The sequence below is a fragment of the Lolium perenne genome, chromosome 2, assembly GCF_019359855.2.
Source record: "Lolium perenne isolate Kyuss_39 chromosome 2, Kyuss_2.0, whole genome shotgun sequence".
NCBI classification, from domain to species: Eukaryota; Viridiplantae; Streptophyta; class Magnoliopsida; order Poales; family Poaceae; genus Lolium; species Lolium perenne.
Window position 1 is genome coordinate 4070868 of NC_067245.2, and position 71879 is coordinate 4142746.

The 71879-nt window shown below is 46.5% G+C and overlaps 3 protein-coding genes and 1 pseudogene across 3 annotated transcripts; 1 reads left to right on the top strand and 3 right to left on the bottom strand.

Annotated features, from left to right (window-relative positions):
* Positions 1 to 11766: 11766 nt before the first annotated feature.
* Positions 11767 to 16013, top strand: LOC127330956 (uncharacterized). Its single transcript, XM_051357037.2, has 3 exons — positions 11767 to 12222; positions 13065 to 13163; positions 15438 to 16013. Exons 1-3 carry the CDS (start codon positions 11791 to 11793, stop codon positions 15675 to 15677), a joined length of 771 nt encoding a protein of 256 aa, XP_051212997.1. The 5' UTR covers positions 11767 to 11790; the 3' UTR covers positions 15678 to 16013.
* A 2932-nt stretch (positions 16014 to 18945) lies between these two features.
* LOC127328170 (taxane 13-alpha-hydroxylase-like) lies at positions 18946 to 20588 on the bottom strand (annotated as a pseudogene).
* A 3815-nt stretch (positions 20589 to 24403) lies between these two features.
* On the bottom strand, positions 24404 to 25626 carry LOC127328171 (uncharacterized). Its single transcript, XM_051354792.1, has 3 exons — positions 25507 to 25626; positions 25158 to 25442; positions 24404 to 25084 (listed from the first exon to the last, which is right to left on the bottom strand). Exons 1-3 carry the CDS (start codon positions 25624 to 25626, stop codon positions 24404 to 24406), a joined length of 1086 nt encoding a protein of 361 aa, XP_051210752.1.
* Positions 25627 to 25680: 54 nt separating this feature from the next.
* Positions 25681 to 26052, bottom strand: LOC139835110 (uncharacterized). The gene has a single exon (XM_071825088.1). The coding sequence runs from the start codon at positions 26050 to 26052 to the stop codon at positions 25681 to 25683; it is 372 nt and encodes a 123-aa protein (XP_071681189.1).
* Between the last annotated feature and the right edge of the window lie 45827 nt (positions 26053 to 71879).

The window sequence follows — 71879 nt, forward strand, 5'->3', positions numbered from 1 at the left end:
TATTCTCCAAGCCCATCTCAATCACGGCCCACTGATGCGTGTGGTTGACACGTCCGTTGGGAACCCCAAGAGGAAGGTGTGATGCGCACAGTGGCAAGTTTCCCTCAGTAAGAAACCAAGGTTTAATCGAACCAGTAGGAGTCAAGAAGCACGTTGAAGGTTGATGGCGGTGGAATGTAGTGCGGCGCAACACCAGAGATTCCGGCGCCAACGTGGAACCTGCACAACACAACCAAAGTACTTTGCCCCAACGAAACAGTGAGGTTGTCAATCTCACCGGCTTGCTGTAACAAAGGATTAACCGTATTGTGTGGAAGATGATTGTTTGCAGAAAACAGTAAAACAGTATTGCAGTAGATTGTATTTCAGTATAAAGAATTGGACCGGGGTCCACAGTTCACTAGAGGTGTCTCTCCCATAAGATAAACAGCATGTTGGGTGAACAAATTACAGTTAGGCAATTGACAAATAAAGAGGGCATGACCATGCACATACATATTATGATGAGTATTGTGAGATTTAATTGGGCATTACGACAAAGTACATAGACCGCTATCCAGCATGCATCTATGCCTAAAAAGTCCACCTTCAGGTTATCATCCGAACCCCCTCCAGTATTAAGTTGCTAACAACAGACAATTGCATTAAGTATTGCGCGTAATGTAATCAGTGACTACATCCTTGAACATAACACCAATGTTTTATCCCTAGTGGCAACAGCACATCCATAACCTTAGAGGTTCTTGTCACCCCTCCAGATTCACGGAGACATGAACCCACTATCGAGCATAAATACTCCCTCTTGGAGTTACTAGCATCAACTTGGCCAGAGCATCTACTAATAACGGAGAGCATGCAAGATCATAAACAACACATAGACATAACTTTGATAATCAACATAACAAGTATTCTCTATTCATCGGATCCCAACAAACGCAACATATAGAATTACAGATAGATGATCTTGATCATGTTAGGCAGCTCACAAGACCCGGCAATTAAGCACAATGGGGAGAAGACAACCATCTAGCTACTGCTATGGACCCATAGTCCAGGGGTAGACTACTCACACATCACTCCGGAGGCGACCATGGCGGCGTAGAGTCCTCCGGGAGATGAATCCCCTCTCCGGCAGGGTGCCGGAGGCGATCTCCTGAATCCCCCGAGATGGGATTGGCGGCGGCGGCGTCTCAGTAAGGTTTTTCGTATCGTGGCTCTCGGTACTGGGGGTTTCGCGACGGAGGCTTTAAGTAGGCGGAAGGGAAGGTCAGGAGGCGGCACGAGGGGCCCACACCATAGGGCCGCGCGGCCAGGGCAGGGGCCGCGCCGCCCTAGGGTTTGGCTGCCTCGTGGCCCCACTTCGTCTCCTCTTCGGTCTTCTGGAAGCTTCGTGGCAAAATAGGACCCTGGGTGTTGATTTCGTCCAATTCCGAGAATATTTCGTTACTAGGATTTCTGAAACCAAAAACAGCAGAACAAAGAATCGCTCTTCGGCATCTTGTTAATAGGTTAGTTCCAGAAAATGCACGAATATGACATAAAGTGTGCATAAAACATGTAGATATCATCAATAATGTGGCATGGAACATAAGAAATTATCGATACGTCGGAGACGTATCACCCACCTCCTGACTCGGTTAAAATCTGGTGAGAACACATGCCCCCTGGTTTTGGCAATGATAATTCCAAAACCACTCTGTTTTTTCTTCGTAGGGTCACGTCGTGGCAGAGCAGAACCATCGTAGAATCCTTTCATCATGATGCCTTGCCTTCTCAACTTCTCTGCACGATTTGACAGTTTTTTGGCACCACTTCCTCGGAAACCGCTGTAGCATTAAATCTCCACTATATCCCCTTTATTTAACCGCGCCGAGCAGTTCTCCTCTTCATCCTCTTGCTCCGTACTAGCCATCGGCAAAAAAACCCCTCCTCTGCAGCCATGTCTTCCTCTTCCTCCTCTGCCTCATCGGGTCTCTCCTCCCTATCCTCCTCCTCTCGTGAGCCGACGCCGGAGTGGGACTCGCTGGCGGCGTACGACCGCCGCGCCCCAGAGAAGTAGGACATGGAGGACCACGATTCCTCCGTCTGGTCCGAGGATGACAAGTCCTTGACCGACGGAGACAACGACCTCCAGTTCCTCGCCGATGGGGAGCTGGAAGCGGAGAGCGAAGATGACTTCTTCTCCTGGGACGACTTCACCTCCTCCGACGAGGAGGAGGAAGAGGAGGACGACCACTCCTCCGACGAGTACCCGCCGGCGAAGCGCTTCCGCGTCGGGTCGGACGACGACGACGAGGAGGAGGAGGAAGAAGCCCCTGCTGAGGGCTACGGGAGCAGCGACGAGGAGCTCGTCGGCAGCAGCGCCGACGGCAGCTACGACGGCGACGACGAGGGCAGCGACGGCCCTTAGATTAGGGACTACTACCATAGGACTAGTAGTAGTAATCGGCTCCTCTTTTGTTCTTCTTTTCTTGAGCAATCGGCTCTTCTCTGTAAAAAAAACCCCCCTTTATTAATGAAGAAAGCGTTTCTATGTCGATTTTGCTTTCATATCAATTTTGCCGATTGTCAAAGCAAGTCAACGCGCAAAGAGCCGATTGCAGCGCATCGGCCTTTACCATAAAACGCGAGTAAGGCCAAATCAGTTGCCTATTCAAACGGTAACCTGCAACCTCCGTCTGAAAGAGTAAACTCAGATCCCCACATCGCCGCTCGAACAGATCCAACTCACGGCCACGCGAATCTTAGATCTCAATCACGCAGATTCAACTTCTTCTCAGCGAATCCAATGGCAGAATCATCCCACGCCAATGCCACGGTCTCTGGCCTGAAAGTAATCTGGTAACTGCTCAATTGGGCTTGTACCTCTAGAGTCGATGGCTGTGCATCGACTTTTAGTCTGAAGTCGATGTCTGTGCATCGGCTGTACTTGTATCTTGTTGTTTTGCATATTTTTCTAAATTCGATGTCTGTGCGTCGGCTGTGATTTGTATGTAAATTTTTTTTTAACTGGCCGATTTTATGCATCGGCCCCCATATTTCACTGTCCGTCCTCCCACATGCTTGGGAAATATTTCTTGAGATGTTGACCATTGACATCTACTGGGAATTTAACACCGTCCAGCTGCTCGAGCATGTATGCATTACCCTTCAAAACCTGGTCGACTCTGTACGGTCCGTGCCAATTAGGAGACCATTTACCATATACCTTATCCTTAGTTCCTAATGGCAACACAGCTTCCCATATTAGATCACCAACCTGAAACTCCTTTGGTCTCACCTTCTTATTGTATGTGCGAGCTACCTTGGCTTTGTTCTCTTTAATCTTCTCCAACGATCAAAGTCTGAGTTCCGTTAGATCCTCAATACTATCACTCATCAGGGCTGCATATTCTTCAGTTGTTAGATCATCCTGAAACGTAACACGTCTCGATCCAGCCGTAATTTCCCAAGGCAATACGGCTTCTTGTCCATAGACCAACTGGTATGGCGAGATTTTTATAGCTCCATGACATGACATGCGATAAGCCCACAAAGCTTCTGACAATACTTCATGCCAACGTCTAGGGTGCTCGTCAACTTTCCTCTTAATCAGCTTGATAAGGCTCTGGTTGGACGCTTCAGCTTGCCCATTTGCTTGAGCATAGTATGGAGACGATCGGATCAACTTAATTCCCATGTCGTCGCAGAACTTTCTGAACTCTTTAGAAATGAAGACCGAACCTCCATCGGTCCTGATAGTCTGGGGAATCCCGAATCTATGAATGACATGTTCTTTCACAAAATTGATAACATCTTGGGATTTTACTGACTTCATAGGGACAGCCTCCACCCATTTAGTGAAGTAATCTGTAATGGCCAAAATCCACTCCTGGCCTTTGCTCGATGCAGGATGGATTTTGCCGATCATATCCATGCCCCAACCTCGAAATGGCCAAGGCTTGATGATGGGGTTCATTGCTGATGCAGGTACCATCTGAATTTTCCCAAACATCTGACACGCTTGACATCCTTTATAGTACATGAAGCAATCCTCAAGCATGGTGGGCCAGTAAAACCCTGATCGCCTGATCAGCCATTTCATCTTATGAGTCGACTGGTGAGTTCCACAGGCGCCTTCGTGTACCTCGTGTAAGAGCCGATTCGACTCGGCTGGCCCCAGGCATTTGAGGAGTAATCCCTCCAGAGTCCTGTAGAACATGTCATCTTCTATAAGGTCGTACTTCATGGCCTTGTATCTTATCCGTTTAGGTGCCCCCCGAGCCGGATCTTTCAAGTAATTGAAGATATCGGCTCTCCAGTCATCTGGTTCCAGGAACTGTACCTGAACATCGGCTCCTTCTGCTACGTCCTTGTAGCCTGATGCCATCTGCGCGAGATCGTTGGCCTCGGTATTTTGCGACCTTGGGATCCAATTGAAGTTTATATACCTAAATTGTGCCATCAACTCACGGCATTGTATCCATAATGGGAAGAGCGACTCGCTCTCACACTTGTATTCCTCCGTGAGTTGGGAAATCACCAATTTAGAGTCTCCAAAAAGCTCCACTGCTTCTGCCCCGGCTTCTATAAGCAACTCCATTCCCTTGCATATTGCTTCATACTCAGCAACATTGTTGGTGCAAGGGGTAGATAATCTGATGGAGAAGGAATATGTTGCCCCCCGGGGCGACACGAGTAGAATGCCGATGCCGCAACCATCATCACAAGCCAATCCATCGAAGAACATGGCCCATGCACGTACAGACAGTGTTGCTATATCAGTATTGATTCGTTCAGCAATCAGATCGGCCAACGCTTGTCCCTTGACTGCCTTCGCAGGCTGATACCGGAGATCAAATTCCGATAATGCAAACATCCATTTGCCGAGTCGGCCTTTCAACACAGGAACCGACAGCATGTGTTTGACGACGTCTGACTTGCATATGATGATAATTTCTGCTGTCAACAAGACGTGACGAAGCTTGGTGCAGGTAAAAAAACAGGCAGAGGCACAACTTCTCAATGTCAGGGTACCTCGTCTTTGCATCCAGCATCCTCCTGCTGAGGTAGAAAGCAACTCTCTCCAGACCATCATACAGTAAAACCACCACTGAGGCGATGGAAGTGTCAGCCACTGATAAGTATATATAGAATGGTCTGTCTTGCTGGGGCGGAACCAACACAGGTGGCTTCGTCAAATATCCTTTAATCTCGTCAAACGCCCGCTGTTGCTCTGCCCCCAGTGAAACTCGTCATCAGATTTAATTTTCACCAGTCCCATGAACGGCTCGATTCGCCCTGACAGATTAGATATGAATCTTCTAACGAAGTTGATTTTGCCGATGAGAGACTGGAGTTCCTTCTTCGTGGTAGGTGGTTGCATTGTTTGCACTGCCTCTTGACTTTTCAGGCCGATCTCAATTCCACGTTCATGAACCAAGAAACCCACGAACTGACCGGCCGTTACACCAAAAGCACACTTCTTTGGATTCATTCTTAGCCCGAACTTCCTAGTTCGGTCCAGGATGCGTCGCAAATCATCCAAGTGTCCTTCTAGTGAAACAGACTTTACCACCACGTCATCGATGTATATCTCCACCAACTTGCCGATCAGATCATGGAAGATGTAATTCATGGCTCTTTGGTACGTTGCGCCGGCATTCTTCAGTCCAAAAGTCATGACTACATATTCAAACAAGCCCACTGAACCTAGAACTCTGAATGCAGTCTTGTGTATATCTTCTGGACCATGAAAATTTGATTATAGCCAGCATTGCCATCCATGAAACTTAAAACCTTGTGACCAGCAGCTGCATTGATCAATGTCTCTGCTACTGGCATGGGATATTCATCCTTTGGAGTGGCTCTATTGAGATCTCGAAAATCTATGGCGACGCGCCATCGGCCGTCCTTTTTCTGCACAGGTACGATACTAGAAATCCACTCAGCGTACCTGCATGGCCTGATGAATCCGGCGGTCAACATTTTCTCGATCTCTTTCTTGACTTCTTCTAGAATATCGGCCTTCATCTGACGTGCACGTTGCTGGAACGGCCGAAATCCTTTCTTGAGAGGAGCCGATGCTCAATGATGCTCCTGTCTAACCCAGGCATTTCTGTGTAATCCCATGCAAAGCAATCTGGGTATTCTTTCAACAGAGCTATCATCAGGCTCCTCAGATGCGGATCTAACTTTTTGCTGATAAAAGTTGGTCGTGGCTTATCCCCAGGACCAATGTCAATCTCTTCTAGCTCATCAGCCGAGGTAAACCCATACTCTAGCTTTCCGTCGCCTGCTAGATCGATGCTGAACACAGGCAAAACGTGTGACGAGGATAATATGGGCCGATTGCTGGAATCGGCCCCCATTTTGATTGCATTGCTCAAAGAAGGTTTACAACTTGTTCATGCTCTACTACGGGAGGGAGCCTCCCTACTAGGACTACGTGACGTGTTTGAGGTAGGATCATTGCTTTTTATTTTTTGGGGCCGATCGCAGGGATCGGTCTTGCCACGTACGTCCATAGACTTTGCTCTTGCTACACTGTCAGGCCGGTGGATAAGACCAGCCTCACCCCGTTTTTTGTCACTTCGATGCGCTCACAGCCGTCCAAACTGACTCCAGAGAGTGGCTCTTGGTCTTCCGCTTCCCAAATGTTCATGCCAGCCGTTGAGATTTCGGCTGAGTCATCTGCATGAACGACCTCCACTTCATCTCCATCCCACTGTATCAAGCATTGGTGCATTGTGGATGGAATGCAGAAGTTGACGTGAATCCAATCCCTCCCTAGCAGGACAGCGTAGGTGCTCTTGCTGTCGACGATGAAGAACGATGTAGGGATGGTTTTTTGGCCTACGGTTAGATCGACGTTCAGAACGCCTTGCGTCTCTGACGCTTGACCGTTGAAGTCGCTTAGTGTGATGTTGATTTTGATCAGATCTTCTGTAGAGCGTCCCAAATGTCGCAACATGGAGTACGACATTATATTGACTGCCGCTCCGGTGTCAACCATCATCTTGCTGACAGGCTGCCCATTGATGTAACCTTTTAGGTATAGGGCCTTCAGATGTTTGTAGCCCTTCTCCTGTGGCTTTTCAAAGATAATTGGCCGTGGACCACAGTCGAACTGTGCTACCGATGCTTCTTCTGTTCTTGGAGCACAAAACTCCGCCGGAAGGATGAACACCATATTTGTGCCAGCCGATGTCTTCTCATCGGCTTTAATTTGCTTGGGGCGCCATTCTTTCTTCTGTGGACGACCTTCTGCGTCCAAAGTTTGCTGAATTTTCACGGCCAGATCGGGCCGCGCTTTCCTTAACGTGGGCAGGTATTGCCTTTCGGCTTCCTCCAAGCTACGTAGCCGCTGCACCCTACGCTTTTGGGAGTGACTGAGTCCATCAGGGCACCACCTTGGCCGGTGGTATCTATCTTCTTCTTCTTCTTCTGATTCGTCTTCATACTCCTCTAGATCGTCTACCCGAGATGGCTCAGCTTGTTTGTTCCGAGATGGGAGAGGTCCTAGACGGTTGAACACTGACACGTCACCTGTGTCCTCCTTCTTCTGTCTACACACCGTGCAGTTGTCGATTGTAGTCAATCGGCTCATTCCTCAATCCCAGCAATGCTTAAAGAAAGGACAATCCCAGTGCCTGTCCATGTCTTCTTGCTCCCTTGACCTTCCCTTAGCGCGGCGCTCATATCCTTCGTCGTCTCTATCATACCGACGATACTCTCTGTCGCTTACGCTAGACCGACGATCTCTTTCATCGGCTGTGTCATACCGCCGGCGTCGGTCATACTGACGCTCATATTTGTTAAGAAGGTGCTCGGAGAGTGGTCGTTGATACCGCACGCTTCTCACTTGTTCCTCGGTGACGTACCGTTTGTCATCATATTGGGGCCGGTCACGCGGGCCGACCTCCTCCTTGTCCTTGCCACGAGAACGACTGCTCTCTTCTTTATCCTTGCCAGGGTGGTATACAGGCCCTGCCATGTTAATATCGAACGAGAAACCTGGCTGACGCCTCGTGGGGTGACCGTACTCCACCATGTTGACGGCAGGAAATGGTTGCGTGTCCACTTTCATGGCATATTGACCGAAAATCAGACGGCCTTGTTCTATCGCCATTTGGATTTGCTGACGCAACACTTTGCAGTCGCTGGTGGTATGGGTGAACGAGTTATGCCACTTGCAGTATAGTCTTCCATTCAGCTCTTGCACCGTAGGGATCTTGTGGCCTTCAGATAACTTCAGCTGTTTCTCCTTAAGCAGTAAATCAAATATCTGCTCAGCCTTGCTTACGTCGAAGTCAAACCCTTTTGCAGGCCCTTGTGGCTTCACCCATTTGCAGGACACGGGGTTTGCCCCCCGAGCCCATTCAGCCACCGCTACTTCCTGGTCTTCTGTAGAGTCTTCAGCTTCTCCTGTCTCAACCAGGCTTATAGGGCGTTTGAACTTATCTTGATACAATTCAGGGTGGCGCTGTTCATACAAAGGCAATTTCTGAACCATATGCGCCAGTGAAGTGTATTCCGCTTGGCAAGCAAGATCCTTGATCGGCGCTGCGAGGCCCAATACTGCCAGATCGACTGCTTCTTTCTCATTCAAACGAGCCGAATAACATCGGTTCCTGACAGTCCTGAAACGCTGAATGTATTCAGACACCGTTTCTCCACGCTTTTGACGCACTTGTGCCAGATTGGCAATGCCAGCCTCGGAAGCTTCTGAGTGATATTGCATGTGAAACTGCTCTTCCAGCTGCTTCCACGTCCGGATTGAATCTGGTGGCAACGAGGTGTACCACCCAAAAGCTGGTCCTGTGAGGGATTGTGCGAAAAACCTCACACGCAACTGGTCTGATGCGGAGATCATGCCCAGCTGTGCCAAATATCGGCTCACGTGCTCAATCGAACTAGAGCCGTCTGACCCACTAAACTTTGAGAACTCAGGGAGCCGATATTTGGGCGGCAGTGGAATCAAATCATATTCGTTGGGGTATGGCTTGGAATAGCCGATTGCCCTCCTTTTCGGCACCATGCCGAACTGATCTCTTAAGATTGCACTGATTTGGTCCACTGTAGGAGCTGCAGGGGCCGAGCTTTGATGACTCGTTGCAGTGGCATATTTAGCTAGCCACGCCTGTTTATCGGCCTCCACTCCAGTAATTCCTCCTGCGGCTCCAGAAATTCCTCCTGCTGTAATCTGGTTCGTGCGCGCCAAGTTATTGCAATCTGGCACATACATGCACGTGTATCCATGCGGGATTTCCTTAGGCGGTTCCAGCATGAACTGGTAATCAGCAGGGTCGCCTCCAATCTTGTAGACGACGAACGCCGGTGAACCCGGCGGTTCTGGAGCTGCTAACGAGAAAGGCAGCTACGGTCTGGTCTGTAACGGTATTTCTCCCTGGTGAGTCCCTAGGGTAGGTCCTGACGGGGAGTACTGATGCTTCATGATCTCCTGAACTACGCGAACCGCAACGCGCTCAAAAGCGTTCACCAGGCTCTCAGAATGACGGTGTAGCGAATGAGCTACCATGTAGTTAACTTCCTGGCGCAGAGCTCTGGTGCGTTCCTCTGAAGCGGTAGACAGATCCACCTCATCGAGGGCGCCTTCAGCTGAGAACCCTTTCCATCTAATGCCATGTGTACGGGTCCTTTCGAAAGAGCCGATGAGGTCGGCTTCGAAGAGAGCTTTAAGCTCATCGTATTTCTTGTTGTGCTCCTCAGTCAGATCTTCGTACGTGACTGGTGCGTCCGCCATCTCAGTTGCAGATGTTGACGCAGTTGTTGTAGAGTGTCCCACCGGGCGTGCCAGAATGTGTTGCCTGCCAAAACCCACCGGCGAGCAGCGACGGGCAACACGTAGAGCCGGGAGGCTCCGGGGCCTGGTGGGTCCTTGTCCCTCGGGCGACGGCCCGCAATGCTCCGGCACACGTCCAAGCTGGTGCAAGGGCGTGCCACCTGACCTATACCTGGTCAGGAAGGTGATGAGTTGCTTCGATTAATTTCCTGCATGGCAGACACGTAAACATTAAATACGAGCCTCGATCGGCTCTCAGGTTATCCCGTGAATCAGCTCAGGGAGCCGATCCACCCATGATTCGTATTGGATCTACGATAACATGGTGGTCCTGCTTGGTTAATACTAAGCTAAAACGATCTACGACGATTTTGGGTTTTCACCACATAACCGGAACGTCCTACACGTAGTTGAGCCTGGCAGATACGGAAGATAACAGAAAACCAACCCTAGAAAAGGCCTAAAAACCAACATGGAGTTGATCCTCGGAACATCCCTTCTAGAATCAGCAAACCGTACCTTACGCACTACTGGATCATTCAACCCGTTTGCAAGGCCTAACCATATGGATATCAAACTAATCCTTGAAGAACAAGGAACAACCATAACAGATCGAATCTACTAAATAAAGACTAAGCAAGGTGCTGCCCTTACACCTGAGATGGGTGCAAGGGCAGCTAGACATCTAGGGGCAGCATAACTAAGCAAATACGCCGAGAAAGTACCAATGCTAGCCCTAACATATCTATGATAACGGTGTTGCTTGCCATCAAAAAGGCTTCAGTACGAGCAACACATGAACAACGAATAAACAAGATACTGCCTAGATCGCAAGATGCGATCTAGGCAGCATAGCGCTTACCCGGAAGAAACCCTCGAAACAAGGGGTGGCGATGCGCCTAGATTGGTTTGTTGTGAACGTGATCGTCCTCCTTTCTCAATAACCCTAGATACATATTTATAGTCCGTAGACTTCCTAACTTGGAAATAAACCCAACCGTGTACGAGCTAAACTCTATCTCTTAATTCTAACCGACACGTAACCTACTATAATTTACAGATACACGGGCAATCTAGCCCAAACTCTTGTACAAGGCCGATTCATGAATATTCTCCGTGTATATTCTCCAAGCCCATCTCAATCACGGCCCACCTCCTGACTCGGTTAAAATCTGGTGATAACAGATATATAGTCCTAGCCTAGACAATGTGCTCCTAGCCTTGTACTCCAAGTCTCCGCGTTGCTCCTAACCAGGCTCCCTCTTAACTATCTCCTAACCAGTCGGGCCTTCGTCTTGGTCCTTCGTACTTAGGAAACCCAATGGGCTTGCCAACCGCATCGTCCATGGGCCACCCTAGTGTGTTAATATTTATCAATGCCATAGCCCATAGGTATATCAATTTGGTACATCCCAACAATTCATTGGCCCGCTCATGCAAACAACTCAGCAACAACAAACCACAACACACACACAACTATTCGGTGCCAACTAAACCACCGACCACCTATCATGGGTCGACCATTGTGTCCGTCATCACGTATCCGGGAAGTGAGAACGTGACACACACTTGACCGAGACATTTAACTTACTATAACATGATGAAAGACACCTACTCCTACTGTGTTTCTTCCATAATCACCATCTTTTATGCCGCATCTTCTGCCCATTGCCCACCATCTGATGTTCCAATGTTCAAAGTTATTTCTTCTGCTTTAAGCTTACGAGTTTAAATTTCTAAAACTAAGTTTGAAGCAGTAAGTTTGAACTTTGAAGCAGAAGTAAGTTCCAAGCTTGCTTTCTCCGTGCCCGTGTCCTCAAATTCCTGAATGGGCAGGATGTAGAGCTTTTAAATTTTTTTGAGCATTTCATATTAATTAAATTGTACTCCCATGGGCCATGTTGGCCAGCCCAGACTCTGGGATTGGGCCTCTGACTACCGGATTCCACCTTTCCAGGCTTCGAGATTTTTAAGGTCCAGATCTCTGAGGGGCTTTTCCCCAAAAGATGGCCGCCGCCGGGTACAACAAGCTCTCCGCCGCCGCCGGCGACAAGCTCTCCGCCGCCGACGAAGCCAAGAAGTGGGCGTCCGTGGCGGCGGAAGCCGTCGCCGAGGCCAACAGGTGGGTGGCCGTCGCGGCAGAGGCCATCGCCGAAGCCGAGGAGTGGGTCTCCGTCGCGGCGAAAGCCGCCGCGGAAGCCGAGGAGTGGGCGTCCGTCGCGGCGAGAGCCGCCGCGCAATCCGAGGACTGGGAGACAACTGTGGCGGAAGCCATCAAGGAAGCCGAGAAGTGCGCGTCCGTGGCGGCGAAAGCGGCCTCCGAAACCAAGAAGTGCGCGTCCGTGGCGGCGGACGCGGCCTCCGAGACCAAGAAGTGGGCGTCCATCGCCATCTCCGCCTCCGCCAAGAAGACGTCCTTCCTCGCGGCGGTGGCTCAGGTGAGGGCCTTCTCCGGTTTTCCTCCTCTGTACCCCCCAACTCCGGTGCGGCGGAGCCCTTCCAGGTCGTAGCCATGGATGATGGAGCCCGATTGCCCGCCGGCCGCTCAATTGAACCAACCCACGGCATAAAATCTGAAGAATAGTCCCTGATTTCACCAGACACGCTATAATTCTTTACCAAGAATGTGGTCGACAAAAATTCTGCGGTAGTTTTAGGGTTCCATCCCCCGATCCCGTTGTTGCTCCATAAATTTTTAGTTTAAACCTTGTGAGCCTTGTTGATTAAAATTGCAATTATTTTTCAAACCCCATTGCCACTTCACTGGTCACTGGGATGTGAAACAATCCAAATCCTCCTGCCTAATGTCCACATAAGCTAGCCACTGGTTGAGGTAGTATCAGGTCAGGGCAGTTTCTAGCCTACATGATCGTTATGTTCACGCACACCACAAAAGTGTATGCCCTTGATATCTTTCACTTCATGCCCTATTTCTATTTATCTAAAGCATTTCATCTTGATTTTATCCCCATGAGCAATTATCTAAATGCTAACTATCGTCTGGGGTATGTTTTACTGTTTGGTAGAATCAGCTGATGGTGCAGCTGTAAGCCTGTAACAGATCATCGTGTTCACGCATATCACAAAACATTGTATCCTTGCTGTCATTCACTTCATGCCCCATCTCTGTGCATCTAAAGCATTACATCTTACTTTTATCCCCATTAGAAATAACAACAACCGAGTTGTCCAGGAGTTGTTTTAAGCATTACTACCATCGTTCTGTGCTTTACATCGTTATTTAGGGCACAATTCATGTTCTTTGCTGTTTCATTTGTAGGGCAATGCACCCATCAAGAAAGGCTTAAAGGAGGAAGAGGGGGAGGAGGAGCTGGTCATCAGCAAGCCTAAGCTGGCTAGTCTGATATATCACGGCTTCGTAAGCACAGTCAACCCAGCTTTGCATCATTACCCTGGAATCTTATCTAGAGCCATGAGTAACATGTATTTATTTCATGTGCATGCTTGTATAAATTGGGTTTTGTAGTCTATATGCGTGCACATTGTACAGTAGTTTGTGGGCATTTCGTTGGGACCACAGTTAGTCCATTAATATCTTAAGTTTTCTGTATTTCGCCGAACTCCAATCTTAAGTCATGTGCAAGAACTTTTTGTTGCACATCATTGAGTACGTTGGACCTGTCTTTAGAAGCCTGTTTTTAATTCTATATGTGAAATATGAGGGTGATATTTTCTAGGAGGCCCTTAAAATGTAGAAAAGGATCTTCACAGATTGAGGTTGTTAATTGGGATGGAGCTGCCTAAGGGCAGAACCACCTAGTTCCATTTTGGCTAAATAATTCTGCATCCATACAAATGGGAATTTTAGGAATAACATGAAGTCCATATTATTCTATTTTGTTATACTCACGGTTCGAAGGTTGTAAAACCAAGTGTATGCCCCTTTTAGAAAAATATTGTACAGTACACTCCTTCAATTTGTTTGTAGTATGTACAGCTCCTTGCAGTTAAACTTCTTCTTTTGCTAAGTTGTTCCCATACTTGACATACTAGTTATGGATTAACATAAATGGGTAATGTTAAGAAAATCGCCAAGTCGTTCCCAGCCTACTTGATCTGCAGGACTAGGGGCTGTGTATCCAACAGCTCTGCCTGTGTACATCATCTTAAGTCCACGGTCCATACAAGCCGGTTCCCTGAAAACCTTACCATTGTCAGAAACTGAAAGCATATCCCTTAAACCTGTCATACTCAAATCAACCCTTCCTCCGCTAATGTTATTCCACGACCAAATTAAAATTGCAAATGCATAAATGGGGTTTCTACCATATAGGTGTGCTAATTGTACGGAACTTTGGTTGCGTTTTGTTGGGGCCATAGCTAGGCACTTAAATTACTTATATTTTCTATCGTTCTACCAAACTTTAAGCTGGCCATCACCAAGCCTAAGCTGGCCAGTCTGATATATCACGGCTTCGTAAGCACAGTCAACTCAGCTTTGCATCGTTACCTGGAATCTTATCTAGCCATGAGTACTATGTATTTATTTCATGTGCATGCTTTCACGATATGCTTGTGTAAGTTGGGTTTTGTAGTCTATATGTGTGCACATTATACAGTAATTTGTGGGCATTTTGTTGGGACCACAGTTAGACACTTAAATTCTTAACTTTTCTGTATTTCTGCTGAACTCCAATCTTAAGTCAGCTGCAAGAACTTTTTGTTGCATTCCTTCATCATTGAGTGCGTTAGACCTGTCTTTAGAAGCCTGTTTTTAATTCTGTATGTGAAATATGAGGGTGATATTTCCTAGGAGACCCTTTTAAAGTAGAAGAGGAATAGAGGATTGTTACAGCATTGAGGTTGTTAATTGGGATGGAGCTGCCAAAGTGGAGGACTGCCTAGTTTCGTTTTGGCTAAATAATTCTGCATCCATACAAATGGGAATTTTATGAATAAAATGAAGTCCATATGGTCCATTTTGTTATACTCATGGTTCAAAGGTTGTAAAACCAAGTGTATGCCCCTTTAAAAAAATTATTGTACATTACACTGCTTCAATTTGTTTGTAGTATGTACAGCTCCTTGCAGTTAAACTTTCCCATACTTGACATACTAGTTATGGATTAACATAAACGGATAATTTTAAAAAGTCGCTAAGTTGTTCCCAGCGTAATTGATCTGCAGGACTAGGGACTTTGTATCCAACAGCTCTGCATGTGTACATCATCTTGAGTCCACGGTCCATACAAGCCGGTTTCCGAAAAACCTTACCATTGTCAGAAACTGAAAGCATATCCCTTAAACTGGTCATACTCAAATCAACCCCACTACGTCGGACCTATCTTTAGAAGTCTGTTTTTAGTTATATATGTGAAATACGAAGGGGATATTTTCCAGGAGACTCTTAACATATATAAGAGTTATTTGAATGTTGAGTTTTTGAATTCAGATGGAGCTGCCAGAGAACCGCATAGTTCCATTTCTCAAAAATGAAACGACCACATTGTCTGTTTAGATTGCCTGTAACCAACATAACTTTTACGACAGCACCAGGCTACAAACAATGTCAAGGATACTGACATACATATTATCTTCTTTTGCATCCTAGCTAGCTGTGCATGTATTACTTCCGCCATTTTGCAAGCATTTTCATAACCTAATCTGTTTTTTCCGTTCTTGTTTCCTGCAGAACATTGCCTTCGTCTTGCAGATCCTCCTTTTCATCACCCACGTTTCCGTTTACTACAATGCGAGCGAATTCTGGTGGGAAGCTGTAGCAGCCACTGCAATTGTGTCGCCTCTCTTGATCACACCCCTCTACTTCACGCCTATGCTTAGAGACGTCTTCATCAGGGAATATGCTATGTCACCCTCTAACACGTGCAGCAGTGATCTCAGTGGCAAGCTGCTGTTCTCCGAGGAAGTGTAAGAAGCGTACTTCTGAAGAAGGTGCACCGTTTGGTATGCATGGGTGCTGCCGCCTACTGTCTAGTTAAAGTTTAGCTTCGTGTGTGCACCAGGTAACTAGGCATCACTCTTGCATAGTTTACATCGATGCAGCTTACTCTGTTGTAGTTTGATATGTTTGTGTGCTGTTCTCTATGATTCGGAAAGTTGGAAATCAAGATGCGTGCACTTTTGTGTGTTCTGTCTGGTAGTAGAAGCCAACTGTGAAGAGTTACGGTGATAAGATTACATGCCTTGTTTTCTGGTTTTGTAAGCTTCCTCTGAGATCAGAGCTGTAGCATGCAGCTAACCCGACCCATGAACTCTTGGCTTAGTCAACAAAGTACATAGCCTGATTGTCTTGTGAATTTAACCATAGACCATGATCAAACAGTTAAATGAATTACTTTGCATGCATCCAAACGGGAATTCTGTGAGTACACTAGATCTATGCGGTTTAAAAATCTATCAGAAATATATACTCTATTTTGTTACTACTCTCCAGGTTTAAAGGTTGTAGAAGCTAATGACATCTCTAGCGCCGGTCATGAAATGGGCTCCGAGCCATTGTCGGCAACAGGTGTGGCCCAATAATGTGTCTGGCACTTCTAGGTTGGCCCCAACCCGTAGGGACCGGCATGGGAGTGCCGGCACATGACGCCAAGTAGGATTTGCCGGATGGCCCGCTGGAGATGTTGATGGGATCAGATCCACTAGGATACCGATTTGTTTAGAATCTAAGCAGAGTGATGTAGCAAAAGCTCTTTCTTTACAAGGGTAACTAAAAGATTTATATGTAGCAAAAGCTCTTTCTTTACAAGGGTAACTAAAAGATTTATATCAAACTCCGGGGGGAAATAGGTAATAATTGTGCTCTTTTCTCATCAAACAACATACCAAAAAAATAATGTTTTATCATGTCCCCAAATCCACCGTTCAAGAACAAGGTTCCGCATTAGAATTGAAAAATAAATAACAAATTAAATATGCAGTAAACAAAATGAATTAAATGTAAAAAGAAAGGTTAACTAAGTAAAGTGGTATGGTAATGGTAGTGATGTAAACTTTATGAAAGAACTAAGTGCAAGTATGATAAATGCTATTGTATTTTCGGATTAAATAAGTGCTGAAATTGTAAAGGTATGTAAATGCAAGTAAATGTGTTTCTTCTTGAATTTGGGGATGAGTTAATTCGTCGTTGATCTGGATAATTCCATGCTTTCTTCCTCTTGTGGTATGCGCTGCATGCTGATTAGCGTTGTTCATCTGGATAATTATACACAACGGTTACATAAAGAGTAAAAACGCATCTTTTCAGTAATCAAATCAACCAGATCGTTTCTTAATATACTAGCTCTGTCTATAAATAGGTGTCTGAGATTTATTTAAATCTGAATGTATTATTTAGTGTCTAGATACATCTAAATTTAGACAAACCTCGAACATCTATTTATAGACGGAGGGAACATAAGAAACTGAAAGTGCACCAGCATATAGGTCGATATGGTGCACACGGATACATAAAATCGATTGGCAATGCGTGCATCACTAATTAATGTAACACTAGCTTCTCCTCATGCCAGTCCACCACCTGTAGGAGTAGGACCTCTCCTGCTTCACCTCCTCCGGGGAGGGCTTGAGGTCCTCGTCGAGGCCGTAGTCCATGCGGGGGAGGTAGAGGTGCCTAAACGTCTCGGGGTTGCGGGCGAAGCACTCGCGCAGCGCCACCGTGGCCTTGACGCACGCCTCCACGTCGACAATGCCGTCGTGAGGGATCTCACGGGGGTGGCACTTGCTCGTTGCCCTCTGGAACTCCTTGAGGCAGCCGCCCCTGTCCACGCGGTTCTCGTGGAAGGCTTTGTCGTCGTTGCACGCTTTGATTTTGCCCACGGATATCCCTGCTAGCATGGACACGACCAGCCCCATGGCTGGCCGGCGGTGATGTGTGTTTTTGTAGGGTAAATCTAGTTACCTAGTAGCTATCGATGGATCGATCGTCTGGTCTAGCAATTGAGCTGCCCGAAGGAAAAAAGAGAATTATATATACAGTACATACAAGGCTTGCCGTGTAAGTTTCCTAATCGGCTAACTTTGCACAAGACTCGTCGGTGACGGGCACTGGTACGATAGGCCGATGGCGCGCAAGATCGGCCGGCCTCTCCTTCCGCATATGTTGCGACCTCTTCAAATTATGCATTACCGTAAGTTATCAGGACACTATTATGATGCGTCTCTAGCTGTACGGGGCTGATGTGCAGAGGTTTCGCTGCTGGTGCAGGTCATGGACTTGTGCAGGGATGCCCTCTTCTGATCCTCAACGTTAGAAAGATTTCCTCTTGTGACCCGCTTCTGCACTACCATCTCTGATTCTTTGTAACCAGCAGGACAATGCCGGACCTAGGAATTGATGCTTGCCGGGGCGAATAGTTTAGATCTTTTTTGAAGCAGAAATGCAAGTATACACAACAAAATGAACGATCCTCGAGAGATTCAATTTTTAATATGGGTAAGATACAACTATGAAGAACATGAAAAAAAACTTAGAAACAACTATTCTACTAACATGTACTTTTGCTGCTTTAGCACTCCTTGCCTCCCACCACAACTTTTTTACTTTTGCGAAATTTATTACACCATAATTTTGTTGTATGTAAGTACTTCAAATGCATAACATAATTTGTATGATGAAAATTAATTTAAATCATTTGGAACTCAATCACATGGTTTGGAAGAAGAAAAGTAAGGATACTGTAGCTTCTCTAACTTCTCCCCTTCAAGTTAGAGGATCCGGTTCTGTTATGTTCGATGGTCCAGTACGTCTGAGTGTTTTTTTATTGACCTGCCCATCTGTTACCGGCAACGCTCGACTGTGACGGTGAAATTTAATTGAATTTAATACGTGCGCAGTCGTGGGCCCAAGAATTCCAGACTCCCCGCTAGAAAATGAGCATACGAGTGTGAATACCAGCCAGTACCACCAATCTTGGCGCTGATGGACGAACCAGCAAAAGAGCTCATCTGAGCCCGAGTTCAGTTGAGCATTTCCCTGACACTAGCAGTTATATAGTTCAAATAAAAGGTTATAATGGAAAACAGTTGGCATGCCACCCATGATATAGTAGGAACGTCGAGTTACATGCCTACATCAGGTGAGGACATGCATAACTTTCCTGAGAGGAAACTCCGGTGTCATAGCACCAGCCTCCTTATTCGTTTTCTTATTTTGCAACTTATCCGTAGCGTGGTCGCATTCAGAGAGGGTTCTTGTGCTGGAGTTCAATTGGCAGGCCGTGTTCCCTCAGAAAAGAGTTTTCCTTGCCGCAGAGCTTCCATGTGAAGTGTCTCACTAGGTTGTGCATCATCACTAATGTTTGGATCTTGGCCAACTCGATCCCGACGCATATTCTATGGCCGCCACCGAACGCAACGAAGGAGCACGGTGGCGTCACAGATGACTGGCTCGCGAACCGGGAGGGGTCAAACTTATGCGGCTCGGGGAAGATGCTCGGGTCCATGTGCGTCACGTTTGCCGACCAAAACACCTGAACATGCGATAAGAGCTTGTTGGATTAGCCTTATTTTTGCTGCAAATTGGTGTTCGTAAAGGAAAAAAATACATTGATGCTAACTGACCTTCCATCCTTTTGGGATGCAGTAGCCGTCGAACTCGATGTCCTCGTGTGCTGTTCTGAAGTTGCCGAAGATTGGAGGGTCGATGCGAAGTGTCTCCTGCGCGACTTGCCATGTAAACTTCATCTTCGACAGATCTTCCCAGGTCAGAGCCTCTCCATCAGCCTTGCTCCTTGCAATCTCCTCATGCTCTGTGTCCCGAAATTAACACACAACATTAAGCCGCATGCAAAAGCAGTAGAGTGGTAATAAAAGAAGGCCAGGGACACACAACAATGCGTGACTAGACTAGGTAGAGGCACTTACCTTGCATCATAGCCACGAGGGTTGCCGGGTGATTGGCAAGGTGCTGGACCATGAACGTGATGAGTACGGAGGTGGTGTCGTTGCCAGAGATCAGGGCTAATATGCCGTTGTCGACGATCTCCTCTTCTGTCAGCAGCTGCTCACCATGGTGGTCTGTAAGGCTGAGCAGGCGGGTGATAATGTCGGTGTTGGGCGAGGCCTTGTCGTGGCCCAGCTTAGCCTTCTTGTCACGTATGATCCCCTGGAGTACCCGTCAAGCCCTTCGGCTGGCCTTGAGGCTCCGGCTGAAGGTTGTGAAGGGCAGGTCCAGTGGGACAGTGAAAACGCCCTCGATCATGCGTCCGAAGTCGTCGTTGAGGGAATCGCGCATGGCGCCCGTCTCAAGGCCGAAGAGTAGCGCCGAGATGATGTCCAACGTCAGCCGCCTCATGAGTGGCAGCACCGTGACACTGGTTTGGCCGCACCACTTCTCCTCTAGGTGTTGCCTCACATTGGCGTCAATCCCCCCAACGTACTACCTGAGCATGGCCGGCTTGAGGAACTCCATTAGCGCCCCACGAATGCGCCTGTGATCGTCGCCGTGCAGGTCCAGGATGCTCCTCTCCCCGAAGATACGTTTCAAGGAAAGAGGCGTGCTCCCTCGCAGCACGCTGCTGCTAAAGAAGATCAGCTTGTTGGCAGCCGGGCCCGTGAGGAAGACCGTGGGCATGCACATCACCGATGCCTTGAAGATCGGCCCGTACATGTCCATCCGGTCCCGTATCCACTGGTTGCCGGCGTTGGCGTGCGCCGCCCGGATGATGCCTAGGGTCTGCCCGATCACCGGCAGACCCATGGAGCCGGGGGGCAGGTTGGCCGGACACGGTTTCTTGCCTCTCCTCAGGATCATCAGGTGGATGGCTATGGCCGAGGCCAAGGCTGTCAGGACGAGCGCTGCGACTTTGAGCAAAGAATCCATTCAACAACAAGCGGGGGGTTCTACTCAATTGATAGATGCTTCTTGCAAATAACAATCGGGAATATATAGATGAGCAAGGAGATCAGCAAGTGTTGTACTCCAAATGTGAACTCTACATACACCTGCCGTTGGGAGGGTTTGGATTTACCCATGTCCATGTCATGCATGGTTATCCATACCCATGGAAACTTGTGTTTGCCCATACACAAAAACAACGGGTATTGCCCAATAAATAAGTCTCGTCCACAGGATAATATTCCAGGCTTTGGTATGGTATGATATACACATGTACGTATCAGTAGTCTATCGGTAATACACGACAACCATGCCGCATCGTTGCTCTCAAGCAGCTTTCCGACAAGACACAGAGCTTACGATGGAGGAGGGCGTGAATGGTGCCAGTGGTGGGGAGCCACATGGTGAGACGTTTCCTAGCTACGCCGACGGTTATCACTGTCGGCCTAGATCCTCCGTCGTTAGCTCTTCTTCATTAGAAGTGGTGTGCCGACGGCCAGGGAGAACCATCGGCTGAGGCGCTGAGCCCACGTACGTTGACGGTGTTTCTATGCCGACGGTTTACACCGAGGGTCACCGTTGGCATAGATCTACGCCGACGTCAATCACTGTCGGTACTGGATCGTTTTCCTGTAGTGCAAGCAGCTTCCCGACAAGACACAGAGCGTACCAAGCTGGCTTGTATAATACGGTGAGACGTACAAGTCAGACAAATACGCTCACGTATAGAAGCTACAAATCATGTAATGCCAATGAGACTTTTACTTCGGATGATGGTGTACTGGCACATGTTGCCAACGTTGTGGTCGGTGATATGCCCCAAGTTTCGTAATAAAGCTTGATACTTGATACTTTTTCAAAACAAATAAAAAACACACATGTAGATGGATTCATGCTGCTAGCTAGCTGGTTCAGCACGGGGCGTATCGTCTCATGGATAATTATCCTGCCATATCTAAAACAGCATAGGTAATTATTCCTTAATCCATACCCTATCTAAAAATGTGGGTATGGATTTGGATATGAACAATGATATTTAGTGGCAGCCTTAACTATGCAGGTTGCTTACTACTACTTCCGTTTTAAGGAATAAGACACACACGTATTTTAAGATGTACTTTGATCATAAAAATTAAGCAACAAAATCTGTTATATTATATGTAATTATTATCGTTGGATTTGTAATTAGGTCAAAGTCAATAACTTGCTCATGGAAAATGTCATTAACACGCACAAGGGCATATCGATTCACTTCCTACCTTTAGACTAGCCACAATAAAAGTATCATAGATAGTCAAGGACCAAGCTAGGAAAAGGTATCGTTGGGGTCAGTTTCATATTTTCTCTAATTCATTGGTGTCATTTTATACAAAGTATGGAGTAGCAGCGTTTGGTACTCCCTCCGTTCCTTTATATAGTGCTTACAGATTTTCGGCATTTGTTTCAGAATATAAGGTTGTAGCTTAGCTTTTTTTCAGTTACCCCTCCCCGTTCAGCTCCCAAATCGTTCAGCTCCCAAAAATTGTTATGGTAAGTTAGAAAGATATGGATTTACCAAATTTTACGTTGATCTCAAATCGTTCATCAAGGGGTCTTGTGTAAAAAATACTCTTGCGCTAATTTCCGTGCCAAAAAACAATAGGCACTATAGAATGGAACAGAGGGAGTACTAATTAGTGAAGATTTCTCCAAAAATCACAGCGGTTAGCTGACACCCATGCCACTATTGCAGCTCCAGATAGTATCATGTATGTCATGTTGGTAAAAATCTAATGTGGCACAATAATTATTGAGGAGAGAGGTGAGATTGGTATCATAGGTAGATACTGTATCATAACACATAAAGCTAGAAAATTTGATAGCAAATACATGATACACATATTTTCACTGAGATTCTACAAAACATTAAATATGATGGAAATATGATACTATGCATTGTACGAGCGATATCATAAGCAAGTATCATATGCACGATACTAATGTATGATACTTCTTATTATCACTAGTATTATTCCTTGAACCTATATATGTTACCAGGAAAAATAATAGAATCTTGGATCCTTCCAAAATTCCCCGATCGAGAAGTCAAAAATCATCATCACAAAAACATTGCCTCTCTGCTGTACCCGCCGAGTTACATTTCAAATGCTCAGGTGGTTCCGTAAAAGATCCATATGGGATAATAAGATAATGGAAAACGATTAGGCGAACCTTTTTTTTTTTGCTTTAATTGAGTAAAAGTGGTTTTTTGTTTTTTGTGTCCGCTCTGATGAAGCAAAATCACGATTTGGCCGAAATTGGACACATGCATGTCAGTGTTGTGAAGTGTACAAGTAGATTGTCTAGCTCATTCCATCAGTTCGGACTTTTGGTTCAAGTGGCTAGTGCATGAAGCTTAACATGGTGTCAGAGCCCCAGGTCTCGAGTTCAAATCCTAGTTTTCGCAATTAAGCCTAAAAATTGCTGTGGCCCCCCTCTTTAGCCAAAAATTCTTCAGGGATTCTTAGCAGGGTCCTAATTAAGATGATACTCATATACAAAAATACACTATTCGCAAGGTGCGGATAGCCACAAAAATGTTAGTTCCTGAGTCCTTTTACTGTATATCAAATGAGTTTTGGCCCATTTATTTTCGTGATCCAACGGCCGACAATAGTACAACTAATTTTTTGTACTAACCTCCGTCTATAAAAGGATGTCTCAACTTAGGACAAATTTGAATGTATCTAGATACTAAAATGGGTCTAGATACATTCAAATTTTGACAAAGTTGAGACATCTATTTATAGACGGAGGGAATCAGGTATATTCTAGATAGTTCACTAGTATTAATCCCAACCCTGCTTTCCCCAAAGCTGAAGGGGAAAACTGCAATTTCACATGACGTTTTCTTTTCATGCAATGGAAGTATGGAACTCGGTCACCGTTTCTGCCATTGTCTGTTTAGATTGGCCGTGACCACTTTTACTACAGCATCAGGCTACAAACACTGTCAAGGATACTGACATATATATTAGTATCTTATTACTTTTGCATCCAAGCTAGCTGTGCATGTATTACTTCTGCCATTTTGCAAACATTTTCATAACCTAATCTGCTTTTTCCGTTCTTGTTTCCTGCAGAACATTGCCTTTGTCTTGCAGATCCTCCTTTTCATCACCCACAATGCGAGTGAATTCCGGTGGCAAGCTGTAGCAGCCACTGCAATTGTGTCGCCTCTCTTGATCACACCCCTCTACTGCACGCGTATGCTTAGAGACGTCTTTTTTTTTCTTCCAAAGTTCCCCGGGGGGGGGGGGGGGGGGGGGGGTAAAAATTCCCCACCTGAATTTTCATTTTCAGATTTATGTGGGCTAGACTATCCCAGGGGAGAAGGGAATCGCCACAGCCCGGCGGCCCCGACAAGTTTATATTACAAACTCACACAAACCCAACCCAACCAACTTTCTTATCTATATTTTTTCGATAAAGGGAATATATTAATATCAAGAAGATACCAATTACATCCAGCCTCTGCAACAACGCACCACCCTAATGGCACTACGGATGCACACACAACCAAAAAAGGAAAAAAAAAAACTAAGAAACAAAAATCCCGCTACAGTAGCTCGGGCCTAACAACAGCAATACATCCACCACCATGACAACACCTGAATTACAGACCCTCCAAAAAACGACGCCTTCAAGAAGGGAACAGTGCTCAAACACCGTCGTCGCCCGATCAAAGATCTTAGGTTTTCACCCTGAAGATAGTCCCCGCTCTCAAAACAATGCATCCACCAATGCCCCCACTTTCTTATCTATATACATGAGGGAGGAGGGGAGAGGCGCGGGGCAATCCAGCCGCCGTGCGCCCCAAGCAAGGAGACCCAGGAGAGCACGTCATCACGTCGGTCCAGAGGGAGACGACACCTCCAAAGAAGGGCGTCGTCGCGGCAGCACTTGCGAACCAGCGCCAGAGATGGGGCGAGGTTTTGAAAAACCACCCCGTTCCAATGCTTCCAAAGATGCCACAGGCAAAGCGGCCGGAAGGAGGAGCTCGTAGAAGCGGGGATATCCCCGGGCAGGGAGACGAGGGCGGCATCCGAGGCCAGCAGCCTGGGCGGCGGCGAGGCGCCGATGCTATCCCAAAAACTCCTGGCAAAAGGGCAGCCGAAGACGAGGTGGGAGCAGGTCTCAATCACCTCCCCGCATAGCGGGCAGCTACTCTCTTCCTCCGTCAGGATCGTCTTCCGGAGTAAGTTGGCACGCGACGGGAGGCGGTGCTGGACCAACAGCCAAGTGAAGACCCGCACCCGTGGCGGAGCGTGGTTGAGCCAGACGAACTCGAAGAAGGGGCATTGCACGCCGCCGAAGGTGCGGAGCTTGTATAGCTCAACAACCCGGAGTCTGCCATGGGGAGCGGCACAACGCACCAGGGAGCGAGCATCGGGCAACGTCGTGCAGCTGACGGCGCTGAGAGCAGCCAGGAGGAGGGCCCTCTGAGCAGAGGCGGGTGGTAGATAGCCGGGGCGCGAGGAAAGCGTCCAGGCCCCGCGCAAGGACGTGAGCGACCGTGGCCTCCGGCGTGGCGAAGAAGGAGAGCAGGTGAGGGAAGGCCACGCTCAGCTCACCCATGGGGAGCCAAACGTCGATCCAGAAGGACGTGGCACTCACGTCGCCGAGGGAAACCGCACTGATGGAGCGGTACAACGGCAGCAGGCGACGGAGCGCACTCCAGTGAGGCCCACACAGGGCCACGCTACGCTCCGCCGCGAGAGAGTTGCCGCCAAGGGGAGACCAGACCCATGCGGGCCACGAGGTCTCGGCCGCGATGTGGAGCCTGTGGAGGAGTTTCACCTGGAGGCAATCGTTCACGCAGTGATCGAACACCGAGCCCACCTTCCTCCTTGGACCGGAAAACCTGGGACCAGGCGATGAGGCATTGCGCCCCGGAAACGCGGTCCGTGGCCGCCCAGAAGAAGGCGCGACGACAGAGGTCGAAAGCTTCCAACACTCCCGGGGGAAGGTTGAGGGCCCCCATGGCGTAAGTGTGGAGTGCGTCGAGGACGGCATTGACGAGCGCGAGGCGCCCTCCCTAAGATAGGAGCAGCGCCCGCCACCCGGAGAGGTACTTGTTCACCTTGGCGATGAGCGGCGCAAACGCCGCCAGCTTTAGCTTGTCCGCCGATAAGGGGAGACCGAGGTAGGTCTGGGGGAACCCCTCGACACTGCAATCGAGGACGCCCCGAACGACGGTCATCACCGACTCGTCGACATGCATGGGCACCACCGTGCTTTTGTGGAAGTTGATGGCGAGCCCGGTGGCGAGGGAGAAGCTGTCGAGGATGCCTCGGAGCCTGTGCACCTCACCCTCCTCCGCCCGGAGGATGATGAGTGTGTCGTCGGCGTACTGGAGCACAGGGTAGGGGAGGCCGTCGACGAGGGGGTGCTGGAGGCGCCCGTCCATCTTAATCATCCGTTGCAGCACATCCGCCACGATGAGGAAGAGGTTGGGGGAGAGGGGATCTCCCTGCCTGAGCCCCCGCCGGAGGTCAATCCACCGCCCAGGACCCCGTTGAGCAGGATCGCTGACCTGGAAGTGGTGAGGATCTGATCCATCCAATCGCACCACATCGTCGGGAAGCCCAGCGCCACAAGGATCCGCCGCAGACTCGCCCACTCGATCGAGTCGAAAGCCTTCGCAAAATCAAGCTTCAAGACCAGGCACGGCACCTTGCGCCGGAAGCAAGTCTGTACCAGCTCGGTGGCGTAGACGAAGTTCTCGGATATGCTCCTGCCGGCAAGAAAGCCCGTTTGGTCGGCGTCGACGAGCCCCCCGATCTGCAGCTGGAGGCGAGACGTGAGAGCTTTGCAGATCATCTTGAGAGAGCAATTTTGGAGCGAAACTGGGCGGTACGAGCTGGGGGCGAAACTTAGAGACGTCTTCGTCAGGGAATATGCTATGGCACCCTCTAAGGCTCTAACACGTGCAGCAGTGATCTCTGCGGCAAGCTGCTGTTCTCTGAGGAAGTGTAAAAAGCGTACTTCTGAAGAAGGTGCACCGTTTGGTATGCATGGGTGATGCTGCCTGCTGTCTTGTTAAAGTTTAGCTTCGTGCATGCACCTGATAAACTAGGCATCACTCGTGGATAGTTGACATCGATGCAACTGAGCCTGCTGGAGTTCGATATGTCTGTGTGCTGTTATCTATGATTGGGCTTAAAGTTGGAAATCAAGATGCGTGCACTTGTGTGCGTTCTGTCCGGCATGAGCAGCCAACTGTGTAAGCTATCAACAGTTACGGTGATAGGATTACATGCCTTGTTTTCTGGTTTTATAAGCTTCCTCTGAGGAGCTGTAGCATGCAGTTAACCCAACCCATGAACTCCTGGTTAAGTACATTATCTTCTGAATTTAGTCCATACACAGATCAAACAGTTAAATGAATTACTTTGCATCCATTCAAACGGGGATTCTATGAGTGCAGTGAAGGTCTTGTATGTCTTGCACTTACAGATCAGCTGATGGCCAAGGCGTCGGACCTAACAGGTTTCATGGGAAGTGCTGCTTCAAGTTGTTCAGCTACTGTTCCAGTGCCAGGCCAATTGTTGATCACAGAAGGGTGATCGGTAGATGTGGTGATAGTTGTGTCGTATGGATGTTTGGAACCTAGATTGTGTTGTGTGGTGTTTTCTTTTGGTTTTGTTGAACTATATAGGTAAGGTAGGTTTTTTACCCCGTAGTATGGTTTTCGATGCTGAGACCATGCAGCGGGTTTTCCTACCAAAAACATTCCATTTTTGAAAGGGGAATGATCCCAATTGGAAAAGGTGCGATGCGATCCATAGCCACATTTGATACACAATGAATTTGGGTTTTGAATTCTCTTTTCTAGGTGCGCGATCCTAGAAGCAACACGCCCGAGGTTTGACTGCATGTACATTTTCCCTGCTTGTGTAGGACGAGGCAGCAAGCAGAGAGCGCACGCGCGAGAGGAGAAGAGGCCAACGAAAAACCGCCGGCGTATACCTCATGGCGCCGCGGTGTCTTGGCCGTATGGGGAGGCTGGTTCACGCGATGTCGCCGGCGGCGTGTACTCCGGCACAATCGGTGTCCGCTGAGGGTGCTCCGGCAGGGGCGACCTGAGAACACACGAGTGGGAGTCATCCGGAGCTCCACTGACTCATCGACATATCCATCTCATGTGTTCCCAATTCGACCCTGCAGGAACTTCCTCGCATATGCGCTACCCTATTCTTCTTGTAAAGATGCTGACCGAAATCTGTTTGCCGTCGATCCCTTTTCTTCAGGATTTGGTCTTATAGCTTTTCGTGCGGCCGAGGGAGAGGATCTGACATCTGAGGTGTTGTACTGCTACTTGCTGGTCGCCGGGAGAAGTACGCACGTACTACTCACTGTGTCGTCATTGTGTCGATGCTCAACAGGCGGACAGAGCGGGAGCAACTGAGCAAGTACAGCTTGTACTGCAGCCACCTGGTCTTGCTCGCCCCGGTAGTACTGCTTCGACGGAAGTACCTATCGACTAGTTTCAGCTAAGTACAAGTCTGTAGGAGCATTACAGGAGTGAAATCAACATGTGATTGCAGGATGGCCACTCATTCACCAAGGAAATGGTCTTTTTTTTTGCGAATGTCTTTAGCTTTGTCTTAACTTGTTCACGCTGAAAGAAAGCGGACTTCAGCTGCAGGTTGTTCCATCTGCACTATCTGGATAAACTACTCCCGTTAGAGAGCTGCAGTAACCCTGTTTAATTGACAACTGACTTCCCCTATAAAATCTGTTTTGCTAATTCTCATCAGACTGAGATTTAGTTAGTGCTCGGTCAGCTTCATAGCCATTAGATATTTAGATTTGATTTGTAATTTATGCGCCTCTACATGTTGCAAGTGTGCAAGTGGGAATCAACTGACAAAAAATTGTTCACTCGTTTTTTTTTTTTTTTGTTCACTCGCAGTACAAAAAGTATTCTTGCCGTCCATCTTGCGGCTCTCCTGTAAGTGTCGTCCTGTTGCTCGTGGCCGAGGATGAAGGCCACCCCTTCCTGACGAACTTGGGCGTGCTTGACGCGCCGCTGCCATGTCGGTGGTGTGCATCCAGATGAGGACTGCGGCGCGGCCACGGTTCTAGTGGAGATGCAGATGAAAGCAACACGTTGCAGTTGTTCATGTGGCCGTTAATGACTGTTTACATGTCTATGTTAATGGTTGTTAATTTATCTGGTAAACAAATGGAGTGTAGGCAACCAAACGGCTCTCCTCGTGCAAAAAAATCGTATGCAGACAACCAAACGATACCCACAACGTAACTGAATCCCTGTTTTTGCTTGGCCCTGCTCACCTCAGCAGTGCCAGATCGAGACGAAAAATGTGATGTAGGCAACCAATGCATCCTAGCAGATCGAAGCTGAACTTTGGACAGTGAAGCCTAGCATGACACTCAGCGGTCACTAACTAGTACAGAACAAACCTATTATCCCGGCCCGTAAGACCCTTTTATCTCGGCTGGGCAACCGGGATAACAGAGACGGAACAAAAGTCCAACCTTTTATTCCGGCCCGCTTATTAACCGGGATATATAGTTCACTACGTGGCTGCGATGCAGGGGATTAGGTTGGAGTATCTTTTGTCCCGGCTCGTAATCCCAACCGGGACAAAAGGTTTCATTTTTCATTTTTATTTATCATTTATCATTTATCATTTGCTTTTTTCATTTTTCATTTTTATTTTCTTTTTGTTTGACTCGTTACTCTCTCACTTTGACCATTGTTAACACTAATTACACTTAATATATACTTAAATTCTACACTTGGTCACTTACCGGTCGATCACCCATCTTCAGCATGCTTAACTGCTCGGTTCTTTCCTGCTGTGCTTCCACGAATGTGATTGTACCTTGTTGTAAATACTATCATAAGATAATAATATAGAATTCCAATGTGAGGAATTTGAATATGCATATAATATGGCCAAATAATTAATATCTTTAAATCTATAAACCACAACTCGACAAATAATATATGCATAACAATTACAAAATGCGAGGAATTTGAATATGAAGTAAGTTTGTTTTTATTTATTTATTATTATTATTATCAAATAATATATGCATTATTCATATAATGTGGCCAAATAATTAATATCATTAAATATTTAAACCGCAACTAGACAAATAATATATGCATAACTATTAGAAAAATGTGAGGAATTTGAATACGAAATAAATGTTTTTATTCATTTATTATTATTATTATTATTATTATCAAATAATATATGCATTATTCATATAATATGGCTAAATAATTAATATCTTTAAATGTTTAAACCGTAACTAGAAAAATAATATATGCATAACTATTAGAAAAATATGAGGAATATGAATATGAAATAATTTTGTTTTTATTCATTTATTATTATTATTATTATCATATAATATATGCATTATTCATATAATATGGCCAAATAATTAATATCTTTAAATGTTTAAGCCGCAACTGGACAAATAATATATGCATAACTATTAGAAAAATGTGAGGAATTTATATATGAATTAATTTTATTTTTATTCATTTATTATTATTATTATTATCATATAATATATGCATTATTCATATAATAGGGCCAAATAATTAATATCTTTAAATGTTTAAACCACAACTGGACAAATAATATATGCATAACTATTAGAAAATATGAAGAATTTGAATATGAAATAATTTTTGTTTTCATTCATTTATTATTATTATCATATAATATATGCATTATTCATATAGTATGGCCAAATAATTAATATCTTTAAATGTTTAAACCGCACAAGAACATCTGGTAAGATATTCATATAATCATAGCGTACGAACTTCTGGTAAGATATTCATTTTACTTGTGTGCTCCAGAACTCTCGACTAATATGTAAAGAATCTAAAATGGACATAATGCACATAAAGAATTCTAGTACCTTGTCTTGTTATTTTCTACCTTTTTATGTATTAGAAATTGTAGTCTACAAATGCATATCTTTTAACATCGCAAACTCAATCACCGAATTATTCATATATGCAGTATTCATATTGGTGGATTGGATAATAGCATGTGTCACCTTGGTGAGATACAATTTAAATTCAGTGAAAACCTTTTGGATGAGTTTTCAGATGATAGTTTGCTCTTCTTCAACAGAAACTCAATTCGGCTCCCGGGTGCGTATGATCCCTCTACCATAAAAACATATTTCCAAGTGTTAAAAAATTTTGACAAAAAAATTTACATGTACATCTCCATAATATATGTGTATTCGTCCAGTTTCACGAAAAAGTGATATTTTTTGTAGTCTAAGCGAAAAAGAGAAAATTTATCTTGGGACAAGTCTTTGTTTCAGCACCGAATTTTGTCTTTTTTACACACGCCACATGACATGTCGATTTTTCATGAAACGACTTTGTGAGCGTAGCACATGGAGATGTACGTGCGAAATTTTTGTTTCAAATTTTTTGACATTTTAAAATGTGTCTAACATGTATTTCAAAATAAAGGGAGCATACGCTCCCATGTGCCAAAACATCACTCCTTCTTCAAGGCAGAGACACAATCCTAGATACTTATGCATCCCACATAAGAAAACTCGATCATATACCCTGGAATATGCATCCCCAAGAATATGGCCAAATAATGTGGGGAATTTGGATACGACATAATTAATATGCGAGGAATCTGTAAACTGCAAGCCGAAAAATATGAGAAATTTAAATAACAAAAAAATATTCGATATATTGAAACGATTCATAGTTCATACAAATATAGAAGACCACCATCTACTCATCATCTCTAAATATTGAGACGATCAACATGGCTATTGTAGCCAACCAGCATCCAATGCCTCCTAGCAATCTCGAATCCCATGCGAGCGTCTAGAGCGGCATAATGCACTTGCTCGTAGCTCAATGGAAAATTGGCTCATCCAAAAGTCAGCTCATCTTCTTTTTCTTGCATGGCGATGTCCATCTTCTTGTACTTGTTCCGCTTCTTCGTCTCAAGATTTTTCCAAATGGTAGAGTTTGCCAGATCATATAGACTCGGAGTGGGCTTGTTGGTGGGGTTCGGGAGTATCTTCTGGAGGTCGTACGCAGAAGTAATATGAATACCGTAGGGACTCAGCATTTGCACATCATTGCCGATAGCCGCGGCGCAAAATCTGATGTTCCCGTCCTGCAAGAACTCCTTGAGAACTTGTGGCACTTCATCGGCACAACAAATCTGGAATACCAAAGTCTTGGACGCCACTGAGAGTTGAAGGACGGCGGCGCGCTGATCACCCTCGCGAGGGTTGGTGAACTCATAGTCCAAGCCGACGCACTTGGTCGGTGCAGAGTCGAGAAAGTCCCTCTTGAGGTCGCGGATCTACTTCTCCACTCTTGATGCACGGAGAGCGACCGTGACCTTGAAAGCCATCCCTTCGGCCATGAGATGGTATATCCGAGATCGAGGAGCCTTGGCGCGCGTGAGGTGCTCCATTGAGGCCTGAATGTCGACGGGAGAGAGAGCTTTTGTGGGAGCGATATGAGAGATGTGAGAAGAGATGTGTGGCAATGGTGAGGAGATGTTAAGCATATATGAAGGTGAGGAAGGTGAAGATGAAGAGGCTGGCCGCCGGCACCGGCGACCCGAATTCTGTGCGCGTCGGCGACCCGAATTCTGTGCGCCAGTGATCACGAGGACGATCGGGTTCCGCGCAGGAACGAACCGTTGGATTTTATGTTCTGGCTCGTGTCTCCAGCCGGGACAAAAGAGCTGCCAGCAGTGACAAGGTATTAACTTGTCAATGCCTACAAGTAGTAGACTAGGGTTTCGTTGGATGTAGAGGGCAAGTAGATCTCGAAGGTGTTATCACCAGATTTTGGCCAAATCAGGAGGTGGGCCGTACGAGAGATGGGCTTGGAAGATTACGTGTAGAAGATCTCTGAAGCGGCCTTGCACGAGGAGTTTGGGCTGGATTGCCCGTGTATCTTTAATTATGGTAGATTGTATCTTAGATTAAAAGTTAGAGTTTGTATCGTGCACGGTGGGGATTATTCCCACGTTAGAAAGTCCCCTGGACTATAAATATGTATCTAGGGTTTATGGAATAAACAACAACACACGTTCAACCAAACAAATCAATCTCGGCGCATCGCCAACTCCGTCGTCTCGAGGGTTTCTACCGGTAAGCGACATGCTGCCTAGATCGCATCTTGCGATCTAGGCAGCACAAGCTCCACGTTGTTCATGCGTTGCTCGTACTGAAGCCTTGTTGATGGCGAGCAACGTAGTTATCATAGATGTGTTAGGGTTAGCATAGTTCTTCGCGTAACATGCTATCGTAGTGCAACCCTTGCATGTCTAGCCGCCCTCACACCTATCTTAGGTGTGGGGGCGGCACCCCGCTTGATCATTATTTAGTAGATCTGATCCGTTACGATTGCTCCTTGTTCTACAAGGATTAGTTTAATATCTGCAATAGTTAGGCCTTACAAAGGGGGGGAGGATCCAGCGGCACGTAGGGTGTCGTTCGCTAGTCCTAAACAGGATGTTCCGGGGATCAACTTCGTGTTGGTTTTTAGGCCTTGTTTAGGATCGGCTTACGATCACCGTGCGTGGCCGCGAGGCCCAACCTGGAGTAGGATGATCCGATTATGCGGTGAAAACCCTAAATCGTCGTAGATCTAATTAGCTTTATATTGATCAAGCAGGACCACCATATATTCGTGCACCCTGTACGAATCATGGGTGGATCGGCTCCTTGAGCCGATTCACAGGATAACCTGAGAGCCGATCGAGGCTCGTATTTAATGTTTACGTGTATGCCATGCAGGAAACTAAGCGAGGCATCTCCATCACCTTCCTGACCAGGTATAGGTCAGGTGGCACGCCCTTGCACTCAGCATCGGACGTGTGACCAGAAGGCTTTGCGGGCCGTCGCTCGGAGGGACCTCAGCCAGCCGCAGCTCTAGGTTGTTCCCGGCTCTACAGTGTTGACCGTCGCTGCCCGCCGGTGGGTTTTGACAGTCAACACATTCTGGCACGCCCGGTGGGACAAGCTTCTGCATCAACCACATCACCATCTACATCTGAGATGGCGGACGGCACGCTAGTCACCTACGAGGAGCTGCCCGACGAGCTCAAGAAGAGGTATGACGAGATCAAAGTCACCCTCGAAGCCGACCTCATCGGCTCTTTTCAGAGAACCCGTTCCCATGGCATCAGATGGAAGGGGTTCTCACCGCAAGGTGCACTCGATGGGATAGACCTCTCTGCCCCGTCGGAGGAACGCACCAGGTCCCTGCGGCAGGAGATCAACTACTTGGTGGCTCACTCGCTACACCGTCACTCTGAGAACCTGGTCAACACGTTGGAGCGTGTCGCTCTTCGCGTGATCCAGGAGATCATGAGGCACCAGTACTCGCCGTCAGGACCAGCTCTCGGGACGCATCAAGGAGAGTTGCCACTCCAGTCCCGTCCACCGCTGCCATATGCATTGGCAGCACCAGAAGTGCCGGCTACACCGGCATTCGTCGTCTACAAGATTGGTGGTGACCCTAGTGACTACCAGTTCTTGCCTGAGGCGCCTAAGGAGATCCCTCACGGGTACACGTGCACGTATGTGCCGGATTGTTGCAACTGGGCACTCACAAACCAGGCCACAACATCAGGGACTTCTGGGAAAACAGGAGGAACGTCAGCGACAGAGCTTGAGAAGCAGACGTGGCTAACTAAGTACACCACCCCGACGAACCTCCAGAGCTCAGCTCCTGCAGTTGGCTCAGAGCTGGAAAAGCAAGCATGGCTGGCTAAGTACGCCACCCCGGCGAATCTTCAGAATTCGACTCCTGCAGCCAGCACAACGGATCAAATCAGTACCATACTGAGAGACCAGTTCGGCATGGTACCGAAAAGGAGGGCAATCGGCTATTCCAAGCCGTACCCCGATGACTACGAGATGATCCCGCTACCACCTAAATATCGGCTCCCTGATTTCTCCAAATTCAGTGGATCAGATGGTTCCAGCTCCATCGAGCACGTCGGCCGATATTTGGCGCAACTAGGACCGGCTTCAGTGTCGGATCAACTACGCGTGAGGCTCTTCTCACAGTCCCTCACGGGATCGGCCTTCGGATGGTATACCTCTTTGCCACCAGACTCCATCCGGACTTGGAAGCAGTTGGAAGAGCAGTTCCATATGCAGTACCATTCAGAGGCTTCCGAGTCTGGCATTGCCGATCTAGCACAACTACGTCAGAAGCGCGGAGAAACTGTGACAGAGTACATCCAGCGCTTCAGGAATCTTAGGAACCGATGTTATTCGGTTCGTATAATCGAAAAAGAAGCGATCGAGTTGGCAGTAGCAGGCCTTGCAACACAGCTCAAGGACATGGCCTCCCAAGCAGATTATCCCTCACTGGCGCACATGGTTCAGAAACTGTCAGCATATGAACAGCGCCACCCGGACCTGTACCAAGACAAGTTCAAGCGTGCAGTCGTCCTGGTCGATGCGGAGGAAGACGAAGTTCCTGCGGGAGACCAAGAGGTAGCAGTGGCTGAATGGACCCGGGGAGGAACCCCCGTGTCCTGCAAATGGGTAAAGCCACCAGGCCCACCCAGGGGATTTGATTTTGACGTGACCAAGACTGAGCAAATCTTCGACCTCCTGCTCAAGGAGAAGCAGTTGACGATTCCTGAAGGTCTCAAATTCCCCACGGTGCAAGAGCTGAACGGAAAGCCATACTGCAAATGGCACAACTCGCTCTCCCATGCCACCAACGACTGCAGGGTATGGCGTCAGCACATCCAAGCGGCGATAGAAAAAGGGCGTCTAATTTTCAACCAGTACGCCATGAAGGTCGACACCCAGCCCTTTCCCGCCGTTAACATGGTGGAGTGCACTTACCCTGAAGGTTGCCAGCCAGGATCCTCGTTCAGCATCAACATGGTAGGACCTGGGAACCACTCTGGCAAAGATGGAGACGAGGTCAGCTGCTCTCGTAGCAAGGACACAGAGGAGGCCGCTCCACGCGATCGGCTCCATCATGATGGCAAGCGCTACGTCACAGAGGGAGAGGTGAAGAACATAAGATATCAGCGACCCCTCTCTGATCACCTCCTCAACAAGTATGTAAGTCAGTATGACCAACGCCGACGGTCCAGAAGGGGATCGTCTGGCTAGAGAAGCCAGAGGATATCGTCGGCATGATCATGAGGAGGAAGAGCACGAGCGCCGTGCCACGGAAAAATCAAGGGAGCAAGATGACAGCAACAGACACTGGGACTGCCCCTTCTTCAGACACTGCTGGGATTCAGGAATGAGCCGATTGCCCACAATCGGCAATTGCCCAGAATGCAACCAGAAAAAGAAGGATGCAGCCAACGTGTCTGTGTTCAGGCGCTTAGGGCCTCTCCCGCCACAAAGCAAACGTGCTGAGTCCCCTCGGTGGGCAGATATCGAGGATTCCGAAGACGAGGGACAAGAAGAAGAAGAGGACAGGTACCACCATCCAAGGTGGTGCCCTGACGGACTCAGCCGTTCACAAAAGCGCAGGGTTCAGCGATTGCGCGGCCTGGAGGAAGCCGAAAGGTTATACCTGCATACGCTAAGGAAGGCACGGCCTGATCTGGCTGCGAAAGTTCAGCGAACCCTGGATGAAGAGGGTCGTCCACGGAAAATGGAGTGGCGTCCCAAGCAAAAGAAAGCCGATGATGAAACATCGGCTGGCACGAACATGGTGCTCGTCCTTCCGACGGAGCTTAGTGCTCCACGATTCTACGATGCGCTCAAGGTGGACGACAGCAGGCGCATCAAGTCAGAGGTTGGGCTGGTTTTGTCCACCAGCCTGACCGAGTAGCAAGATTAAACCAATGAGCAAACGGGGCGAGGCTGTTCCTTGTGATCGGCCCCAAAATTATGAAGGAACATTACAGAACCTTCAGTCAGCGCTCCAATGGATATGGAGGCCGATTCCAGCAATCGGCCAAAATTGTCTTCACCACATGTTCTGCTTGTGTTCAGCATCGATCCACTGGGCAGCGGCCACGTCGGCGGATGAAAGTCAGCACGAATCCTCGCGGAGCCGACGTGCAAGCGCAGTACCCTGGCTAACCATAAAAGCCGATATCTGCAGTCATCTGGCAGATTCGGCTCGGGGGGCATATAGTCAGATGAACATGTGCAGATAAACATGTGTAAACATGCGTGCAGTGAAACATTGGGGGCCGATTAAGAAAAATCGGCCAAATAAAAATTTTTTTTTTGCGCAAGAAGCGAAGCCGATGCGCAGCCATCGACTCTAGTACAGTTACACAAGACCAAGACCTACTGGCTATATGTTCAGAGTTTGCATCAACATCGACGTTCAGTGGAAGAAAGCTGATCAACGATCTGTGCATCCTCGCCGGTATTCTCGCCTTGATTAAGGCTCGGGGGGCAGCTCGCCCTAAAATATCTTTAGAGAGCCGATTTTGTTGGAATCGGCTGTTTCTGCATTACAACGTGGAAATCAATGACGACGCGTTGGCTCGCTTTGGATGGGGCTCGGAGGGCGACTCGCCCGAGAGGTTCTTGGCTTTGGGAGCCAATTTTTGTTGGAATCAGCTGGCTCCACGTTGCAGCTGTTCTGAAGAATGATGCTTGGTTACAGAGTCATCAGTTTCAGCATCCAAGCTGATTCAGCAACAGTTCCGGGATTCTTTTGGGAACATCCGCTCAAAATCAAAGGAAGCCGGTCTGCTGCGATCGGCTGCACCCAGTGCTATCGTCATCGGCAGGGCTAGTTAACTTGGAAGGATGACTGAATTAGCTTGTCTCGCTGGTCATTAAGCATTGGTTAGCAACCGTCAAGGTCAGATCGGCTGAGTCGGCATAAAGAACATCGGCAAAATCAAAAGAAATTTTTCATTGATAATAAGATTTCTTACAAAGAGGAGCCGATTGTTCAGCAAAAGGGACAGATTGCTACTGCTAATCCTACGCTAGTAGGTCCCTATTCTAAGGACTGTTGCCGTCTTCGCCGACGCTGGGGTAGCTGCCCTCATTGCTCTTTGTCGGCGAATCCCTCGGTCTTGCCGTAACCTTCAGCGGAGGCTTCTTCCTCGTCATCATCATCGTCCTCGTCTGACCAAGCCCAGCCCCGGATGCGTTTCGCCGGCAGTTCGTCGGAGGAGGTGTCGTCCTCCTGTTCCTTCTTCATGTCGGAGGAGATGTCTTCGTCTTCGACATCCTCTTCTTCCCTTTTGGTGACGGATGTGAATTTACCCCGGAAGGGAGGGTCGTCCTCACTGCTCTCCGCCTCCAGTGCTCCGTCAACCAGGTACTGGAGGTCATCTTCCCCGTCGGTTAGGGGCATGTCCCCATCTGACCAGACGAGGTCCTCGCCCTCCGGCACGAAGTCAAAGTCCCACTCCTGCTTGTCCCAATGTTTGGGAGCCCGGCGGTTGTACGCCTCCATCTTGTCGTGCTCTGGAACCAACTCGCTTGAGGAAGAGGATTGGAGAGAGACGGAAGACGAGGAAGAAGACGACATGGCTGAGGGAGAAGAGGGTTTTTTGTTGCCGATGGCAGGGACGGAGGAAGGTGATGAAGAGGGCTGATCGATCGGCACAGTTAAATAATGAGAAGCCTGGTGGAAATTTAATGTCATTACAATTTTCGAGGAGATGACGCCAGAGCTATCGAATTTTGCAGAGAAGCTGAGAAGACAGGGCATAATGATGACGGATACTGCAACAGCTCTGCTCTGCCACAACATGACCCTTCAGAGGAAAAACAGAGTGGTTTTGGAATTATCATTGCCAAAACCAGGGGGGCATGTGTTATCACCAGATTTTGGCCAAATCAGGAGGTGGGCCGTACGAGAGATGGGCTTGGAAGATTACGTGTAGAAGATCTCTGAAGCGGCCTTGCACGAGGAGTTTGGGCTGGATTGCCCGTGTATCTTTAATTATGGTAGATTGTATCTTAGATTAAAAGTTAGAGTTTGTATCGTGCACGGTGGGGATTATTCCCACGTTAGAAAGTCCCCTGGACTATAAATATGTATCTAGGGTTTATGGAATAAACAACAACACACGTTCAACCAAACAAATCAATCTCGGCGCATCGCCAACTCCTTCGTCTCGAGGGTTTCTACCAATGGCGACATGTCGCCTAGATCGCATCTTGCGATCTAGGCAGCACAAGCTCCACGTTGTTCATGCGTTGCTCGTACTGAAGCCTTGTTGATGGCGAGCAACGTAGTTATCATAGATGTGTTAGGGTTAGCATAGTTCTTCGCGTAACATGCTATCGTAGTGCAACCCTTGCATGTCTAGCCGCCCTCACACCTATCTTAGGTGTGGGGGCGGCACCCCGCTTGATCATTATTTAGTAGATCTGATCCGTTACGATTGCTCCTTGTTCTACAAGGATTAGTTTAATATCTGCAATAGTTAGGCCTTACAAAGGGGGGGAGGATCCAGCAGCACGTAGGGTGTCGTTCGCTAGTCCTAAACAGGATGTTCCGGGGATCAACTTCGTGTTGGTTTTTAGGCCTTGTTTAGGATCGGCTTACGATCACCGTGCGTGGCCGCGAGGCCCAACCTGGAGTAGGATGATCCGATTATGCGGTGAAAACCCTAAATCGTCGTAGATCTAATTAGCTTTATCTTGATCAAGCAGGACCACCATATATTCGTGCACCCTGTACGAATCATGGGTGGATCGGCTCCTTGAGCCGATTCACAGGATAACCTGAGAGCCGATCGAGGCTCGTATTTAATGTTTACGTGTATGCCATGCAGGAAACTAAGCGAGGCATCTCCATCACCTTCCTGACCAGGTATAGGTCAGGTGGCACGCCCTTGCACTCAGCATCGGACGTGTGACCAGAAGGCTTTGCGGGCCGTCGCTCGGAGGGACCTCAGCCAGCCGCAGCTCTAGGTTGTTCCCGGCTCTACAGTGTTGACCGTCGCTGCCCGCCGGTGGGTTTTGACAGTCAACAGAAGGTTTCAGCCGAAAAGTGCTCGACGAAATAAAGCTAGGGTTTGTTCAACAATGATTCGATGATCCTCTCGTCCCTCGACCCCCCCTTATATATGAGGCGGAGCCGAGGGATTCATATTGTACACGTTACAAAGTCCGGGAAGGTTCTTAACTCATCCCGTAAGATTACAAACAACTCTTCCTATTACAACTCTAACTTTCCTTAATAATATCTTCGGGCTTCCGAGTCTTCCTATATTTCGGGTAGTGGGCCTTCATCAAACCCCGGGTACTATCCTTGGCAGGCCCATTGGGGATGCCTATGTCATTAGCCCCCGAGATTTTGCTTGAATCGTACAGTCAGGGAAAATCTCCCCTGTTTATTTTTACTCGACAACTTTGACTTATCTATATTTCTTCACATGAATTTCTATATTGTACAGGGATAATGGTAGTTGGGGCTAGTTCATCTGACGGATCAGGTACTAGTTAACTGCTCTAGTGGCAATCCGCAAAAACCTACTTCAAGATCACGTCCCTGGACATGATCTCGGGATACTGGTGTAAACTTCGACAGGTGCCGCTTAAGGTCTTACCATTCTGTCGAGTCCCAGTTAAATTTATCGGGTACCTAACGCGTCCGTTAGGATTTTTCTTCGTATCTGTTGATACGGATAAAAGTAGCAAACCATCGTCAGAGATGGGGCCACGCCGCACAAAACGGATCTGGGGTCTTACCTTCGCAGTGTTTTGCGACATTCAGAATTTATTCGCAACTTTTGGCGTTCTGAGAATATATTGTCGAGTGCTTATTCGGCTGTTGGAATAGCACATTTCATCGAGTCAATGTATGACTTATATTGCTCTCCCGATGGGAGTATATGTAGAGTTATCTTTATAACTCGAAATATGCTCCTTCTTCCTTCCCTTACTTTTTTTCTTTCTATTTTTCTTCTTGATAATTTTCATCGGGAACGCGAACAGCGTTCCCGATGGGAGTAGCCCCCGAGGCTACAGCCAAGGACTTGTGCTTGGTTGTAGGCTCAACATTTTAGTACACCTTGTCGCTATATTGTCATTCTTTCTCGATATTTTCTTCTTTTCATCTCTCGGGTGCGCGAACAGCGCTCCCGATGGGAGTAGCCCCCGAGGCTATGAACAAAAGCTTGCGTTTGATCATAGGCTCCCGCAATTTCTATATTGTCATACTCGAAATTTACTTTTTTCGAAGTAGCCCCCGAGCATTTGGGCAAAAACTTGTATTTGATCAAAGGCTCCCGAAGTATTCAATAACTTCTCCTGTCGCCAATCTTCTTTTATTTTTCTTGTCGACATTTTTCCCTTAGTCAAATTTACTTCATCTCTGTTAATAGTCGTAATTTTTCTGCCTTGTGGGTCCATTGTTTCCACCACGTTGACACGTCGTACAAGTGGGGGACACACGTCCTCCGCTTTTCCTGGCGCACGTACTGTAATGCCTGTTCCATTCCATCCCAGTAAAAATACTTTTTTACCCTTCATCTGCAAGATCTTTTTTTACCGCACGATTTCTTCATCCAACGGTGCATTGCTTCGCGCAATTCCTATATAAACCTTTCTTCAACCTCCGTTCGCACCTTCGCTTGCGCCGCACCACTGCTCCTCTTTGCAAAAACTTCCACTGCGCCCAACTCTCTTTGATCTTACGCACGCACGAACTTTGCTTCTCCAGTGCCGTTGATGCCACCGCGCGCGCGTCTCACTCGCCACGCACTCCGTAATCCAAGATGGCCGCTGAAGATCTTGAGTGGGAGAGATCTAAAATCTCCAACCAAGACGTCAACATGCTGAAGAGGCTAGGCCTGATGAAGAAGGAGGACGCCATCCGCTTTCCCAGCGAAGAAAGCTACCCAACCCCTCCAATGGAGTACCGGGTTAGTTTCGTTGATCACCTCATCCGCGGCCTTTCTGCCCCAATTCACGATTTCCTCCGCGGCCTTCTTTTTGTTTATGGGATTCAGCTGCACCAGCTGACCCCTAATTCCATCCTCCATGTCGCCATTTTTATCACTCTTTGCGAGTGCTTCCTCGGAGTCCCTCCTAACTGGGCTCTGTGGAAACGCATTTTCTGCCTCCGCCGCAATGGCTCCCACAACGCCACCTATAACATAGGCGGCGTTGTTATCTGTGTCCGAACTGACGTTGATTACTTCGACGTCAAATTTCCTGATTCTGTCCAAGGGTGGCGCAAAAGGTGGCTTTACATACACGAAGAAAGTGCCAATTCTGTTGAGCACAACATAGTCCCTTTTGACGGAAGTGCCAAAATTCTGCGCCGCCGCTCCTGGGATGCTGAAGCTTCCGAAGAAGAGAAAACGGCGACAGAAGCACTTATGTCTCGTATTCATCAACTTGAAAATACTCGAGGCAAGGAGCTGCCTGGTGTCCAAATCACCGCCTACTTCCTTAGGATTAGAGTGCAGCCCCTTCAGGCTCGCAAAAATCCCCTTTGGACGTATGCTGGTGCAAATGACGCCAATAGGCTCTCCAAGGATCTTTCTTTGAAGGACTTGGAGAAGCTTATTCGAAGAATTTCCTCGCTCAGCAAGAAGGATCCTATTCCCTCCTCTTGCCGCGTGGAACCATATAGTGCCGCCAATCCTCCCCCTCAGGTATTTTGTCTTCTCGAATTTTTTGTCTTGTCCCGAACTTTTCCTGCATCATATTTTATTGATATCTCTATAATTTTTCTTTTGTCGCTATTTTCCTGTAGAACCATCCTACTTTGGCGTCCCTTCCTCCTCTTCCTGAGGATGGAGAAGTCGAAGAAAGGGCTATCGTCGCCGAAGACAACCAAGACGCCCCCTCGTTTATGAATGAACCCGTAGATTCTCGAAAATCTGCGGGTTCTTCCGAAAAAGATGCTGCCTCCGAGGGCACCACATCGGCACAATCTCCTCCTCCTGCTGTTTCTCCAAGGAACAAAAGGAAAAGGAATGACGCCGAGGATTCCGGCACCTCCAAAGCCGAAGAAGTTGATCCTTCACGTCAGAAGGTGGCTTATGATCCATATCTTGAATCCCTCATCAGCTCGTAAGTTGTCTTTACTTCTTCTTATCTTTGTACTCGAAGTGTTTTGTCTATCTTGCTTTTTATGCTGTCGTCTTTTGTTCGCAGTGATGATGAGGAAGAACCACCAACTCTTGACGCGGCTGCTCGAACGAGCTCGTCGCGTACTCTAGTTGTTTCAGAGACACCAGCTGAAGGAGAGAAATCCTCGCCTCCTCAACTGAATGTTGGTGCTCCCACTCCTCCTTCGAGCCCCCTTGTTCCTTCCCCAAAAAGGACAAGGGTGGAGCCAGTCGTGGAACCTACCCTTGAATTGGGTAACTCCTCCAATTCCTTCTTGGATGACGTAAGTTCTCAATCTGCTTATCACTGTCTAAATTTCCTCTTGTTTTCTTCTGCATGCCTTCGTATTTTTCCCATATCGACAGTTTTGCTTTCTTTTTCCTTTGACAGCCTATGGTCAAAGAGCTTCTTCGCATCGGTGCCCAATTTGTTGGGTACCGTGAATGTGCTAGCAAAGCTGAAGGTACTAATTTTTTATGACACCCGCTTTACGATTTCCTGCTCCTGCTTTGCTTGTATTTTTAAAACTTCTTGATTATTGTTGCAGAGAAACTTGCAGAAGCCAACAAGCTTGTCGACACTCTCACTCAGAAACTAGAGCAGAGTGAAATGGCTCGCAAGAAGGCTGATCTTGATGCTAGCCGGGCTAAAACAGAGGCTGAAGAAGCCACAGCCAAAGCTGCTGGTGTCGAAGATCTGCAGAGGAGATTGGCTGACGCCGAAACTGCTTTGGATGAACACAAGGCCTCCCAAGCTGCTCGTGAAAAGGTAATCACCAAACTCTTGACCTCGCAGAACCGGCGCTTTGTCGGTAGTTTTATCGTACCCTTCTATCCTTTCCTTTTTTAATATTAATTTTCCCTCCTGCTGGCAACCAACGTGTATTTTCCTCGGCAGCCAAAACAAACCAAGAATTTGAGCTTGAAGATCCCGACAATGATCCTCTTCTAGACGCACTCTCTTTCTTGGAATTTCATGGAACTGAAGTTCGCGAGGGCATAGATCATGCCGACGCGGGTTTATCCAAGTTGTTCCCCTACTTCTTCCCCAAGAAAGAGGAGCCCAAGACTTTCCTTGCCCTTGCCAAGGAATTTAATTCGTCAGAAGATCTTGGACTGAAGATGCGCCAGGAAAACATGAAAGTTGCTGTCGAAAGCACTATTGCCTTGGTCGCGGACAGCCAACAAACTGTCGACTGGACGAAAGTTGGCGCCACCGAGCAGATAGAACGAAAGAAATGGCGTTCGTTGATCAAGGCAGCTAAGCCCAACACGAAGAAAATCTTGGCCTATCTCGGGATCAAGCCAGCTTCGACTCCCAGCTCCTCAAAGCCGGAGGTCTAGTTGAACGCCTTCTCTTTTTCTTTCTTTTGTTTTTAATGATGTCGCTAAAGTAGTTATTTGGCGACACGTACTCCATTAGCTCCACTGTAACGCCTTTGTAATTATTCCGAAAGATTAATGAAAACTCTATCTTGCTTGTTGATTGATGTCGACTTTTGTTGTTAAATTTCAGTTGGTATTTGATAACTATACTCCGTCTTCCGCTCCTTCCAATGCTTCGCCTTCTCCATCTCGCTCAAGGAGAACTCTTACTAATACTACACCTGTCGAAGATTCCTTGTCGCAAGAATTGGATGAACTTCGGCAACAACTTCAGTATGCAAAGAAGCAAACACTTGTGATGATGGAACAGTCTCGTAAGGCATCTGAAGCTGAAAAAATTGCACTTCAGCAAGCTCGCGAGGCCGTGGCTGCTAAGGAAATCACTGCTTCCGAGGCTGAAAAGGCGACTACTCGAGAAAATTTCATGCTCGAGTTAATGAATGAAGCCAGCGCGGATATGTCGGGTATGCTTATCGCATCCTCCCCCCTCTTTTTGTTATAAGACCACGATACCATCCGTCTTCATGCCACGTCACTTAAAATTTTCTGCTCTGTTGTTTGATAGATTCCTTTATTGATGCTGCTGCTGAAGAAGAGAGGGTAAATACTAGGACAAACCTCCTTGTTAACCTTGCCCTTGACCATGGTTCTCTGCTCGGGCTACCCGTGAGAGGACCCGACAGTTGTCGTATTTCAGGATCGCACCTCTCAAACTCGCGACTTCCTTGACTTCTCGTGCAGGACCCCGTCTATGGTTTATAACTCCATGTTTCCTCGGAACATTCAGCCACAAACTCTTCCCGGCTAATGGGGAAATTTAAGGATTCCCACAAGATCCATGGTTTTGTCAAAGCTCAACCTGTAGCCGGCGCTGTGTTTGCCCTTATCATGCTTCTTATCCGCCACTCGAAGCTTGACCTGACCCAAGTTGTTGCGAAAGTTCATGAGAAGGTAAGGCGTCGAAGAGTTGGTGTCGACCGAATTAACACGAAGGTTTCGCCTATAGCCGAAGAAATGATTGAAGACCTTCTTCGAATGGATGCCGACTTTTTTGCAGACGGTCATTATGCTGATTTTCTTGGCGCTGCTCCCGAAGAAGGCAGAATTACCCTTGATGACATATTGAATCACGACTAATTATTTTCCTTTGGTGGATGACTCTTCTTTGTAAACCACGATTGTGATTATATTGTGAAGCAATCATCATATTTCTATATTTGTCTAGCCCCCGAGTGTTTCGGTGGCTATTTTCTGTATTTGTGTATTGCGAGGTTTTGAACCAAGGCATTTATTCAATATGTAGTTTTGGCGAGTATCAGCCCCCGAGCTTCTTTTTCGAGTACTATTTTGTATTTTTATTGACTCGCGAGGTATTTTAATACCAAGGCGAGGCTTTCTTTTTTCGAAGAACTATATTGAAATTCGTCGGGTCTGAGCCTTTGAGCGTGTCGATGAAGAAAAGCTATATTGTCACTATCTTTATTATATTGCAGCACCGCGAGCCCGCCTCATTAAAAACCTTTCCCGGCCCCACTCGGTGCCCCGAAAAAGGAAAAGAGTGTGTCTGAAAACTCGCGGGCGTTTCAGTACATTGAAGTTTTACAAGGACTCTATTTCAACTCTAGGCGTAGAACCGCCTGAGTTGCGCCACGTTCCAGGGGTTTTGCTCCTCCACCCCTGTCTTCTTGTCCTTTATCCTGTATGCTCCTCCTCCGATTACTTCCGTGACAATGTAAGGGCCAAGCCATGGTGACTCGAGCTTTTCATGACTTTTTTGCGTGAGCCAAAGAACTAGGTCTCCCACTTGAAAGGATCTTGGCCGCAAACGTCGACTGTGGTAATTCTTCAAGTCCTGTTGGTATTTGGTTACCCGAGACAGTACTTCGTCTCTAGCCTCGTCGAGTGCATCGACGTCATCTTCTAACGCTTTCCTCGACGCCTCTTCATCATATTCCACGACTCGTGGAGAATCATGCTCTATCTCGATTGGTAGTACTGCTTCTGCTCCATGAACCAAGAAGAACGGAGTTTCTTGTGTTGCTGTGTTTGGTGTTGTTCGTATGCTCCATAATACACTGGGCAGCTCCTCTGGCCAGGTGTGTCGAGCTTTCTCCAGTGGTGCTAACAAGCGTTTCTTGATGCCGTTGCAGATAATTCCATTAGCTTTCTCGACTTGACCGTTGGTCTGCGGGTGCGCAACTGACGCAAAGTGTAACTTGATACCCACTTCTTCGCAATAATCTTTGAACTCGTGGGATGTGAAGTTACTGCCATTGTCTGTGACGATGATGTGGGGCACTCCAAATCTGAAGACGAGGCCTTTTACGAATTTAACTGCGGATGCCCCGTCTGGTGAGTTTATCGGCTTCGCTTCTATCCACTTTGTAAATTTGTCGACAGCTACTAGCATGTACTCCTTTCCTCCTGGCCAGGATTTGTGTAACTTTCCCACCATATCGAGGCCCCATTGAGCAAAGGGCAAGACAAGGGTATTGGCATCAGCTCTGCTGCAGGTGAGTGGGGTTTTGCGGCAAACCTTTGGCACGCGTCGCAGGTTCGTACTATCTCCTTTGCGTCCTCTATTGCTGTCAACCAGTAAAATCCAGCTCGAAAGACTTTGGCAGCAATAGCTCGGCTACTTGCGTGGTGGCCGCAAATTCCTTCGTGTACATCCTTCAGGATCATCCTTCCTTCCTCGGGTGTGACGCACCTCTGTAGTACTCCCGAAATACTTCGTTTGTATAGCTCCCCTTTGACCACAGAAAAAGCCTTTGATCGTCTAATAACTCGCCTCGCTTCAACTGGATCGTCGGGTATTTCCTTCTTCAGGATGTATGATATGTACATCTGCATCCATGGTATCTGTATCATCATGACCAGGTCCTGATCTTCTTCTTCTTCCTCTTGCTCTTCCTTGGTAGCCCCCGAGGGTTTTTTTCTCCTTCTTTTTTGGTTTTGTCGACTTCGTAGATCTCTCTGTTATCTCTTCCCAAAATACACTTGGCGGAACTGCAAGACATTGCGACCCGATGTTTGCAAGAACGTCGGCTTGCCGTTGCTCAATCTGCTGATATGATTTACTTCGCATCCATCGAACAACTTCTCGAGCTCGTTGTAGACTTCTTTGTATGCTATCATACTATCGTGGACTACGTCGCATTGGTTCATGACTTGCTGAGCCACCAACTACGAGTCGCCAAAGATTTTTAGTCGAGTTGCGCCGAAAGCTTTTGCCATCTTCATCCCATGTATGAGGGCTTCGTATTCTGCCTCATTGTTAGAAGCGTTTGGGAACGTCATCCTCAGGACGTACTTCAGCTTGTCGCCTTCTGGTGATATTAGTATTACACCTGCACCAGCTCCTTCTAATCTCTTGGATCCGTCGAAGTTCATGGTCCAGGTTCTCGATAAATCTGGTGGTCCTGTGTTTTGCAGCTCCATCCACTCTGCGATGAAGTCTGGCAAAATCTGCGACTTGATTGCTTTTCTTTTTTCATAGGTGATGTCCCGAGGGGAAAGTTCTATTCCCCAAAGGGAGACACGACCCGTAGCTTCTGGATTGTTTAGTATATTTGACAAGGGAGCTTCGTTGACCACTATGATCGGGTGTGCCGAAAAATAGTGGCGCAATTTTCGTGCTGTTGTGAACACTCCATATGCTAGCTTTTGGTACTGAGGGTACCTTTGTTTTGAGGGCGATAAAACTTCGCTGACAAAGTATACTGGCCTCTGCACTCCGTGGAGTTTTCCTTCTTCCTCCCTTTCGACGACAAGGACTGTGCTTACTACCTGGGGTGTGGCCGCAATATACAGCAACAGAGGCTCCTTCTCTTTTGGCGCCACCAAGATGGGGGGTGAAAGATCGAGATGTCGCCTAGAGGGGGGGGGGGGGGTGAATAGGCAATTACAAACTCTCGCGGATTTGTCTTGTAAGAATGCGGAATTAAACTAACGTTTAGTTTACAAGCACAAACCCTAAGTATGCTAAGTTCAACTAAGTGTAACAATAGCAACTAGGGCTAAGCAAGATAGGCACAAGATATATGTAGCACAAGTGATAGCAAGATATATGAACTTCAAGCACGATGGCTATCACAAGGAAAGAGAGCTCGGGTATAGAAATAACCGAGGCACGCGGAGACGAGGATGTATTCCCGTGTTCCCTTGCTTTGCAACAAGGTACGTCACGTTTGGAGGAGTGGAGGTCCCACGAAGGATTCCCGCGCCACGAAGGCTCACCCTATTCTCCGAACCACACCCACGAAGGATAATGGCCCTTTCCTTATGGTTAGCTTTTCCTCCGCTCCGGAGATGGCAAGCTCCACAACCACTTCACAAGCTCCACGAAGGAGAAGCCCGGGCCTCTTCACAATCTTCTTGAAGAGATCACCGGAGCACCAATCACCAAGCCAACTAGGAGGTTTCCCTCCAAGAGTAACAAGCTCACGGTCTCTCACTCGAACTAATCGTGGTGGAGAGCTCAACACTATGCAATGATGCAAAGGAAGAACACTAGAGGTGTTCAAATCCTTCACTCTCAAATCCCACCCAAACAACAAATGCTAGGATGAGATTGGAGAGGAAGAACAATGGGGAAAGTCAACAAAAGACTCCAAGATCTAGATCCCAAGAGTTCCCCTCACTTAGAGAAGAAATTGATTGGTGGAAGTGTAGATCTAGATCTCCTCTCTTAGATCCCTCAAGAATTAGCAAGAACTATGGGAGGAATCAAAGGGAGAGCAAGTTCTTCCAAGAGCAACAATGGAGGTGAAGAAAGGGGAAGAACTACTCAGCCCAAGGTGGAAGAAGGGCTATTTATAGCCCAAGAGCAAATATAACCGTTGGGGAAAAGTTGGGCTGAGTCAAGCTGTCGAGGAAGCAGTCAACCGGCCTCGGGGCCGGCCATCCGGTCCAGGGGCCCGGTCAGACCGGGCCACAGACGGACCAGCCGGTCCAAACCGGTCCGGTAGGCCGAACCCGATGACATCCGGTTGGCGCCCGCTGTCGCCCGGCTGACCGGCCAGTCACGCCGGCCGCCAGCCGGTTGGGAGGCCGGCTGACCTGGCCGGCAACCGGATCTGCCGGGCACTTCGTTTGGAGCCCGGTTGACCGGCGGTAGACCGGAACCGGCCGGCGCATGGGCCGGTCCGACCGGGTCCCTGACCGGGTGAGCAGGAAAACATGTTTATCCAAAAACTGTGATAACTAATGCTCCCGAACTCCGATTGACATGAAACCAATTTTGTTGGAAAGATAACGACGAATAGAACCCCAACAAATAATATATGCATAACAATTACAAAATGTGAGGAATTTGAATATGAAGTAAGTTTGTTTTTATTTATTTATTATTATTATTATCAAATAATATATGCATTATTCATATAATGTGGCCAAATAATTAATATCATTAAATATTTAAACCGCAACTAGACAAATAATATATGCATAACTATTAGAAAAATGTGAGGAATTTGAATACGAAATAAATGTTTTTATTCATTTATTATTATTATTATTATTATTATTATTATTATTATTATTATCAAATAATATATGCATTATTCATATAATATGGCTAAATAATTAATATCTTTAAATGTTTAAACCGTAACTAGAAAAATAATATATGCATAACTATTAGAAAAATATGAGGAATATGAATATGAAATAATTTTGTTTTTATTCATTTATTATTATTATTATTATCATATAATATATGCATTATTCATATAATATGGCCAAATAATTAATATCTTTAAATGTTTAAGCCGCAACTGGACAAATAATATATGCATAACTATTAGAAAAATGTGAGGAATTTATATATGAATTAATTTTATTTTTATTCATTTATTATTATTATTATCATCATATAATATATGCATTATTCATATAATAGGGCCAAATAATTAATATCTTTAAATGTTTAAACCACAACTGGACAAATAATATATGCATAACTATTAGAAAATATGAAGAATTTGAATATGAAATAATTTTTGTTTTCATTCATTTATTATTATTATCATATAATATATGCATTATTCATATAGTATGGCCAAATAATTAATATCTTTAAATGTTTAAACCGCACAAGAACATACGATAAGATATTCATATAATCATAGCGTACGAACTTCCGGTAAGATATTCATTTTACTTGTGTGCTCCAGAACTCTCGACTAATATGTAAAGAATCTAAAATGGACATAATGCACATAAAGAATTCTAGTACCTTGTCTTGTTATTTTCTACCTTTTTATGTATTAGAAATTGTAGTCTACAAATGCATATCTTTTAACATCGCAAACTCAATCACCGAATTATTCATATATGCAGTATTCATATTGGTGGATTGGATAATAGCATGTGTCACCTTGGTGAGATACAATTTAAATTCGGTGAAAACCTTTTGGATGAGTTTTCGGATGATAGTTTGCTCTTCTTCAACGTAAACTCAATTCGGCTCCGGGTGCGTATGATCCCTCTACCATAAAAACATATTTCCAAGTGTTAAAAAATTTTGACAAAAAATTTACATGTACATCTCCATAATATATGTGTATTCGTCCAGTTTCACGAAAAAGTGATATTTTTTGTAGTCTAAGCGAAAAAGAGAAAATTTATCTTGGGACAAGTCTTTGTTTCAGCACCGAATTTTGTCTTTTTTACACACGCCACATGACATGTCGATTTTTCATGAAACGACTTTGTGAGCGCGTAGCACATGGAGATGTACGTGCGAAATTTTTGTTTCAAATTTTTTGACATTTTAAAATGTGTCTAACATGTATTTCAAAATAAAGGGAGCATACGCTCCCATGTGCCAAAACATCACTCCTTTCTCTTCAAGGCAGAGACACAATCCTAGATACTTATGCATCCCACATAAGAAAACTCGATCATATACCCTGGAATATGCATCCCCAAGAATATGGCCAAATAATGTGGGGAATTTGGATACGACATAATTAATATGCGAGAATCATAAGCGCAAGCCGAAAAATATGAGAAATTTAAATAACAAAAAAATATTCGATATATTGAAACGATTCATAGTTCATACAAATATAGAAGACCACCATCTACTCATCATCTCTAAATATTGAGACGATCAACATGGCTATTGTAGCCAACCAGCATCCAATGCCTCCTAGCAATCTCGAATCCCATGCGAGCGTCTAGAGCGGCATAATGCACTTGCTCGTAGCTCAATGGAAAATTGGCTCATCCAAAAGTCAGCTCATCTTCTTTTTCTTGCATGGCGATGTCCATCTTCTTGTACTTGTTCCGCTTCTTCGTCTCAAGATTTTTCCAAATGGTAGAGTTTGCCAGATCATATAGACTCGGAGTGGGCTTGTTGGTGGGGTTCGGGAGTATCTTCTGGAGGTCGTACGCAGAAGTAATATGAATACCGTAGGGACTCAGCATTTGCACATCATTGCCGATAGCCGCGGCGCAAAATCTGATGTTCCCGTCCTGCAAGAACTCCTTGAGAACTTGTGGCACTTCATCGGCACAACAAATCTGGAATACCAAAGTCTTGGACGCCACTGAGAGTTGAAGGACGGCGGCGCGCTGATCACCCTCGCGAGGGTTGGTGAACTCATAGTCCAAGCCGACGCACTTGGTCGGTGCGGAGTCGAGAAAGTCCCTCTTGAGGTCGCGGATCTACTTCTCCACTCTTGATGCACGGAGAGCGACCGTGACCTTGAAAGCCATCCCTTCGGCCATGAGATGGTATATCCGAGATCGAGGAGCCTTGGCGCGTGTGAGGTGCTCCATTGAGGCCTGAATGTCGACGGGAGAGAGAGATTTTGTGGGAGCGATATGAGAGATGTGAGAAGAGATGTGTGGCAATGGTGAGGAGATGTGAAGCATATATGAAGGTGAGGAAGGTGAAGATGAAGAGGCTGGCCGCCGGCGCCGGCGACCCGAATTCGACTGTGGCGCGTCTTGGCGACCCGACTCGTGCGCCGCTGATCACGAGGACGATCGGGTTCCGCGCAGGAACGAACCGTTGGATTTTTTGTTCTGGCTCGTGTCTCCAGCCGGGACAAAAGAGCTACCAGCAGTGACAAGGTATTAACTTGTCAATGCCTACAAGTAGTAGACTAGGGTTTCGTTGGATGTAGAGGGCAAGTAGATCTCGAAGGTTTCAACCGAAAAGTGCTCGACGAAATAAAGCTAGGGTTTGTTCAACAATGATTCGATGATCCTCTCGTCCGTCGACCCCCCCTTATATATGAGGCGGAGCCGAGGGATTCATATTGTACACGTTACAAAGTCCGGGAAGGTTCTTAACTCATCCCGTAAGATTACAAACAACTCTTCCTATTACAACTCTAACTTTCCTTAATAATATCTTCGGGCTTCCGAGTCTTCCTATATTTCGGGTAGTGGGCCTTCATCAAACCCCGGGTACTATCCTTGGCAGGCCCATTGGGGATGCCTATGTCAGTAGCCCCCGAGATTTTGCTTGAATCGTAGAGTCAGGGAAAATCTCCCCTGTTTATTTTTACTCGACAACTTTGACTTGTCTATATTTCTTCACATGAATTTCTATATTGTACAGGGATAATGGTAGTTGGGGCTAGTTCATCTGACGGATCAGGTACTAGTTAACTACTCTAGTGGCAATCCGCAAAAACCTACTTCAAGATCACGTCCCTAGACATGATCTCGGGATACTGGTGTAAACTTCGACAGGTGCCGCTTAAGGTCTTACCATTCTGTCGAGTCCCAGTTAAATTTATCGGGTACCTAACGCGTCCGTTAGGATTTTTCTTCGTATCTGTTGATACGGATAAAAGTAGCAAACCATCGTCAGAGATGGGGCCACGCCGCACAGAACGGATCTGGGGTCTTACCTTCGCAGTGTTTTGCGGCATTCAGAATTTATTCGCAACTTTTGGCGTTCTGAGAATATATTGTCGAGTGCTTATTCGGCTGTTGGAATAGCACATTTCATCGAGTCAATGTATGACTTATGTTGCTCTCCCGATGGGAGTATATGTAGAGTTATCTTTATAACTCGAAATATGCTCCTTCTTCCTTCCCTTACTTTTTTTCTTTCTATTTTTCTTCTTGATAATTTTCATCGGGAACGCGAACAGCGTTCCCGATGGGAGTAGCCCCCGAGGCTACAGCCAAGGACTTGTGCTTGGTTGTAGGCTCAACATTTTAGTACACCTTGTCGCTATATTGTCATTCTTTCTCGATATTTTCTTCGTTTCATCTCTCGGGTGCGCGAACAGCGCTCCCGATGGGAGTAGCCCCCGAGGCTATGAACAAAAGCTTGCGTTTGATCATAGGCTCCCGCAATTTCTATATTGTCATACTCGAAATTTACTTTTTTCGAAGTAGCCCCCGAGCATTTGGGCAAAAACTTGTATTTGATCAAAGGCTCCCGAAGTATTCAATAACTTCTCCTGTCGCCAATCTTCTTTTATTTTTCTTGTCGACATTTTTCCCTTAGTCAAATTTACTTCATCGCTGTTAATAGTCGTAATTTTTCTGCCTTGTGGGTCCATTGTTTCCACCACGTTGACACGTCGTACAAGTGGGGGACACACGTCCTCCGCTTTTCCTGGCGCACGTACTGTAATGCCTGTTCCATTCCATCCCAGTAAAAATACTTTTTTACCCTTCATCTGCAAGATCTTTTTTTTACCCCACGATTTCTTCATCCAACGGTGCATTGCTTCGCCCAATTCCTATATAAACCTTTCTTCAACCTCCGTTCGCACCTTCGCTTGCGCCGCACCACTGCTCCTCTTTGCAAAAACTTCCACTGCGCCCAACTCTCTTTGATCTTACGCACGCACGAACTTTGCTTCTCCAAAGGTCTTAGTTGATGCCACCGCGCGCGCGTCTCACTCGCCACAGTACTCCAGAATCCAAGATGGCCGCTGAAGATCTTGAGTGGGAGAGATCTAAAATCTCCAACCAAGACGTCAACATGCTGAAGAGGCTAGGCCTGATGAAGAAGGAGGACGCCATCCGCTTTCCCAGCGAAGAAAGCTACCAACCCCTCCAATGGAGTACCGGGTTAGTTTCGTTGATCACCTCATCCGCGGCCTTTCTGCCCCAATTCACGATTTCCTCCGCGGCCTTCTTTTTGTTTATGGGATTCAGCTGCACCAGCTGACCCCTAATTCCATCCTCCATGTCGCCATTTTTATCACTCTTTGCGAGTGCTTCCTCGGAGTCCCTCCTAACTGGGCTCTGTGGAAACGCATTTTCTGCCTCCGCCGCAATGGCTCCCACAACGCCACCTATAACATAGGCGGCGTTGTTATCTGTGTCCGAACTGACGTTGATTACTTCGACGTCAAATTTCCTGATTCTGTCCAAGGGTGGCGCAAAAGGTGGCTTTACATACACGAAGAAAGTGCCAATTCTGTTGAGCACAACATAGTCCCTTTTGACGGAAGTGCCAAAATTCTGCGCCGCCGCTCCTGGGATGTTGAAGCTTCCGAAGAAGAGAAAACGGCGACAGAAGCACTTATGTCTCGTATTCATCAACTTCAAAATACTCGAGGCAAGGAGCTGTCTGGTGTCCAAATCACCGCCTACTTCCTTAGGATTAGAGTGCAGCCCCTTCAGGCTCGCAAAAATCCCCTTTGGACGTATGCTGGTGCAAATGACGCCAATAGGCTCTCCAAGGATCTTTCTTTGAAGGACTTGGAGAAGCTTATTCGAAGAATTTCCTCGCTCAGCAAGAAGGATCCTATTCCCTCCTCTTGCCGCGTGGAACCATATAGTGCCGCCAATCCTCCCCCTCAGGTATTTTGTCTTCTCGAATTTTTTGTCTTGTCCCGAACTTTTCCTGCATCATATTTTATTGATATCTCTATAATTTTTCTTTTGTCGCTATTTTCCTGCAGAACCATCCTACTTTGGCGTCCCTTCCTCCTCTTCCTGAGGATGGAGAAGTCGAAGAAAGGGCTATCGTCGCCGATGACAACCAAGACGCCCCCTCGTTTATGAATGAACCCGTAGATTCTCGAAAATCTGCGGGTTCTTCCGAAAAAGATGCTGCCTCCGAGGGCACCACATCGGCACAATCTCCTCCTCCTGCTGTTTCTCCAAGGAACAAAAGGAAAAGGAATGACGCCGAGGATTCCGGCACCTCCAAAGCCGAAGAAGTTGATCCTTCACGTCAGAAGGCGGCTTATGATCCATATCTTGAATCCCTCATCAGCTCGTAAGTTGTCTTTACTTCTTCTTATCTTTGTACTCGAAGTGTTTTGTCTATCTTGCTTTTTATGCTGTCGTCTTTTGTTCGCAGTGATGATGAGGAAGAACCACCAACTCTTGACGCGGCTGCTCGAACGAGCTCGTCGCGTACTCTAGTTGTTTCAGAGACACCAGCTGAAGGAGAGAAATCCTCGCCTCCTCAACTGAATGTTGGTGCTCCCACTCCTCCTTCGAGCCCCCTTGTTCCTTCCCCAAAAAGGACAAGGGTGGAGCCAGTCGTGGAACCTACCCTTGAATTGGGTAACTCCTCCAATTCCTTCTTGGATGACGTAAGTTCTCAATCTGCTTATCACTGTCTAAATTTCCTCTTGTTTTCTTCCGCATTCCTTCGTATTTTTCCCATATCGACAGTTTTGCTTTCTTTTTCCTTTGACAGCCTATGGTCAAAGAGCTTCTTCGCATCGGTGCCCAATTTGTTGGGTACCGTGAATGTGCTAGCAAAGCTGAAGGTACTAATTTTTTATGACACCCGCTTTACGATTTCCTGCTCCTGCTTTGCTTGTATTTTTAAAACTTCTTGATTATTGTTGCAGAGAAACTTGCAGAAGCCAACAAGCTTGTCGACACTCTCACTCAGAAACTAGAGCAGAGTGAAATGGCTCGCAAGAAGGCTGATCTTGATGCTAGCCGGGCTAAAACAGAGGCTGAAGCAGCCACGGCCCAAAGTCGCTAACAGTGTCGAAGATCTGCAGAGGAGATTGGCTGACGCCGAAACTGCTTTGGATGAACACAAGGCCTCCCAAGCTGCTCGTGAAAAGGTAATCACCAAACTCTTGACCTCGCAGAACCGGCGCTTTGTCGGTAGTTTTATCGTACCCTTCTATCCTTTCCTTTTTTAATATTAATTTTCCCTCCTGCTGGCAACCAACGTGTATTTTCCTCGGCAGCCAAAACAAACCAAGAATTTGAGCTTGAAGATCCCGACAATGATCCTCTTCTAGACGCACTCTCTTTCTTGGAATTTCATGGAACTGAAGTTCGCGAGGGCATAGATCATGCCGACGCGGGTTTATCCAAGTTGTTCCCCTACTTCTTCCCCAAGAAAGAGGAGCCCAAGACTTTCCTTGCCCTTGCCAAGGAATTTAATTCGTCAGAAGATCTTGGACTGAAGATGCGCCAGGAAAACATGAAAGTTGCTGTCGAAAGCACTATTGCCTTGGTCGCGGACAGCCAACAAACTGTCGACTGGACGAAAGTTGGCGCCACCGAGCAGATAGAACGAAAGAAATGGCGTTCGTTGATCAAGGCAGCTAAGCCCAACACGAAGAAAATCTTGGCCTATCTCGGGATCAAGCCAGCTTCGACTCCCAGCTCCTCAAAGCCGGAGGTCTAGTTGAACGCCTTCTCTTTTTCTTTCTTTTGTTTTTAATGATGTCGCTAAAGTAGTTATTTGGCGACACGTACTCCATTAGCTCCACTGTAACGCCTTTGTAATTATTCCGAAAGATTAATGAAAACTCTATCTTGCTTGTTGATTGATGTCGACTTTTGTTGTTAAATTTCAGTTGGTATTTGATAACTATACTCCGTCTTCCGCTCCTTCCAATGCTTCGCCTTCTCCATCTCGCTCAAGGAGAACTCTTACTAATACTACACCTGTCGAAGATTCCTTGTCGCAAGAATTGGATGAACTTCGGCAACAACTTCAGTATGCAAAGAAGCAAACACTTGTGATGATGGAACAGTCTCGTAAGGCATCTGAAGCTGAAAAAATTGCACTTCAGCAAGCTCGCGAGGCCGTGGCTGCTAAGGAAATCACTGCTTCCGAGGCTGAAAAGGCGACTACTCAAGAAAATTTCATGCTCGAGTTAATGAATGAAGCCAGCGCGGATATGTCGGGTATGCTTATCGCATCCTCCCCCCTCTTTTTGTTATAAGACCACGATACCTTCCGTCTTCATGCCACGTCACTTAAAATTTTCTGCTCTGTTGTTTGATAGATTCCTTTATTGATGCTGCTGCCGAAGAAGAGAGGGTAAATACTAGGACGAACCTCCTTGTTAACCTTGCCCTTGACCATGGTTCTCTGTTCTGGGCTACCCCGGAGAGGACCCGACAGATTGTCAGATTTCAGGATCGCACCTCTCAAACTCGCGACTTCCTTGACTTCTGTACCAGGACCCTGTCTATGGTTTATAACTCCATGTTTCCTCGGAACATTCAGCCACAAACTCTTCCCGAGCTAATGGGGAAATTTAAGGATTCCCACAAGATCCATGGTTTTGTCAAAGCTCAACTGGTAGCTGGCACCAGGTTTGCCCTTATCATGCTTCAGATCTGCCACTCGAAGCTTGACCTGACCCAAGTTGTTGCGAAAGTTCATGAGAAGGTAAGGCGTCGAAGAGTTGGTGTCGACCGAATTAACACGAAGGTTTCGCCTATAGCCGAAGAAATGATTGAAGACCTTCTTCGAATGGATGCCGACTTTTTTGCAGACGGTCATTATGCTGATTTTCTTGGCGCTGCTCCCGAAGAAGGCAGAATTACCCTTGATGACATATTGAATCACGACTAATTATTTTCCTTTGGTGGATGACTCTTCTTTGTAAACCACGATTGTGATTATATTGTGAAGCAATCATCATATTTCTATATTTGTCTAGCCCCCGAGTGTTTCGGTGGCTATTTTCTGTATTTGTGTATTGCGAGGTTTTGAACCAAGGCATTTATTCAATATGTAGTTTTGGCGAGTATCAGCCCCCGAGCTTCTTTGTCGAGTACTATTTTGTATTTTTATTGACTCGCGAGGTATTTTAATACCAAGGCGAGGCTTTCTTTTTTCGAAGAACTATATTGAAATTCGTCGGGTCTGAGCCTTTGAGCGTGTCGATGAAGAAAAGCTATATTGTCACTATCTTTATTATATTGCAGCACCGCGAGCCCGCCTCATTAAAAACCTTTCCCGGCCCCACTCGGTGCCCCGAAAAAGGAAAAGAGTGCGTCTGAAAACTCGCGGGCGTTTCAGTACATTGAAGTTTTACAAGGACTCTATTTCAACTCTAGGCGTAGAACCGCCTGAGTTGCGCCACGTTCCAGGGGTTTTGCTCCTCCACCCCTGTCTTCTTGTCCTTTATCCTGTATGCTCCTCCTCCGATTACTTCCGTGACAATGTAAGGGCCAAGCCATGGTGACTCGAGCTTTTCATGACTTTTTTGCGTGAGCCGAAGAACTAGGTCTCCCACTTGAAAGGATCTTGGCCGCAAACGTCGACTGTGGTAATTCTTCAAGCCCTGTTGGTATTTGGTTACCCGAGACAGTACTTCGTCTCTAGCCTCGTCGAGTGCATCGACGTCATCTTCTAACGCTTTCCTCGACGCCTCTTCATCATATTCCATGACTCGTGGAGAATCATTCTCTATCTCGATTGGTAGTACTGCTTCTGCTCCATGAACCAAGAAGAACGGAGTTTCTTGTGTTGCTGTGTTTGGTGTTGTTCGTATGCTCCATAATACACTGGGCAGCTCCTCTGGCCAGGTGTGTCGAGCTTTCTCCAGTGGTGCTAACAAGCGTTTCTTGATGCCGTTGCAGATAATTCCATTAGCTTTCTCGACTTGACCGTTGGTCTGCGGGTGCGCAACTGACGCAAAGTGTAACTTGATACCCACTTCTTCGCAATAATCTTTGAACTCGTGGGATGTGAAGTTACTGCCATTGTCTGTGACGATGATGTGGGGCACTCCAAATCTGAAGACGAGGCCTTTTACGAATTTAACTGCGGATGCCCCGTCTGGTGAGTTTATCGGCTTCGCTTCTATCCACTTTGTAAATTTGTCGACAGCTACTAGCATGTACTCCTTTCCTCCTGGCCAGGATTTGTGTAACTTTCCCACCATATCGAGGCCCCATTGAGCAAAGGGCAAGACAAGGGTATTGGCATCAGCTCTGCTGCAGGTGAGTGGGGTTTTGCGGCAAACCTTTGGCACGCGTCGCAGGTTCGTACTATCTCCTTTGCGTCCTCTATTGCTGTCAACCAGTAAAATCCAGCTCGAAAGACTTTGGCAGCAATAGCTCGGCTACTTGCGTGGTGGCCGCAAATTCCTTCGTGTACATCCTTCAGGATCATCCTTCCTTCCTCGGGTGTGACGCACCTCTGTAGTACTCCCGAAATACTTCGTTTGTATAGCTCCCCTTTGACCACAGAAAAAGCCTTTGATCGTCTAATAACTCGCCTCGCTTCAACTGGATCGTCGGGTATTTCCTTCTTCAGGATGTATGATATGTACATCTGCATCCATGGTATCTGTATCATCATGACCAGGTCCTGATCTTCTTCTTCTTCCTCTTGCTCTTCCTTGGTAGCCCCCGAGGGTTTTTTTCTCCTTCTTTTTTGGTTTTGTCGACTTCGTAGATCTCTCTGTTATCTCTTCCCAAAATACACTTGGCGGAACTGCAAGACATTGCGACCCGATGTTTGCAAGAACGTCGGCTTCGTCGTTGCTCAATCTGCTGATATGATTTACTTCGCATCCATCGAACAACTTCTCGAGCTCGTTGTAGACTTCTTTGTATGCTATCATACTATCGTGGACTACGTCGCATTGGTTCATGACTTGCTGAGCCACCAACTACGAGTCGCCAAAGATTTTTAGTCGAGTTGCGCCGAAAGCTTTTGCCATCTTCATCCCATGTATGAGGGCTTCGTATTCTGCCTCATTGTTAGAAGCGTTTGGGAACGTCATCCTCAGGACGTACTTCAGCTTGTCGCCTTCTGGTGATATTAGTATTACACCTGCACCAGCTCCTTCTAATCTCTTGGATCCGTCGAAGTTCATGGTCCAGGTTCTCGATAAATCTGGTGGTCCTGTGTTTTGCAGCTCCATCCACTCTGCGATGAAGTCTGGCAAAATCTGCGACTTGATTGCTTTTCTTTTTTCATAGGTGATGTCCCGAGGGAAAGTTCTATTCCCCAAAGGGAGACACGACCCGTAGCTTCGGATTGTTTAGTATATTTGACAAGGGAGCTTCGTTGACCACTATGATCGGGTGTGCCGAAAAATAGTGGCGCAATTTTCGTGCTGTTGTGAACACTCCATATGCTAGCTTTTGGTACTGAGGGTACCTTTGTTTTGAGGGCGATAAAACTTCGCTGACAAAGTATACTGGCCTCTGCACTCCGTGGAGTTTTCCTTCTTCCTCCCTTTCGACGACAAGGACTGTGCTTACTACCTGGGGTGTGGCCGCAATATACAGCAACAGAGGCTCCTTCTCTTTTGGCGCCACCAAGATGGGGGGTGAAAGATCGAGATGTCGCCTAGAGGGGGGGGGGGGGGTGAATAGGCAATTACAAACTCTCGCGGATTTGTCTTGTAAGAATGCGGAATTAAACTAACGTTTAGTTTACAAGCACAAACCCTAAGTATGCTAAGTTCAACTAAGTGTAACAATAGCAACTAGGGCTAAGCAAGATAGGCACAAGATATATGTAGCACAAGTGATAGCAAGATATATGAACTTCAAGCACGATGGCTATCACAAGGAAAGAGAGCTCGGGTATAGAAATAACCGAGGCACGCGGAGACGAGGATGTATTCCCGTGTTCCCTTGCTTTGCAACAAGGTACGTCACGTTTGGAGGAGTGGAGGTCCCACGAAGGATTCCCCGCGCCACGAAGGCTCACCCTATTCTCCGAACCACACCCACGAAGGATAATGGCCCTTTCCTTATGGTTAGCTTTTCCTCCGCTCCGGAGATGGCAAGCTCCACAACCACTTCACAAGCTCCACGAAGGAGAAGCCCGGGCCTCTTCACAATCTTCTTGAAGAGATCACCGGAGCACCAATCACCAAGCCAACTAGGAGGTTTCCCTCCAAGAGTAACAAGCTCACGGTCTCTCACTCGAACTAATCGTGGTGGAGAGCTCAACACTATGCAATGATGCAAAGGAAGAACACTAGAGGTGTTCAAATCCTTCACTCTCAAATCCCACCCAAACAACAAATGCTAGGATGAGATTGGAGAGGAAGAACAATGGGGAAAGTCAACAAAAGACTCCAAGATCTAGATCCCAAGAGTTCCCCTCACTTAGAGAAGAAATTGATTGGTGGAAGTGTAGATCTAGATCTCCTCTCTTAGATCCCTCAAGAATTAGCAAGAACTATGGGAGGAATCAAAGGGAGAGCAAGTTCTTCCAAGAGCAACAATGGAGGTGAAGAAAGGGGAAGAACTACTCAGCCCAAGGTGGAAGAAGGGCTATTTATAGCCCAAGAGCAAATATAACCGTTGGGGAAAAGTTGGGCTGAGTCAACTGTCGAGGAAGCCGGTCAACCGGGCCTGGGGCCGGGCCATCCGGTCCAGGGCCCGGTCAGACCGGGCCACAGACCGGACCAGCCGGTCCAAACCGGTCGGTAGGCCGAACCCCGATGACATCCGGTTGGCGCCCGGTTGCCGCCCGGTTGACCGGTCGGCACGCCGGGCCAGCCGGTTGGGAGGCCGGCTGACCGGTCGGCAACCGGATCTGCTGGCACTTCGTTTGGAGCCCGGTTGACCGGGCGGTAGACCGGAACCGGCCGGCGCATGGGCCGGTCCGACCGGGTCCCTGACCGGGTGAGCAGGAAAACATGTTTATCCAAAAACTGTGATAACTAATGCTCCCGAACTCCGATTGACATGAAACCAATTTTGTTGGAAAGATAACGACGAATAGAACCCCAACAAATAATATATGCATAACAATTACAAAATGTGAGGAATTTGAATATGAAGTAAGTTTGTTTTTATTTATTTATTATTATTATCAAATAATATATGCATTATTCATATAATGTGGCCAAATAATTAATATCATTAAATATTTAAACCGCAACTAGACAAATAATATATGCATAACTATTAGAAAAATGTGAGGAATTTGAATACGAAATAAATGTTTTTATTCATTTATTATTATTATTATTATTATTATTATTATTATTATCAAATAATATATGCATTATTCATATAATATGGCTAAATAATTAATATCTTTAAATGTTTAAACCGTAACTAGAAAAATAATATATGCATAACTATTAGAAAAATATGAGGAATATGAATATGAAATAATTTTGTTTTTATTCATTTATTATTATTATTATTATCATATAATATATGCATTATTCATATAATATGGCCAAATAATTAATATCTTTAAATGTTTAAGCCGCAACTGGACAAATAATATATGCATAACTATTAGAAAAATGTGAGGAATTTATATATGAATTAATTTTATTTTTATTCATTTATTATTATTATTATCATCATATAATATATGCATTATTCATATAATAGGGCCAAATAATTAATATCTTTAAATGTTTAAACCACAACTGGACAAATAATATATGCATAACTATTAGAAAATATGAAGAATTTGAATATGAAATAATTTTTGTTTTCATTCATTTATTATTATTATCATATAATATATGCATTATTCATATAGTATGGCCAAATAATTAATATCTTTAAATGTTTAAACCGCACAAGAACATCTGATAAGATATTCATATAATCATAGCGTACGAACTTCTGGTAAGATATTCATTTTACTTGTGTGCTCCAGAACTCTCGACTAATATGTAAAGAATCTAAAATGGACATAATGCACATAAAGAATTCTAGTACCTTGTCTTGTTATTTTCTACCTTTTTATGTATTAGAAATTGTAGTCTACAAATGCATATCTTTTAACATCGCAAACTCAATCACCGAATTATTCATATATGCAGTATTCATATTGGTGGATTGGATAATAGCATGTGTCACCTTGGTGAGATACAATTTAAATTCAGTGAAAACCTTTTGGATGAGTTTTCAGATGATAGTTTGCTCTTCTTCAACAGAAACTCAATTCGGCTCCCGGGTGCGTATGATCCCTCTACCATAAAAACATATTTCCAAGTGTTAAAAAATTTTGACAAAAAAATTTACATGTACATCTCCATAATATATGTGTATTCGTCCAGTTTCACGAAAAAGTGATATTTTTTGTAGTCTAAGCGAAAAAGAGAAAATTTATCTTGGGACAAGTCTTTGTTTCAGCACCGAATTTTGTCTTTTTTACACACGCCACATGACATGTCGATTTTTCATGAAACGACTTTGTGAGCGCGTAGCACATGGAGATGTACGTGCGAAATTTTTGTTTCAAATTTTTTGACATTTTAAAATGTGTCTAACATGTATTTCAAAATAAAGGGAGCATACGCTCCCATGTGCCAAAACATCACTCCTTTCTCTTCAAGGCAGAGACACAATCCTAGATACTTATGCATCCCACATAAGAAAACTCGATCATATACCCTGGAATATGCATCCCCAAGAATATGGCCAAATAATGTGGGGAATTTGGATACGACATAATTAATATGCGAGGAATCTGTAAACTGCAAGCCGAAAAATATGAGAAATTTAAATAACAAAAAAATATTCGATATATTGAAACGATTCATAGTTCATACAAATATAGAAGACCACCATCTACTCATCATCTCTAAATATTGAGACGATCAACATGGCTATTGTAGCCAACCAGCATCCAATGCCTCCTAGCAATCTCGAATCCCATGCGAGCGTCTAGAGCGGCATAATGCACTTGCTCGTAGCTCAATGGAAAATTGGCTCATCCAAAAGTCAGCTCATCTTCTTTTTCTTGCATGGCGATGTCCATCTTCTTGTACTTGTTCCGCTTCTTCGTCTCAAGATTTTTCCAAATGGTAGAGTTTGCCAGATCATATAGACTCGGAGTGGGCTTGTTGGTGGGGTTCGGGAGTATCTTCTGGAGGTCGTACGCAGAAGTAATATGAATACCGTAGGGACTCAGCATTTGCACATCATTGCCGATAGCCGCGGCGCAAAATCTGATGTTCCCGTCCTGCAAGAACTCCTTGAGAACTTGTGGCACTTCATCGGCACAACAAATCTGGAATACCAAAGTCTTGGACGCCACTGAGAGTTGAAGGACGGCGGCGCGCTGATCACCCTCGCGAGGGTTGGTGAACTCATAGTCCAAGCCGACGCACTTGGTCGGTGCGGAGTCGAGAAAGTCCCTCTTGAGGTCGCGGATCTACTTCTCCACTCTTGATGCACGGAGAGCGACCGTGACCTTGAAAGCCATCCCTTCGGCCATGAGATGGTATATCCGAGATCGAGGAGCCTTGGCGCGTGTGAGGTGCTCCATTGAGGCCTGAATGTCGACGGGAGAGAGAGATTTTGTGGGAGCGATATGAGAGATGTGAGAAGAGATGTGTGGCAATGGTGAGGAGATGTGAAGCATATATGAAGGTGAGGAAGGTGAAGATGAAGAGGCTGGCCGCCGGCGCCGGCGACCCGAATTCTGTGCGCGTCGGCGACCCGAATTCTGTGCGCCAGTGATCACGAGGACGATCGGGTTCCGCGCAGGAACGAACCGTTGGATTTTTTGTTCTGGCTCGTGTCTCCAGCCGGGACAAAAGAGCTACCAGCAGTGACAAGGTATTAACTTGTCAATGCCTACAAGTAGTAGACTAGGGTTTCGTTGGATGTAGAGGGCAAGTAGATCTCGAAGGTTTCAACCGAAAAGTGCTCGACGAAATAAAGCTAGGGTTTGTTCAACAATGATTCGATGATCCTCTCGTCCGTCGACCCCCCCTTATATATGAGGCGGAGCCGAGGGATTCATATTGTACACGTTACAAAGTCCGGGAAGGTTCTTAACTCATCCCGTAAGATTACAAACAACTCTTCCTATTACAACTCTAACTTTCCTTAATAATATCTTCGGGCTTCCGAGTCTTCCTATATTTCGGGTAGTGGGCCTTCATCAAACCCCGGGTACTATCCTTGGCAGGCCCATTGGGGATGCCTATGTCAGTAGCCCCCGAGATTTTGCTTGAATCGTAGAGTCAGGGAAAATCTCCCCTGTTTATTTTTACTCGACAACTTTGACTTGTCTATATTTCTTCACATGAATTTCTATATTGTACAGGGATAATGGTAGTTGGGGCTAGTTCATCTGACGGATCAGGTACTAGTTAACTACTCTAGTGGCAATCCGCAAAAACCTACTTCAAGATCACGTCCCTAGACATGATCTCGGGATACTGGTGTAAACTTCGACAGGTGCCGCTTAAGGTCTTACCATTCTGTCGAGTCCCAGTTAAATTTATCGGGTACCTAACGCGTCCGTTAGGATTTTTCTTCGTATCTGTTGATACGGATCAAAGGAGCGAACAATCGTCCGAGCTGGGGCCACGCCGCACCGAACGGATCTGGGGTCTTACCTTCGCAGTGTTTTGCGGCATTCAGAATTTATTCGCAACTTTTGGCGTTCTGAGAATATATTGTCGAGTGCTTATTCGGCTGTTGGAATAGCACATTTCATCGAGTCAATGTATGACTTATGTTGCTCTCCCGATGGGAGTATATGTAGAGTTATCTTTATAACTCGAAATATGCTCCTTCTTCCTTCCCTTACTTTTTTTCTTTCTATTTTTCTTCTTGATAATTTTCATCGGGAACGCGAACAGCGTTCCCGATGGGAGTAGCCCCCGAGGCTACAGCCAAGGACTTGTGCTTGGTTGTAGGCTCAACATTTTAGTACACCTTGTCGCTATATTGTCATTCTTTCTCGATATTTTCTTCGTTTCATCTCTCGGGTGCGCGAACAGCGCTCCCGATGGGAGTAGCCCCCGAGGCTATGAACAAAAGCTTGCGTTTGATCATAGGCTCCCGCAATTTCTATATTGTCATACTCGAAATTTACTTTTTTCGAAGTAGCCCCCGAGCATTTGGGCAAAAACTTGTATTTGATCAAAGGCTCCCGAAGTATTCAATAACTTCTCCTGTCGCCAATCTTCTTTTATTTTTCTTGTCGACATTTTTCCCTTAGTCAAATTTACTTCATCGCTGTTAATAGTCGTAATTTTTCTGCCTTGTGGGTCCATTGTTTCCACCACGTTGACACGTCGTACAAGTGGGGGACACACGTCCTCCGCTTTTCCTGGCGCACGTACTGTAATGCCTGTTCCATTCCATCCCAGTAAAAATACTTTTTTACCCTTCATCTGCAAGATCTTTTTTTTACCCCACGATTTCTTCATCCAACGGTGCATTGCTTCGCCCAATTCCTATATAAACCTTTCTTCAACCTCCGTTCGCACCTTCGCTTGCGCCGCACCACTGCTCCTCTTTGCAAAAACTTCCACTGCGCCCAACTCTCTTTGATCTTACGCACGCACGAACTTTGCTTCTCCAGTGCCGTTGATGCCACCGCGCGCGCGTCTCACTCGCCACAGTACTCCAGAATCCAAGATGGCCGCTGAAGATCTTGAGTGGGAGAGATCTAAAATCTCCAACCAAGACGTCAACATGCTGAAGAGGCTAGGCCTGATGAAGAAGGAGGACGCCATCCGCTTTCCCAGCGAAGAAAGCTACCAACCCCTCCAATGGAGTACCGGGTTAGTTTCGTTGATCACCTCATCCGCGGCCTTTCTGCCCCAATTCACGATTTCCTCCGCGGCCTTCTTTTTGTTTATGGGATTCAGCTGCACCAGCTGACCCCTAATTCCATCCTCCATGTCGCCATTTTTATCACTCTTTGCGAGTGCTTCCTCGGAGTCCCTCCTAACTGGGCTCTGTGGAAACGCATTTTCTGCCTCCGCCGCAATGGCTCCCACAACGCCACCTATAACATAGGCGGCGTTGTTATCTGTGTCCGAACTGACGTTGATTACTTCGACGTCAAATTTCCTGATTCTGTCCAAGGGTGGCGCAAAAGGTGGCTTTACATACACGAAGAAAGTGCCAATTCTGTTGAGCACAACATAGTCCCTTTTGACGGAAGTGCCAAAATTCTGCGCCGCCGCTCCTGGGATGTTGAAGCTTCCGAAGAAGAGAAAACGGCGACAGAAGCACTTATGTCTCGTATTCATCAACTTCAAAATACTCGAGGCAAGGAGCTGTCTGGTGTCCCAATCACCGCCTCCTTCCTTAGGATTAGAGTGCAGGCCCTTCCGGCTCGCAAAAAGCCCCTGTGGACGTATGCTGGTGCAAATGACGCCAATAGGCTCTCCAAGGATCTTTCTTTGAAGGACTTGGAGAAGCTTATTCGAAGAATTTCCTCGCTCAGCAAGAAGGATCCTATTCCCTCCTCTTGCCGCGTGGAACCATATAGTGCCGCCAATCCTCCCCCTCAGGTATTTTGTCTTCTCGAATTTTTTGTCTTGTCCCGAACTTTTCCTGCATCATATTTTATTGATATCTCTATAATTTTTCTTTTGTCGCTATTTTCCTGCAGAACCATCCTACTTTGGCGTCCCTTCCTCCTCTTCCTGAGGATGGAGAAGTCGAAGAAAGGGCTATCGTCGCCGATGACAACCAAGACGCCCCCTCGTTTATGAATGAACCCGTAGATTCTCGAAAATCTGCGGGTTCTTCCGAAAAAGATGCTGCCTCCGAGGGCACCACATCGGCACAATCTCCTCCTCCTGCTGTTTCTCCAAGGAACAAAAGGAAAAGGAATGACGCCGAGGATTCCGGCACCTCCAAAGCCGAAGAAGTTGATCCTTCACGTCAGAAGGCGGCTTATGATCCATATCTTGAATCCCTCATCAGCTCGTAAGTTGTCTTTACTTCTTCTTATCTTTGTACTCGAAGTGTTTTGTCTATCTTGCTTTTTATGCTGTCGTCTTTTGTTCGCAGTGATGATGAGGAAGAACCACCAACTCTTGACGCGGCTGCTCGAACGAGCTCGTCGCGTACTCTAGTTGTTTCAGAGACACCAGCTGAAGGAGAGAAATCCTCGCCTCCTCAACTGAATGTTGGTGCTCCCACTCCTCCTTCGAGCCCCCTTGTTCCTTCCCCAAAAAGGACAAGGGTGGAGCCAGTCGTGGAACCTACCCTTGAATTGGGTAACTCCTCCAATTCCTTCTTGGATGACGTAAGTTCTCAATCTGCTTATCACTGTCTAAATTTCCTCTTGTTTTCTTCTGCATGCCTTCGTATTTTTCCCATATCGACAGTTTTGCTTTCTTTTTCCTTTGACAGCCTATGGTCAAAGAGCTTCTTCGCATCGGTGCCCAATTTGTTGGGTACCGTGAATGTGCTAGCAAAGCTGAAGGTACTAATTTTTTATGACACCCGCTTTACGATTTCCTGCTCCTGCTTTGCTTGTATTTTTAAAACTTCTTGATTATTGTTGCAGAGAAACTTGCAGAAGCCAACAAGCTTGTCGACACTCTCACTCAGAAACTAGAGCAGAGTGAAATGGCTCGCAAGAAGGCTGATCTTGATGCTAGCCGGGCTAAAACAGAGGCTGAAGAAGCCACAGCCAAAGCTGATGGTGTCGAAGATCTGCAGAGGAGATTGGCTGATGCCGAAACTGCTTTGGATGAACACAAGGCCTCCCAAGCTGCTCGTGAAAAGGCAATCACCAAACGCTTGACCTCGCAGAACCGGCGCTTTGTCGGTAGTTTTATCGTACCCTTCTATCCTTTCCTTTTTTAATATTAATTTTCCCTCCTGCTGGCAACCAACGTGTATTTTCCTCGGCAGCCAAAACAAACCAAGAATTTGAGCTTGAAGATCCCGACAATGATCCTCTTCTAGACGCACTCTCTTTCTTGGAATTTCATGGAACTGAAGTTCGCGAGGGCATAGATCATGCCGACGCGGGTTTATCCAAGTTGTTCCCCTACTTCTTCCCCAAGAAAGAGGAGCCCAAGACTTTCCTTGCCCTTGCCAAGGAATTTAATTCGTCAGAAGATCTTGGACTGAAGATGCGCCAGGAAAACATGAAAGTTGCTGTCGAAAGCACTATTGCCTTGGTCGCGGACAGCCAACAAACTGTCGACTGGACGAAAGTTGGCGCCACCGAGCAGATAGAACAAACGAAATGACATTCGTTGATCAAGGCAGCTAAGCCCAACACGAAGAAAATCTTGGCCTATCTCGGGATCAAGCCAGCTTCGACTCCCAGCTCCTCAAAGCCGGAGGTCTAGTTGAACGCCTTCTCTTTTTCTTTCTTTTGTTTTTAATGATGTCGCTAAAGTAGTTATTTGGCGACACGTACTCCATTAGCTCCACTGTAACGCCTTTGTAATTATTCCGAAAGATTAATGAAAACTCTATCTTGCTTGTTGATTGATGTCGACTTTTGTTGTTAAATTTCAGTTGGTATTTGATAACTATACTCCGTCTTCCGCTCCTTCCAATGCTTCGCCTTCTCCATCTCGCTCAAGGAGAACTCTTACTAATACTACACCTGTCGAAGATTCCTTGTCGCAAGAATTGGATGAACTTCGGCAACAACTTCAGTATGCAAAGAAGCAAACACTTGTGATGATGGAACAGTCTCGTAAGGCATCTGAAGCCGAAAAAATTGCACTTCAGCAAGCTCGCGAGGCCGTGGCTGCTAAGGAAATCACTGCTTCCGAGGCTGAAAAGGCGACTACTCAAGAAAATTTCATGCTCGAGTTAATGAATGAAGCCAGCGCGGATATGTCGGGTATGCTTATCGCATCCTCCCCCCTCTTTTTGTTATAAGACCACGATACCTTCCGTCTTCATGCCACGTCACTTAAAATTTTCTGCTCTGTTGTTTGATAGATTCCTTTATTGATGCTGCTGCCGAAGAAGAGAGGGTAAATACTAGGACGAACCTCCTTGTTAACCTTGCCCTTGACCATGGTTCTCTGTTCTGGGCTACCCCGGAGAGGACCCGACAGATTGTCAGATTTCAGGATCGCACCTCTCAAACTCGCGACTTCCTTGACTTCGTGCAGACCCTGTCTATGGTTTATAACTCCATGTTTCCTCGGAACATTCAGCCACAAACTCTTCCCGAGCTAATGGGGAAATTTAAGGATTCCCACAAGATCCATGGTTTTGTCAAAGCTCAACTGGTAGCTGGCACCAGGTTTGCCCTTATCATGCTTCAGATCTGCCACTCGAAGCTTGACCTGACCCAAGTTGTTGCGAAAGTTCATGAGAAGGTAAGGCGTCGAAGAGTTGGTGTCGACCGAATTAACACGAAGGTTTCGCCTATAGCCGAAGAAATGATTGAAGACCTTCTTCGAATGGATGCCGACTTTTTTGCAGACGGTCATTATGCTGATTTTCTTGGCGCTGCTCCCGAAGAAGGCAGAATTACCCTTGATGACATATTGAATCACGACTAATTATTTTCCTTTGGTGGATGACTCTTCTTTGTAAACCACGATTGTGATTATATTGTGAAGCAATCATCATATTTCTATATTTGTCTAGCCCCCGAGTGTTTCGGTGGCTATTTTCTGTATTTGTGTATTGCGAGGTTTTGAACCAAGGCATTTATTCAATATGTAGTTTTGGCGAGTATCAGCCCCCGAGCTTCTTTTTCGAGTACTATTTTGTATTTTTATTGACTCGCGAGGTATTTTAATACCAAGGCGAGGCTTTCTTTTTTCGAAGAACTATATTGAAATTCGTCGAATTACGAGCCTTTGAGCGTGTCGATGAAGAAAAGCTATATTGTCACTATCTTTATTATATTGCAGCACCGCGAGCCCGCCTCATTAAAAACCTTTCCCGGCCCCACTCGGTGCCCCGAAAAAGGAAAAGAGTGCGTCTGAAAACTCGCGGGCGTTTCAGTACATTGAAGTTTTACAAGGACTCTATTTCAACTCTAGGCGTAGAACCGCCTGAGTTGCGCCACGTTCCAGGGGTTTTGCTCCTCCACCCCTGTCTTCTTGTCCTTTATCCTGTATGCTCCTCCTCCGATTACTTCCGTGACAATGTAAGGGCCAAGCCATGGTGACTCGAGCTTTTCATGACTTTTTTGCGTGAGCCGAAGAACTAGGTCTCCCACTTGAAAGGATCTTGGCCGCAAACGTCGACTGTGGTAATTCTTCAAGCCCTGTTGGTATTTGGTTACCCGAGACAGTACTTCGTCTCTAGCCTCGTCGAGTGCATCGACGTCATCTTCTAACGCTTTCCTCGACGCCTCTTCATCATATTCCATGACTCGTGGAGAATCATGCTCTATCTCGATTGGTAGTACTGCTTCTGCTCCATGAACCAAGAAGAACGGAGTTTCTTGTGTTGCTGTGTTTGGTGTTGTTCGTATGCTCCATAATACACTGGGCAGCTCCTCTGGCCAGGTGTGTCGAGCTTTCTCCAGTGGTGCTAACAAGCGTTTCTTGATGCCGTTGCAGATAATTCCATTAGCTTTCTCGACTTGACCGTTGGTCTGCGGGTGCGCAACTGACGCAAAGTGTAACTTGATACCCACTTCTTCGCAATAATCTTTGAACTCGTGGGATGTGAAGTTACTGCCATTGTCTGTGACGATGCTGTGGGGCACTCCAAATCTGAAGACGAGGCCTTTTACGAATTTAACTGCGGATGCCCCGTCTGGTGAGTTTATCGGCTTCGCTTCTATCCACTTTGTAAATTTGTCGACAGCTACTAGCATGTACTCCTTTCCTCCTGGCCATGATTTGTGTAACTTTCCCACCATATCGAGGCCCCATTGAGCAAAGGGCCAAGACAAGGGTATTGGCATCAGCTCTGCTGCAGGTGAGTGGGGTTTTGCGGCAAACCT

Coding starts and splice junctions, on each gene's coding strand:
- LOC139835110 (XM_071825088.1), bottom strand. CDS start 26,052: ATGGACGGGCGCCTCCAGCACCCCCTCGTCGACGGCCTCCCCTACCCT.
- LOC127328171 (XM_051354792.1), bottom strand. CDS start 25,626: ATGGGGGCCCTCAACCTTCCCCCGGGAGTGTTGGAAGCTTTCGACCTC. Junction 25,443..25,506: donor GCCTCATCGCCTGGTCCCAG/GTTTTCCGGTCC, acceptor GATTGCCTCCAG/GTGAAACTCCTCCACAGGCT. Junction 25,085..25,157: donor TCGCCACGCCGGAGGCCACG/GTCGCTCACGTC, acceptor GCCTCTGCTCAG/AGGGCCCTCCTCCTGGCTGC.
- LOC127330956 (XM_051357037.2), top strand. CDS start 11,791: ATGGCCGCCGCCGGGTACAACAAGCTCTCCGCCGCCGCCGGCGACAAG. Junction 12,223..13,064: donor TCCTCGCGGCGGTGGCTCAG/GTGAGGGCCTTC, acceptor TTTCATTTGTAG/GGCAATGCACCCATCAAGAA. Junction 13,164..15,437: donor GTCTGATATATCACGGCTTC/GTAAGCACAGTC, acceptor TGTTTCCTGCAG/AACATTGCCTTCGTCTTGCA.